This window comes from Bombyx mori, chromosome 6, assembly GCF_030269925.1.
Source record: "Bombyx mori chromosome 6, ASM3026992v2".
NCBI lineage: Eukaryota > Metazoa > Arthropoda > Insecta > Lepidoptera > Bombycidae > Bombyx > Bombyx mori.
Genome location: NC_085112.1, coordinates 9593991 through 9654938, shown reverse-complemented (window position 1 = coordinate 9654938; position 60948 = coordinate 9593991). Strand labels below are relative to the sequence as shown.

The 60948-nt window shown below is 36.6% G+C and overlaps 2 protein-coding genes across 2 annotated transcripts; one reads left to right on the top strand and one right to left on the bottom strand.

Annotated features, from left to right (window-relative positions):
- Window positions 1-24200: 24200 nt before the first annotated feature.
- On the top strand, window positions 24201-27278 carry LOC134199056 (uncharacterized). Its single transcript, XM_062669103.1, has 2 exons — window positions 24201-25494; window positions 26557-27278. The coding sequence occupies exons 1-2, from the start codon at window positions 25276-25278 to the stop codon at window positions 26740-26742; spliced, it is 405 nt and encodes a 134-aa protein (XP_062525087.1). The 5' UTR covers window positions 24201-25275; the 3' UTR covers window positions 26743-27278.
- Window positions 27279-43300: 16022 nt separating this feature from the next.
- On the bottom strand, window positions 43301-44572 carry LOC101737368 (uncharacterized). Its single transcript, XM_038011500.2, has 2 exons — window positions 44217-44572; window positions 43301-43570 (listed from the first exon to the last, which is right to left on the bottom strand). Exons 1-2 carry the CDS (start codon window positions 44406-44408, stop codon window positions 43421-43423), a joined length of 342 nt encoding a protein of 113 aa, XP_037867428.1. The 5' UTR covers window positions 44409-44572; the 3' UTR covers window positions 43301-43420.
- Between the last annotated feature and the right edge of the window lie 16376 nt (window positions 44573-60948).

Sequence of the window (60948 nt, the reverse complement as noted above, 5' to 3'; positions counted from 1 at the left end):
CATTTCGGATCCTCCTGATCCACTAACGGTGCTTTTAGGTAGGTACCTGAAGCACCGGTCACTAGTAAATTAACCCACAGACACAGCCTACCGAGTTTCTCGCCGGATTTTCTCAGTGTTTCCGATCCGGTGGTAGGTTCTGCGAAGCACGGCTCTTGCTAGGATTTGTGTTATCAACGTTGTCAGGTTTGAGCCCCGTGAGCTTACCTACTAGTTAAGGTTACGCTGAAATAGCCTCTCAAGGCTATCAGATTAGTTAGGAAAAAAAGTAAGCATAAAAACCTCTTTATCTTTGAAACTCAGTATCCTACAACCAGTTCATTTATAGCACTACATAAGAGTACCTGAAAAAAAACCACAAACTTAAACAAAGTTATCGGCAATATCTATGTAAAATTTAAATAAATTATTTAGTTTACCAGAACTACAGATGCCCAAGATGTCTTATCAGGTATTGATGTAAATAGCTCTACCAGTTTTCTTTTCAGTCAGGCAAAAAAAGAACAACATTTTATTTTTCCTGACTAATATTTGGTATCTATGGGGGCTATTTTAATTACGCGCGGACCAGAAATCTTTGCCTTGCATGTAGGTATCCTCTTCGTTTGAAGTTTGTTTTCGCGCCATTACTTGATGAATATTTCCTTTGCAAATGCAATCGGTCTGGGCAGTTGGCAAAGGAAACGGCTCATGTTGACAATGTTGTTCAGAACTAGCGTCCCGAGGCCGTGGGAGCCCACTACATACAAGTATAAGAGGTTATCTTTGTTTTTAACAGGGCCGTATTAACCGCGTTCAAAGTAAATAAAATTTAGCTTTTAACTTTTTAAATTATTATAGACCGATTCGTTGTAATGAAACTGTGTCACGGCCACAATATCTTGCTATGGATGACACGGGACTCCTTAACCAATCACTTAATTTACCAGTAGTCATGCACTCGTGAACCTACTCTAATGTATCCTAATTTCTATATTAAGTATTTATTTATTTAGCTCAGATGGGTCATCCATTAATCCAGTTCAATTCAGATATCCGGTAACATTGTAACATTGTGGTATTGTTCGTCAGTGTAAGTAACACAGTAGGTACTAATTCCTTTAATTGAAAAAAAAAATTGTAGATTATATATTTTTGCTTGAAGCCTCTTACTGTAATTTTTAAATAAAACGTATTGGATATAAACGCCCGTTAAATCAAATCTATGTATATTTGGCACCCCACTATTTAGTGTGATAATGTCCCTAAATGTTAGGTAGCCTAGGTAGTTAGGTATAGTTTTCCTACCTAGGGTACCTAGATACGATCGGATGTGATCACTATGCGACCGGCATACGGAAATTCGCAGCCTATACTATATTTTAAAGACGAAGTACAGAAAACGGACTAGCAATTGTAGGCATTTTTTAATAATTAATACTAATGCTAATTCCAATAGGATTCAACTGTGAATAATATATTATAAATCTAAAACTAAATGTAATATTTATAATGCTAAAACAAAACATATTTATTTCTAGATGATTAACAAGGAATTCACAATAAAAATTGGCAAACCAATAGGTATGTACCTACTAAAATAACAACGAATTTTTTATATACCTTTTTATATACCTTTACATTTTCAAATTGAAGACACTTTGCAAACATTCAAACACAATTATTTTTTTCATCTGACCGTTCGCTCCGTTTTTCCTACTAATCTCTGAAAAGTTCGGGTCTTACATTACTTTCCTGAACGAGAAGCATGGTTGGAGCACCAAGCAAGCGTAGTGCTTAATTAAATTAAATAAACGTAGAATCACGACCACAACGAAACAACCCTGCATTTCAAGAGTCAGCGGGATAGGATATCTGAAAATAAAAGTATATGTACGATTGTGTCACGACAATAATTAAAGACGCAGTCGCCGGCTGCTTCGTGTCGGGAACAGATCCGTATCCAGAGATTAGCTTAGGATTAAAAAAACGGTTTATTGTCAATAACTTTAATGTCGTGATGAAAAGCCGGATTTGAAGTAAAAGTACTTAAATTGCCTTAAGGATTATTTTAGATTTTACTTCTAGTTTTTAGCTTAAGGTTATTTGCGACTCGTCGAATGTGACAAAGAGTTCGACGTTCAACTTAACCCACAGAAACAACCTGCCGAGTTTTACCGTTTTACCGAATTTTCTCGGCGAGTCGCGATTCCGATCCGGTGGTAGATTCAGCAAAGCACTGCTGTTGCTAGGGAAGATGTTAGAAGATCCTCTCAGGCGGAGAACTGTGAGTTCGCCCGCCAGTCAAGATGAAGCTAGAATAGCCTAGCCTAGAATAGCTAGAATAGCCTCTCGAGACTACTGACACATAGGTAGGTAAAAACAGTTATTTATTTACAGTAGTTTATTTTACTAAAACTGAAACATGTATTAATTTTTTTGTCTGTCTGTTTTCCCAGTCTAAGCTCCCGGCTGAACCAAAACAACGTTCAGCAAGTATTTCCATGTTTTTAAAATAGCAAAGTAAGCTTGGCAATTGTTAATTTTTCAAAACAATAAAACTCAGACTGATATGGTTTCGGTGTATGTAAGAAAAAAAAAACGAACCTTACTAGTAAGCCGCTAATAAATAAGCCAATGATACAATTAATCCAAAATTTAATTTAATTTAGGTACGTCAACACAGCACATTTGAGTTTAGAAAGGGATCAAAATCAGCTCAAAAAGGTACAGTTTTTAATAATTCACTCGATCCAATTTAATTGTACGACATTAAACCAAAAATGGATTCGACAAAACACTTCATCACATTATACACGGTTTGTCTCTTAGCAACATGTGGACACATGTCCCGCATTCGGAACGACCTTTTTATTTTCGTATTACGATTATGTTTACGGCGAGTTCAAAGGGTTTTTAATTTGACACAGTTTATGGCTTTGTCTCTGATTTCCGACAATGGCTGGAAAAGATGTGCCGCGGACTATTAATAAAAAGACAAAAACCGTTTTCTATTATCCATGAACCCTTTCCATTTCGAAGCTACTGGATTTAATACTGTGATTGAATGTATGTGGAGGAAGTTAATTAATTTAATGCTTGGTTTTTTGCATATAAAACTTACCTACGTTCATAAAAGATTTATTCTGTATAAGTTGACCAAGCCATAATTGTACTTAAGGTTTATATTTGTCAATGTCTGCGCGCAATTTTTGGGTCTCGCTAATGCAAGAGTATCAATTTGTTTAATTCCTAACTTAATATTCTTAAGTCATTCAATAAAAAAAACTCGTATCGTACTTGAAATATCAGTTTTATTGATAGAAGCATTCGATTCAATTTTGAACGTTCTATTGTACAAATATTAATTTTTCGCCATTTGATATGACCCGTTCAACGTTGAACTGTTTTCACTTGCTTTAATTTGACTTTTACGATTCACATACAAAGCACATTAGCCAGTCGCTACCAGCCTAAGCACAGCTCCCACATTCCACTGTTTATATCCCAATAAATTTCCTTGATATAATGAACAATGGCTAAGTACAAGTTTACGATGTTTTATACACCCGACGACGGAAGTTATGAATACATCAATTCTCAGGTTTCAATATGTTAACATGAGAACGTAAACACTTGTCGTCTTGAGAACGAAGCTTCTAACACAGACAAAATAAGTTGGAAGGACTATGTTCACATCACTGAACGCAGAGAAGAAGATGAAAAAAAAAAATTTATAAACATCTCGGCTCAAAAACGAAGCCTTTTCATTTCAAACCATAACAAGGAAGCGTTGGTTTATACCTTAGATTTAATTTTAAATTAATAATCAAATTTGATACCACACACAAACGACCTGATCAAATCACATAAACTGACAACAGGGTAACGCGAGCGAGAAATTGAATTCCTTATTGACGGCCACAGCTCGTCATTTATCATCTAGAGTTGACATCTCATCATGTCACGAGTGTGTCACGGTGTCCAGCTTCCTTTATGGAACTATTCGACTGTGAAAGGTTTGACAGACAGAAGCCGAGAAACGGGTATGAATAGGTTAGTGACGTGATTGAGAATTAGAATTCTTTGGTTGTATTGTTTTTTTCTTCACATTGTAACTTTATATTCTTTAGTTTTAAAACAAATTAAAGGGCTGTAGATTAAATATATTATACATATATATTATTTCCGTGACAGTTTTCACTAAATTATTTTTTCATTTTTGACTAAACTATGTTTTTAGATAGACATATAAAAAAAGATATATTAGGTTAATATAATGAAATTAAATACCAAATCAATGATTCGACTAAGGCTAACAAAAATCATGTGGGTTTTGTTTCCAACTATTTAATTAATTAATTCTGGTACATACGAAGTTTGAAATCCGAAACGCCACGTTTTGGGGACAACCAACCTATAGAGAGATAATTCAACGTGGTTTTCATTAAAACAGAGATAAAATCTTAATGAAGCCAGCCGGCTTAGTAACACAATCGTAGCCACGTTATCACCCCATTAGGATACCTTATACCCTGTAATTACGTTGGTGGAACATAATAAAAACTATTAGCTCTTCACAGACACATTACAATATTGTTAATTATCGATCAATAAATATTTAGATTGAAAAAATTAAATAGAATAATCAAATTTCAGTCATTTGACGTGTCGTTTTATTAATACGCCCATAATCAATATTACGATCCATATTATGTATTACATTAACCCTTTTGTTTTTTATTGCAATTAAATAAACTTCAAAATTGTCAAACCTATGGCAATAAAATGAGACAATTGGTTAATAAACAGAGCTGAAAACGGTATTCAACTGTTTCTTTCTTTTCTTAAAAAAAAAGGAAACCGACTTTTTAAAAATGAAAACAATAAACACCTCAATAGCTGCTTAAGAAAACAAAATTGTTTAAAACACAGGAGAAAAAGCTATTTAGCCTTTTGTCTTTGCTTATTTATTTAGACTAGTGGTCCCTCTGTAGTCGAAATTCGACTTTAATTAATCGAAATTATAGGTTTCAACATTATGATGGTTCTATTGCATCGAGTTTTTTTTTTATTGCTTAGGTGGGTGGACGAGCTCACAGCCCACCTGGTGTTAAGTGGTTACTGGAGCCCATGGACATCTACAACGTAAATGCGCCACCCACCTTGAGATATAAGTTCTAAGATCTCAGTATAGTTACAACGGCTGCCCCACCCTTCAAACCGAAACGCATTACTGCTTCACGGCAGAAATAGGCAGGGCGGTGGTACCCACCCGCGCGGACTCACAAGAGGTTCTACTACCAGTAAAAATATATATACGTAGTACATAATATCTCGATGTTCTATTGTCAAAGACTATTATACTTCTATAATAACAGATTTCGCCAAGACTACACTAGGTATAAACAAATAATATTAAAGACAAACAATATTAATCTAATCTTAATTTGACTTTCAACAAAAACAAAAGTTTGACCATAAGAACAGAGTATATTATTATGTGTTGTGTCAAATACGTGGTAGTGTGTGTAATGTTTTATTTATTGATTTAATTCATTTTTATGCATAATTAAAAAAAAACATTAATATTCTGCTCTCCTTCTCTATATTCTCTATAAGTGTGAGAAATTTCATACTCCTCCGTCCTTGCAATTTTGATAAAAGGGGTACAAAGTTTCTGCTTCACGTATTAATATATAATGACGGTAATTGTTAACAAATGTTTTAAACAAACAACAATTAATTTTACCAATTTAGACTTTAATAACTATGACTAAGATGAGTGTCTTAATATTTTTCGTGTGGATTTACGAGTGGCCCACATGGTCCCTGGGGCTATATTAAGTGCCTTACTAATGCAAGTTTTACGAGTAATTTCATGGTTATTCATTCTCTCCCGACGGGGGGCGTTTGGGTGCACAAGCCACAACTATGCTAGGCCACGGGATCTATTACTGTTACATTTGCAGGGGATTTTGATCTCTTTAAAAATTGATCGTTTTAATTCAGTATTTCATTTTAATAAAGGACATCGAAGATTTTTAAATACGTTATTTTGTTTTTAAATGCTAAATAGGTATTTACTAAATATTTAAAGATAAATACATTAGTATGCGTAACGAAAACTAATTACAATCAACATAAGGTAGTACTGCATTGGAATTATGGAGGGTAGAGGTAAGGGGAACCGACTCGGTGTGTAAATAGTGTCCAAATTTTTTTAACTTAATTCAATAATTAAGATTATTATACTTAAAAGTGTAATCAACACATTAAAATTGAAAGTAAATAAATTGACCTGAATTGATTTTTCTCTGTATTGCTTGTGTTTTTGGTATATTTATCGTATTAAAATTATACAAGTATAGAATATTATTTCGTAAAAATTACCCTTTTAATCTCCATCTCATACCAAAATATAACCTTATGTTATGTTTTAAAAGCCCATATAAAGGGGACTATTGGGTTTCTGCAATATTTCGGTCATTATAACCTATCTAGTCTGGTTCAAGATCATCTATTTCAATTAATAAAGCTTGAATCATATCTATAATTTATCGTCAATACGTGACCAGCAGGTAACTACCACAGACACAATAATATTAATTATTCTATACGTTATCTGTGACTTAGTAAAGACTAGCGAGTATTAGCGGAGTTAACGTATCTGCACAGATACCTACTATCCGACTGTAGCAGACAGTCTGAGCGAGAATATTATGTCTGTGTTGGCTAAAAGCACACTTTAATTATCCATGTATTATATGTACTAGATTAGATTTATATGTACTAGACGTGCCTTGTCCTGAATTTCTAATTCATAAAAATCAAAATACGTATTTCCCCGTAGTAAATAGCTGCTTGTGTCGCTCTGTTTTTCATCAAGCATTTTTGATTTGCAGATCCTTTTTTTTATGCTACCTAAGCTGAGAGTCTTGAGAGGCTATTTCAGCGTAACCTTAAATAGTAGGTGAGCTCACGGGGCCCAAACCTGATGACGTTGCTAACACAAAACCCTAGTAAGAGCCGTGCTTCTCAGAATCTACCACCGGATCGGAAACGGGACCCACTGAGAAGATCCGGCGAGAAACTCAGTGGGCTGTGTCTGAGTGTTAATTTCCTGGTCGAGCCCTTCGTCGCACGCGACAGGTTCGACGATAACGATGACCGGTGCTTGAGGTACCTAAAAGCACCGTTAGTGGATCGGGAGGATCCGAAGTGACGTGTTTTGGGCGACGTCGACTGCTTTCCATTCTGTCCGCAGGATCGGGAATGTAGTTACCGGCGGCCATGATGAGAGGGTTCTCGTGTCGTGCGTCGTGCCGCTTTATCGAAGTGGTTGCAGATCCGTTGGTACGACAAAGTACTAATAATAGTTTATTATAATTCGATCAGCCATTTTTCCGTAATTCAGTAGGCAACAAATACTATTATAATGTTAATAACATTATTTAGCGTACCTATTCCACCGGCCGACATCATTTTCCTTGTTCAAGTTCTGATTATTTTTTTCCACTAATTTGGTAGTGCTGATCACGAAATTATACCTCATTTTATCGTATCACATCAGGTTTTTAAAAAAGTTAAGACATTGGCTATTTTAAATTTTTTGATTAAAATAAATTAAATTTTAGATTTTAGCGCTCTTTTCTCGAATCGTGCGACCTCTCGTGAGGAAATATATTAGTTGCAACAAGGACACACCCATTCGAAACAGGTTACATGCAAATAAACCTCTACAGTTACTTTTTCATAAACTTTTTACTGAAATTAGTGTGTTTATTTAAAAAAAATTCTTACGTACTTATATATATTTTTTTATTTTTTTTTACTTATATACAAAATTTCCATGCTTCTTGTGCGAGTGGGACAGTATAGCACGAGACAAGCACTACGTTCAAAAATAATGGAATCTTCGTAAAAATCTCAAAGTAGAAACAAAAAACGTTATACGAAAAAAATTAATTAGTCCTGAAAAAATTTTACTACCTCCGCTTCATATCAAACTCGGTATGATGAAACAGTTCGTTAAAGCATTGGATAAAAACAATGCTACTTTTGAATACCTGTGTAAAAAAATTCCAATATTATCTGATGCAAAAATTAAAGAAGGAGTGTTCGATGGACCGCAAATCAGATCTTTGATGGCTGATGAAAAATTTGATGCCACAATGAATAACACTGAATCAGATGCTTGGCTGGCGTTCAGAGATGTTGTCAACAATTTTCTAGGAAATAATAAACATCCCGACTATAAAAATAAGGTTGCAAACTTATTGGATAAGTATCAAAAATTGGGGTGTAATATGAACATAAAACTCCACTTTCTAGATTCACATGTGGACTTTTTTCCTGATAATCTTGGTGATTACAGTGAAGAGCAGGGAGAAAGGTTGAAACCTTTCAGGACATAAAAACTATGGAGACAAGGTACCAAGGTCGATGGAATGTGAATATGATAGCTGATTACTGCTGGTCACTGACACGTGATATTACTGAAGATACTCACAAAAAAAAGTCACAAAAAAACTACACCCAGACGTAATTTTGTCGCGAAACGTAAAATATGTCACTCTAAATAGTCCTGCAGCATTGTTTAGAATGTTTTCTTTGTAAATGTTCAAATATATGTTTTTGTAATATGATTATTGATTTTTTCGTTAAATTTTGAAAAAAATGCTTTTTCCTTCTTTTAGAAATATTGATGTGATAGGGCAAATATGTAGGTGTTTTTCTGTTTAAAATAGTATAAATTGGTGATATTTGTGACTCAAATACAAACAACTTTCAAAAAATTTTCATTTGTCGGCCGGTGTTCTTATTAAGATTTTTAGTTTTGATGAGCTTGCGTTTTTGATGAGCAAGCAACGCGAATACGCATATACTGAACTCGGCTGAAGACTGCGGTTAGGATGGTAGCAACGATCAAGTACGGGTAAAGCTGTCTTTCTTGTCTATAATTATGCAAAGATCTAAAGACGGTAGCTAATTTAATTAAAGTCTAGGTTCATCCATCATTAATATAGTTTATTAATTTTACGTCACTCGCATTTGGAGGGCTGTCTGTCTGTTGATGTATTATAAGCTTTATTTGCTATTGAGAGAATAATTATATTTTAAGTTTGGAATATTACATAATTAATAAGCATTTACTGTACAATCTATAAAGGTCTATAAGCACGCGTCACGCAAAAACTACAACAATGATTTTAATTGTTTTATTTTATTTTATTTACTACGAAGAGACCTTAGCCCTTATTTAAAATAAAAAATATTCGTAGTATTCCACCGAAAATAACATTAGCCCATATAAATAATTAAAATAAAGACTGCATTAATGCTAATAACTTTTTTTATTAAATAAAATTTCGGTTTTACCAACAATATTTATACATAAGTTGGAATAAGACACGAGCTTGTTATAAAAGCTGGATTTTCAGCTTTTCAAGGATTTGGTCGAAAATTCAAGAAAAGGAATCGAGATTAAAGAGCTTAGTTCCTTAAATTAAAACTGGTTTCAACAAAACGGGTTCTTTTTGCATCCACAAATCGCCTGAATACTTTTTTAAACAATACCAAAACACATAAATTCTTAGAACAGAATCATCGAGATACAAAACAATTTAATAAACCTATATTATTACCTACTTAATCTATACTATTATTATTCTTTATTCAAATTGATATTAAATAATAATTTATTACGTTCTCGTCTGTTGATGTCAATTACTTCAGATGCGTATGGCATATCATTACTCATTCCGTATTAAAGCATCGTCTCCCTTACAGTTAGTTCAATCATAAAAAGTTCAAGTTATTTTCTTTTTACATACAAGTTGCTTACAAAGTTTTTTTTCTGTTATAATTTATTACGTAAGCACAATGCTCAATTAAACAATTCATGAAGTATGTAAATCCAATGACAATATGTCCTTCTTCAAACGAGGCTTGTGGAGAGCACTTAACGGTAGGCAGCGGCTTGGCTCTGCCCCTGGCATTGCTGAAGTCCATGGGCGATGGTAACCACTCACCATCAGGTGAGCCGTATGCTCGTCTGCATATAGAGGCAATAAAAAATCGGATTTAATTCATAGCTAATCATTTTTTTAATTAATAGCATTGTAGGATCGTTAAAATTACTAGTTATATTTTAGCACACATGAATCAACGAAAATAAAATTTAGAGTTTGTCCGTTAAAAACAATCATAGGTGACAATCGTTTTCCTAACACCGCTGAGTCCTCGTAAATCTAACACTGAGTGGGTAGTTGAACTTGTTAGTTTTATTGGCTCCAAGTAGTTTATCGTATTAAGACTGCTACTCTATCTTACGTACAGTGGGGTGTACCGATAAACCGATCAATTTAAAAGTGCATGAAAGAGACTGCTTTATTTATTACCTTTTTATTCTGAACGAATCAATTTGTCGACAGGAATGAAATTGTAATGCCTATAGAATTAGTTTAAATTTTTTTCCTGCATAAGCAGATGAATTCAGAGCCCATTTTACTAGTCCTATTACCACAATATAATTGTCGTAACGTATCGTAACCGTCGTACTATTGTTGATCGAAGATCGTATCCTTTGAGATAAATGTCTTTAAAAAGGCTTGATTATTTATTTATTAAAAAAAGAAACAATAAAAATATGATATTATTAAATGCAGACTTTTTTTTCAGTATTTCTATGGTCAAAACTACGTTATAGTCTACTTGCAAATGGCAAAGACATCAAACGAATCTTTAAGTAGTATTTTCTTTTTTCGTTTTTTTTTATTGCCCTTGTAGGCAGACGAGCATACGGCCCACCTAATGGTGAGTGGTTACCGTCGCCCATGGACTTCAGCAATGCCAGGGGCAGAGTCAAGCCGCTGCCTACCGAAGAAAAAACCTTCTTTTACCATACCATTTTTTTAATTTCTATTTAGAGTGGTCAATTTTGTTTGTTCTTTCGAATGGACGATACGTATTTAATATTCAGTAAAACTGTACAATGTTGTTATTATATGTATGGTAATTGTATGGCATACCACCCCATACTATGCACGTAGTCGTCAACCTGACGTTTAACGGCCGTCTGGTGTAGTGGTAAGTGACATGATCACTACACAAGGGGGTCGCGGGTTCGAATCCCGCCAAGGGGAGATATTTGTATGATAAATATAAATATCTTTTCCAGGGTTATGGATGTATATTAAATATATGTATGTGTATAATAAAAATCTTACATTTATTTCCGTTATCTGGTACCTGTAACACAAGTTCTTTACGAACTTATCACGGGACCAGTTAACGTGGCGTGATTGTTAGTAAAAATATTTATAAAAAAAAAAAAAAATTAAAAACGTAAACGTAAAACGTAATGATTGCTTTACATCTGAAATAGTTGTAAAGCATAGCTCTTAGTAAAGTATCATCAAGCATTCATAGTACTGTTTGGATAGCTAAACGTTTTAGTCTAAGATTCCAAGTAAGATCGACCTTCATTTTGAAAACCTGGTGAAAATTATATTTTAACAAATACAATTTGTTTGTGAACGTGTAGCAATAGGGTTGCCGTAAAAAAAATTGCTATGATTAATTAAAAAAAATATGATAATATTTCTTAGTTGCCAAACGATTCATATATAGTCTAATTGAAAATAAACAACATTCACTCTATGCAGTTGATCGGTAGCTTACCTCTTTCTGTTCTCTATTACCTGGTACCACGCGTACAAACAGATAAATTGAAATAATCTGACGAAGCATGTTGCGGATAATAACATTTACTTTTAGGTTAGGAATATTATGTTCTTTTTTTTATAATAAATTTATGTATGTTCCTTCGAGTGTTAACAGTTCTGTTAAAAAGTCCATCAATTGAAACTAGTAATTGCGGTCATCTGTTTACCACTATACATACATATATGAAAATGAATTTATTTGGTGTTATGCATAATTCATCGAAATATTTAATAAAATATTGAGGTCGTCTATTGACACAAACCTTTAACGATCTTATGTAGTGTAAATAAATGCTAACGAGAAAGCTACATTCGATGCTATAAATAAGTTTTATATAAATTGAAGTAAGAAAAAAAATGTTTGTTTCGATTATTTTAAGGTAAAATTCAATTAAATGCGCTATTTATTCTTATTACTTGAAATCTTTGCTCTCGAATCGTTCAAAAATATAATATGTGTGAGTCTCAACACTAAGGTCAGCCCCACAAATGACGTGGGCGGGTTTTACAACAAGTTTTAGTGTGAACAGTAAAATAAATTGTGGCCAAATGTCTTGGGTGGGTCATCATTGTTGCTCGCTTGTTCGTACTTGCAGCTTAGCCAAAGTCTTTACTGCGCTTTAAGTATGTGTAGTTATGTGACTGTTATTTCGAACGTATGTAGAATGTGTGGTAATGTACTTGGCGTTTTAAGGCTAAGTACACATGAATTTATATCGTGATTTTAAAGAAATTTAAATGTACTACTTACTGATACATACTTTAAGCTGTTAGAAATGTTAGGTGTGTTTCTTCAGATATTTCCACGAGTTGACTGTTTGGACTCTAATCTGTATTTATTAATTTTATGTTATGTTATAATTGTAATATAATTGTAAAATTAATTAGAAATAAGACGTTAAATTAAAAATAAAGAGACGTAAGACAAAATTTGTGGCGTAACAATATTCTCGGACGGTTTAGTGTTTAAATTATACTTCGAACCATTTTCAGTAAAGAGCATTGTTACGGCACAGACTATGCGATATGTAACAACGCAACCTGTGAGATCGCGTGCTTATCAAAACCCGTTAAAAAAAATAAAAATTGTAACAAAAAAATTAAACTGATATCACGAATATAGGTAAAATAAGAACATGTTTCATTAATACTATGAATTATTAAGGATAATTCAAAAACTACTGGTCGGATCTTCATAAGAATTATCAAAATCGATTCAACTCGTTACACACACAAAAAAATACTGTCGAATTGAGAAAGTTCTCGTTTTTCGGAAGTCGGCTAAAAGAAATGGATTGTACCAGCCCGTTTTTGTTTTACACTAGCTGACCCGGCAGACTCCGTAGTGCTTCAATCGATAAATAAAAGACCTAAACTTTTTTTATAAAATAAACTTAAAACCAACAAAAGAAATCGGTCCGATGGGGGACATATCAAAGGAAAAACAAAATTGTTTTTTTTATTTAATTCCGAGCATTTTCATATTTATCAACCTTTTAAACCTTCTCTGGACTTCCACAAATAGTTCAAGATCAAAATTAGCCAAATCGGTTGAGCGGTTCTCGAGTTTTAGCGAGATTAACGAACAGTAATTCATTTTTATATAATATATAGATAGATAACATTGTCAGAAAAAGTAAACTAACAGATAAGACCTATGTGATATTAGCTTCAACATCACGTGCACTATTTAGATCGATTACAAACGATAAACTTTAAAAATTGAATTAGTCAGGTTCACTCCGGACCCCCATAACTGAGTACTTAATTTTGTTTGACAAATGACACAGTTATAATACAGTGGCTTAATCTAAAACGGTTGGTTTTCGCGATAATTTAATTTCGGCTTCCGAGAACCTAAGCACTCATTCATTTTGTCACATTTTATTTTGGGGGAACTTGTGCGGGACGAGGGCAGGAGATGTTTATCACAGTTAATCATTTGTTCTATGTGGGTTTGCTATGCGGTTTCTGTCATTTTGTATATTGAGAATAACTTATTATTTTCAACTTCGTAACTATTGCTTGTATCAATATAGTTGTGTACCATGCTTGAATCGACACATCGAATTTTTTTTCGATTTCGAAATGATGATCGAGATCCATTATTAGCCTTTACTTACGAAAAAAAAAGAAACAAAAAACTTATTCATTTGCATATAAAGTTTGAAGTTAACTCGTTAATCTGATATTTCAAAAGCTTAAGGACAGAAAATTAAATGCAAACTATTCCATACAGCACTAACGTAATCTTCAAACCCATCATTACCGCATTGGTCGCGGTAATAATTTTATCTTCGCCCATCACCTAATTAGTGTTGCCAGTTCTTTGAACAATACTTGTGGGCGGGAGATTATATTAATTACTGCGTCCTTCTCGCCCGCATCCCGGATAACCTTTATCTCATAAAGGTTTGATGACGTTTCAATTTCGTGTTCTGATAATTTAATTCATGAGAGGCATGAACAGTTTTAGTTTGCCAGGATTAATGTTTTTGATGACGGCTTTATATAAAACTTCGTGCATTGTTATGTCGTCAATGCGTATAATAAAACAGAAGAATCCTGTTGTATGTAAATTACTGATGTGTCTGTAATTTAAAAAAAAGCATTAAAAGAGCAATGTTAACATAAGCAATTAGTGATATTTAGATTGTTTTTATTACAATAATTTCTGTCCGCGTACTTCTCTGTAACTACTGAACGCATTTTCAATTAGTTTTCACTAGACAACAAATATTTGGAACATATTAAAGACGCTTTTTTATTAAAATCAGATATTACCAGAAAAATCGTTATTTAAAAAATTTTATTATTTAAAAAGTAAGTTATTTAAAAATATTGGTATATAATTGGTATCCACTTTGTCAGATTGTATTGGATTTAGTTTTGTATGATTAGATTAGATTGTATGTTAAATTGTATTTTAATAATAAAAGCTATTCCATCAAAATGTCAATATGTTTTATATGTTTTTTTTTTAAGATAAGAAATCTAATCTTTTATGACTCCCTTTTACTTACTCCATTAAAACGGCCCCCTGTTTTTAGCTAAATAATACAACAGGACTGTTAGTGGGGGAAAACAAAAGCTTACGAGTACCGGAACTAAACCACTGTAGGGTACCTCAGGGAATAGATGTGGTTCTATGGTATGTAACCGGATAAAATTACGTGTGATTACATGGTTTTATTTACCTACTTTTTATTTTAGCGTTTTATCTTTGATACTGTGTGAATTTTATTATTAAATGCTGTACATGTTACGTGCTTACCCAACAACGCTGTACCTTAAAACGAAGCTATTGTGATTCTAGAAGAGAAATACACTCATGTTTATAAAAAAAATATGTTTTAAATCAATGTAAAATGATCTGTATTGAAAACTTTAACGCCTTGACTGCCGTGCAGGTCACCGGTGCCCTACGTAGCGCACTGAAATAAATATATTGATTTCTGTTAGGCGTTAAAATTGCCTTCTTTTGTTTTTATTGCATGCTTTATGTCTTAGTTTTTTTTACGGAATTTTATGACCTGGTAACTAAGACCTTTAGGTCAAGTCTTATTTTAATTTTAATGATAACTTTTTTATATGAAAAATGATATTATGAAACGAAATGAAGTTGATCATTATGAAACACGGCATGAAATGAAATGAAAACGAAATTAAATTTACAAATGAGATGATATAGGATGAAGTATAATCTCAGTAAAATGGTGGTCATTTACTGAGATTTTTTCCGTGGACTTTTTGGAGGATCCCGAGAAGTTACGTTCAGCGGCTTTGTTTCATTTTCCCACATTTGTGCACTTTCATAGATACTAAACGGTTCACAAACCACCGTAATTACACATTTAAACCTGAAGAAACACTAAATAGACAAAATAAAATAAATCGCACAACTTCACTCCTCGCGTTCCCGCCAAAAAGTCCTTTATGTCTTAAATCTCTTAGAGATAGATTAATTTTGAACATCTTCGGATTCGTCTTTCCCGGAGCCTACGAGATATCCCGGTGCTATAGTAACAGAAATTGACCTACATGGCAGTCAACGTGTTAATAATAATGTAAGCATATCCCTATATATACTACCTCAAACTGCTCACAACACAGCAGATGTGGCGTCCCCGGGTGAGTCAGACGACTCAATTACATATAACGCACGCATTCGATAGTTTTTGTGCACCGTATCGATAGCCCATTCGGTTTACGAGGCCGTTGAACTATTTGTAATTAAATGCTTCGACGGTTGTACGAAGCCGTGATAAAAACTCCTTTTAAAATGTCCTCCTTCTCGGGGACGGATGTGATTTCTGTTCTTTTTTTTTCTTTTTTCTTTTGTTTTTCACTACAAATTTTTGTTTCGATTTTTGAAATTCAATTTTGAATTGTCGGAGAAGATATTCGTTTAAATTGGGTCGGATAATTTGTGTAATAATAGTGATTTATAATGAAATCCGATGATCCCAATTCTATTCATTACATCAAACAGACATGGTAGACGATAAAAAGTGTCTTTTAAAGTAATCTTCTAAATTAAGATTAATATATTCGGAGCGCAATCTCTTTTTGTAACATACGTTATTTAAAACAAAAATTCAAGACGTATTCATTCGAGAATTTAAGTTAATTTAATGATATATATACGCTGTAATATTTTCTAATTTAAAACGTCCTGTCTCGTCCCAGCCGTCCGCCTGTATTATTACCATAATTCCCTTTCTATCTCTACAATGCTTATCTAAAAGTTTCTTGTTTCGTCTTTTATTTGTGTCGCTAAAAGGGAATGCTTGTATAAAATAAATAATACGCCGCTTAAAGACTCGTGTACGACAATCGGTGCATTGATCCGATCTTTTTATAGTTCGATTAATGTGTTGCAAGTGTTCTTGAAACAGAGTTTTATTTTTAGTCATTTTTTTTTTTGTCACATATGTTTCGGATTAGCACTTCACGGAACGATGTTTCGATTAGTTTAAAAGTGTGACGTTTGCGCTTATGAAATTTGTCACTGTTGTCTGTGGTTTAAAGCTCAAAATCCTTCGTGAGGTTTTACTTTTAACGAATATTCGGTTTTGTACGTCTGCTACGTTGAAGTATCTAAGATCTCTTTACGACCTACCACAGAGCAGATTTCGATCGCGATTACGTATATTTTATTAATTTGCATTTATACTGGATGGTAGGGTAATTCTGGGCTCGCACGGGTGAGTATTACTACTATCATACCCATATCTGCCATATAGAGTGTGGGGTCATATAATACAACTAAGAATTCGACCTCATGTCCCAAGGCTTTTTTTTATTTCTTATTTTCTTATTGCCTATATGGGTGGTGAGAAAAGACCCGCCGGCCGACCACCAAACCGTTGGTCAGATCAGATAGCTGCGCTCACCGGACTCTCTGTTGCGACCGCCCTGAGAGAAGCCGGAAACCGAAGGAAATGGAAGCTGATGGTACAAAGAGCCACGAAGGCCTTTCAGGGACACGACCTTCTGCAATTAAGTATTCGACTAAGATGAAGAATATGGATGGACGAGCTTACATCCCACCTGGTGTTAAATTGTTACCGGAACCCATACATATCTATAACGTAAATGCCGCCACCTACCCTGAGATTTGAGTTCTAAGGTTTCAATATAGTTACAACAGCTGCCCCATCCTTCAAACCGAAACGCATTACTACTTCACGGCTGAAATAGGCAGGGTGGTGGTACTTACCCGCACGGATTCACAAGAGGTCCTACCTCCAGTAGCTTAAGCTTATTTTAATGTTGCGGGTTTGATTTTTATTACACGATGTTATTCCTTCACCGTGGAAGTCAATCGTGTATATTTTTTAAGGTGGTTTGAATTGTCGTTATGACAAACGTTAAGCGTCATGTAAGTCATGAATACAAAAAAAAAAAAACTACTTAGACCACATAATATAACTTACAAACGCTAAACGTAGAACAGCTTAGCTTATTTAAATCACACCGCTCTTATCGGACCTTTTCAAGTCATTGTTCCCGTATCGGTAGACTTACTTCATTACATTATTATTTAATATGCATTAGGTGATTACTTTTCAGTTTACAAACAGTGAATAATAACTGTGATGCAAATGAGCTGCTTACTGCTTAAGAATACTTTTTACTGGTGGTAGGACCTCTTGTGAGTCCGCGCGGGTAGGTGCCACCACCCTGCCTATTTCTCCCGTGATGCAGTAATGCGTTTCGGTTTGAAGGATGGGGCAGTCACTGTAACTATACTTGAGACCTTAGAACTTATATTTCAAGGTGGGTGGCACATTTACATTGTAGATGTCTATGGGCTCCAGTAACCACTTAACACCAGGTGGGCTGTGAGCTCGTCCACCCATCTAAGCAATAAAAATAAAAAAAGAATAGGCGTGCCGTGAGCCCCAGATCTCAATATACAAACGCAAGTTTTCTATCCCATGTTGTCGGAGTCATAAACATTGTCTCGAGACATTCAAACAAGTAACTGGAATAAGCTAACAAGTTCTGACCGTTCTTCGGTCAATATTTTAATTGTTTCACATTAACAAATATATGGAAGAGTAGCGAAAACTGGCCACGCGCCGCGGCGCCGCCGTGAAAATCACTAGTTGTACAAAAAAAAAATCATCTGTAATAACTACCATCGTAAGTTGATCGTATTATAGTAATCGTACAAGGGCCAGCAATAACTTGACAAAATTGATCGCAATGGAATAAACGGCGCAACAGATACAAACTAATTCTTTTTTTTTTTTTCCTACCTAAGCTGATAGCCTTAGGGGCTATTTCAGCGTAACCCTAACGTTTGTAGGTGAGCTCACGGGCTCAAACCTGATGACGTTGCTAACACGAACCCTAGCAAGAGCCGTGCTTCGCAGAATCTACCACCGGATCGGAAACGCGACCCACTGAGAAGATCCGGCGAGAAACTCAGTGGGCTGTGTCTGAGAGTTAATTTACTCGTCGAGCCCTTCGTCGCAAGCGACGGGTTCGACGAGAACGGTGACCGGTGCTTGAAGTACCTAAAAGCACCGTTAGTGGATCGGGAGGATCCAAGATGACGTGCAAACTAATAGGCGTCGATTATAAATTAGATTATATTTTTGGAACGAAGTTCCTTACGACAGGCTTGGAGGAGATAGGGATTTTGATGCACGACCGAACTGAAAAAAATGTGATAGTAAAAACCGTAAGAAAAAGTCCGTGGAATAAGGCCTTGTTTTCCGCACAACGATATTTCACCGCGCGATTTTTTTCTCGTAATTCTTCTTTTTTTTTTTTTTATATGGAACTTCGTTCCTATCCGGTGTCCCACGACAACACACATCTTTTAAAGGGGTTAAGAATACAAGCTACGTAAAGATATTGTCGCTACGGGCCGGTCACCGTCCTCGTCGAACCCGTCGCTTGCGACGAAGGATTCGACGAGCGAATTAACCCACAGAAACAGCCCACTGAGTTACTCGCCGGATCTTCTCAGTGGATCGCGTATTGAAGCCTTTGGGCATCAACAGCGTAAATTCCGCCAATCATCTTGAGACTTCAAGTGTAAGTCTCAATTAAATAGTAATGGTTGTCCCATTCTTCCAACTTGAACTCATTAATGCTTCGCAGCCGAAATAGACAATAAGTGCCTACCCGTGCGAGTTTAATAATCATTGCATAATTACGCAATTTTTTGCGGGGCCTTCATTGTAGAATTCATTCATAAACTTAATATTAATTTAAGTTCTTTTTTCGTTAAGAAAAATTGGTACCCGCCTGGGTAATTTGAACACTAGGCGTCTTATCCTTTAAGCCACGTCGACTCCCAAACTGTCTTTTCTATTTCAGATTTCCACAAGCGACTGTGAACTTATAGCATTCGTTGGACCGTATACTTTTCCCTATCTAATCGTTAGTAGTCTAACGGTCTATTCCAACTACGTGCGGACCGATAGGTAAGCTCACGGGCTCAAACATGAGAGAATTGCTGACACTAAGCTTAGCAAGAGCAGTGCTAGTGCTGAACCTACCAGCAGATCGGAATCGCGACTCATTGAGCAGATCCGGCGAAAAACTTAGCGGGTAGCGCATACTATAATTTTTGAAGGCAGTAAAATAAAATAAAAACTTTCATCTTAGATTGTTTGATTGGTTTTGATCTAAATTCATCGGATTAGTAAATATGATTTATACAATTTTTTTACTGGTTACACATATGTATGTTACATCTGTCCGACAATAAAACTCATCTACCTTATTCGGTGCTCTGACAATTATACAAAGGGAAAAGAATTAAAGAAACTTAGAATAAGCACAGGGCATGACTTCCACTGTTCAGTTTTTGATCGACTTTCATCACAGTGCATCATATAACTAGAGGCATAAAAAATTTAAAGAGACTTGACAAATGTTTAACAAGCTTATTAATACCTCAAATCACAGAACAATCGAAAACCGTATTAAACCGACACACGTGCGTGGCGCAACAATAACACTAATACATTAAACAAACTGACAGAAACCTTATCATAACGTTTACGTATACAAAACAAACATACAATATTATCCGAGTTTGCTTGTATAGAGAATGTTTGCGCAAAGCTCGTGTATATTTCTCGTTGTGACGAAGCACAGCTGGCCTCGACCTCGACAGCTGGTCTCGAGAACGCTTCGAGTACCTGCCGACACTTGAGCGTTACTATTAGTAATCGATTTTATGGCTGAAGCTTTATACCGAGAAAGGAAACGAAAAAAAAAACCTTAGTTGCGTTTTATTTTCCTTTTTGTATTATTATTTTGCTTATGGATCGTTGGAGATTTATGCAGAAGAATATAAATGCAGAGGCTCCGTTTACTACGGATTAAGGTTTCTCTTTCGAAGCCATGAATTTGAAGTGTTTTTATTTTAATACTACTGTCGAATCTAGAAATGTATATAACATTAACATGTTTATAATATATGTCTATCTAATCTAATCTATATATATAATATATAGAATAGAATACCAAACTATTTTAGAAATTTGCTATAAAATAGTGACCTTGCGAATTAAGAGTATTTGTAAATCTTCATAAAATTAGGTCTATCGTTTATATTACATATAAAGTCGATGTATATGTATGTGTGTTCCGTATAGACCTCGAATTGGTGAAATCGATTTTGGTGAAATTTTTAGGATATTTTAAGATTGGCTTAACAGGTGATGCTGTGAAGTTTAGTAGCGTTCGGATCAAAGTAAGATCAAAGATCGGGCAGCAAAGCGGGTCGGTTTTGACCATTATGAGAAATTATTTAACTTTGTTTAGTAGCTACTTATATGAGTGCTATAAAATAAGGAGTTACCTATTTATTCGCACATAATTTTACAATCTTAATTTTGAAAACAAAATCGACAATATACAAAAACGTAAATAATATTACGAATAAATGAATATGAGGATTTACCGCGCAAATGAATATCCAATTGAAATAAATTGCTCCGGGCGCTTTTCGTAATTTTATCCTGTGTAGGATAAATTGGAAAATAATCTGGATACACCGTTTTAAATTCACTCGATTTGTATCGAGTTTTTTTTTTAATTGTATTTTTAACGTGGATTACACAAACGAGCCGGTTCCGGGCGAATTTCAAAACAATCCCGGACGTACGGACGGACCGCAGGGGCGTTGCCATGACGACCGGCGAATTTTGACGTTTACGTACCGTACAAATTATGCTACCTGCTATAATATTCGTTGCAGTCTACAAAGGGTATAAAAGAACTTCACACAGGCAGGACCGTAGTCCATAAATTGTCCCGAAGCAATTTTGAAGCTTGAAATATTTTGGTCGACGGCATTGATAAAGTTTGTGATCCTTTGTAGTGAAATAGTATCAGCCTTACTGAATTGGAAGGTGGGTAGGGAAAATCTTTGAATAGCTGCTAGTAAAGTGATCTAATTTTGTAGGAAATATCGTTTTGAAATTAGTAAAAAAAAAACACGGTGTTTCAAACTTTAAATAATGTGAAATTGCCGATAATGGATCGGGAGGATTCGTAATGACGTGTTAGTGGCGACGTCGATTGTTTAGCATTCGGTCTACAGGATCGGGTATGTAGTTTCCAGCGGCCACGACAAGAGGGTTCTCATGTCGTGCCGCCTTCTCAAAGTGGCGCAATGATGCCGACTGTAGATACTTCTTTATGACAGATTGAAAAAAAAAATCGAAAACTTTCAGTCACGAAGGCAACCCGCCTGACGTCTCATATTTACCCTGGAGGATGGCTGTGAAAGCACTCATACCAATCGTCTCTTTAATCCTCCACGGAAAATCTACTGCATCACCTTTGATTATATACACGTGTATATAATCAAAGTGCATCACAATTCAGAACGTAAAATGCTTTAACGCAGAAATATGATCAATATAAAACATATAAGATGAATTAGTATTGAAATAAACCCGAACTATCTTGGTAGTCCATGCATCCTTTTATTTCAAACCAAAATTCATAAAGCTTGAAACGTACCTACCCACCAGGTTTTTATTGCCGCAAAATGTATTCAGTCCACGTGTGAGTTCGGGTTCAGAAGGGTTAAAATGATGAGTGTCTGTTTTGAATTTTATTTTCTCCCTCAAAATGTACGGGTCCCGGGGCTTTTGCGTTCATTTAGAAGACAGGCGAGTGTACATCAAACTAATGCGTTCATCAGATCTTTTGTTTTGCTAGCAGGGATTACAAATGCGCGTTTTAATGGATGTGGCATTTGTAATTATGAAGGAATTGTGCGAGAAATGTTTCGTCATTGTCCAGTTGAAATGCGCGGGAAGGATCGTTGTATTATTACTTTGTAGAGCCTATTGTGTTTATAGTATTTTATTTGTTGATTTAGTTGATTAGTTTCACTACAGAAATATTTAATCGACTGTCTGTCATTTTGTTATGTCCATAAAAGTTATGTATTCGTGAATAATTTTAAATAAACTACATGTAACGCTTAAAATGTATCATTTTCATTTTACTGTTTCTTATTTGTCGACACTTAAATATTATGATAACTACCTACATACATACATTCCAAAGAAACATACGGGCAAAGAATTATTTTTATTTTTTATTTTTACGATAGTTATGAAAATATTGAAAAAGTCGACGAATAAATAACACGGTAGTCGTTCAAGATACGATAACTGTAATATGTTTGAAATTTCGAAAATAATAAAACACTGTAGACCAAATATTAAAACTTAAAAATAGTATTAATAATATCTATGGTTCGCGAACATTAAAGATAATATTAAAATTTAATTTGTAATCGTTTTTTATTTATTATCGACTTGCTTAAATCAACCTTAAAAGACTATTCATCTTACATAATATCATGTTAATTATACAATATAATAACTAAAAAATCGCATTATACTTAATACAACCTTAAACTTTCACGTTTACAACTGTTATCAGCAATTATTCCTAGGTACTGTTATTTATTACTTTAATAAATGCTAAACGGGAACTCTTGGCCTAGTATCTTCTTTATGTTCCTTGAAATTCATATATAAATTATTATATGTAGTAGTTATTATGTGTATATATGTAGAATTTTCTTTGGTTTCTGTGAATCTCCCGCGTATTAAATTACAAAAGTAAGTTATTATATCTTGTAACAATTAATGTAGGCATAGAAATCAGAAGATTCTATATTGTTACATGTTACATATGTTAATGCTAACGGGATAGATTCGCGAGGGCTCTCACCTACTCTTCTGGTGATCGATTTGAGTGCTCTCTTCAACTAAACAGCCAAGCGTTGGCTTTGCGAACATAAGTGATTGTGAAAGGTTAATAATTTTGTGAAATATTCCGTTATTAGATTTTCTGGGAAGATTATGAAAAATCTATTTAGGGCTATATTATATTCTTTTGCATATATAACGCTTTCTTTTGCAAGTTTCAATGATCGTTTAAAAAAAATGTTATTATTTTAAATAAATAAACGTAGTTACTAGTATCAGCGAAATCATAATTTACATATTAATGTTACTGTTCACTCATACGATGCCAAAGAAATAGCTTAACAATATGTCGTGGATAACGACTTTTAGTTGTCGTGGATAACGACTTTTAGTAATATTAAGACGGTGGTTTTGATTATTATTTTAAATGATGAGATGTTGTTTTGATAAATATCACAAAATGAAGGGTAGACTACGTAACGCCACAGTATAAAATGGCGGTACGTGGACAGAGTCGTGGCATTCCGTGTCAGACAGTAATTCCGTCCGTCTCAGTCAGTGAGTCTCTGTCAGTCAGTCAGTCGGTCAGTCGGTCTATCGGTATGTGCAACGAAACTGTCGGTTTATCCTGTCATTGTGAAAGTTGTGTGTGTTGAGTTTCAATAATTGTTATTCAAAAAGTTTTATTAACTAAACTGAGTTCAATCGAATACGAGTGATGACGAAACTACGAGTGCTCAGCCATCCCTGACGTGTGTCGACATCAGAAGTGAGATCAGGACTCTACTCTCACTGGCGTGACGTGTTTGAACATGTTCGAAGTACAGCGAAAAAACATGATGCAGGTCAGAAATCAGAATACCAGTAACGGTATGTGAGATCACGGGTCGGAAATTCATCGGGAACAGACAGATTCCGATCCATGTGCTTGGTGCGCTACGGTTGATATGTACCTCGATGAACGTCTACTGGATGGTGCATAGCTCATTGTAGTTTTCAGTGAGGCCCTGAAAGGCGGTGCCTTATCATATTGTCGCGGATTTCACAAGTAAGTGTCACATGGAGGCATTTGCGACTTATTTCTCGCTCGTTATGCAAAATTCTTGCTGCGACGCTTATCAATTTAAGCAATGGTAAGCCACAAAAGCGTGAATGCAGCATACGCAAGTCGTGTAATAACGTCTGCTACCTCGATAGAAGATCTGAGCCACGAAGAAATCGTCACATCTTACGTTCTGGCTCATGTTGCCCAGTTTGACTGTCGACTTCATCACCTGGCATTTACTAGCGGAAATACAACACGTAACAAGCTATTGCAAGAAATTAAGGCAAGTGCAAATCTCAAGTGAAACTTCGATCGCAATAATGGATCTGTCATGACGAGTGGGTAGTTCCGACACGAATCGTTTTTAAGCCAATGACTACTGCTAGAGTTACATGGCACTAGTGCAGTAAACCAGGACATGAGACTGTGAATTGTCACTGAAATTTTAGAATCTACTCGATTCAATACCAATAACACTACACGTTCGATGACTTCGGGCTCCAGCAAGCAAGCAAACAAGAAAGCAAGCAAGTTTCCGTGGAGAAGAAAAATTGACACATCTGAAGTCGTCGTGACCTGTAAGATAAGACGTCCGGTGCGTTCGTGTCTGGCGATGCGGCGGTGTTCGGGTTCCGCTGGCAGATGCAGGTTTTTCCGGTGAAGTGCGTGCTTGTGCGTGCTTGACAAGTGTTCGCGGTTGGCTTCCTCAGTGTGGGAGTAACATCGTGTAGGAGAGGTGGAACCCGTAAAATTGTAGATTGCGTGGCGGCTGGTAAGATTTGTTGCGGTAAGAAGTTTGCATGGTGGTAAAATGTCTTGTGAGTCTGCACAGGTAGCCGGAGGTGAGACTTCCGCGGTCGCGGCCCACCCAGTCCGCGAGAACCGGGCAGATCGCCTCGACGGTACGGAGGCCGGCCGACGGGTCCGCCAAACGACGAGACCACGCCTCCAGCACGGACTGCCGAGATTGGAGCCCCCGCGCTCCGGCTGCACTTGCGCTAGGGCGCGCCGCCTCGTAGGAGACTGTGAGGTATCCTTGAATGACTCTGACTGCGATCGCGCGCTGCCGGCGTCGCAGCGCGGTGACGTTCTCGTGGGTAAGGACGTGGCACCAGACGGGTGCTCCGTATAGTGCCGTCGACCGCACGGGTACCATCACCCTGCCTATTTCTGCCGTGAAGCAGTGGTGTATTTCGGTTTGAAGGGTGGGACAGCGGTTATAACTATACTGAGACCTTAGAACTTCTATCTCAAGGTGTGTGGTGCGTTTACGCTGTGGATGTCTATGGGTTCCAGTAACCACTTAACACAAGGTGGGCTGTGAGCTCGTCCATACATTAAAACGAAGAGCGTAATCAAACGAAATTAGATACGAAGTTTAAAGGGCCGTTTAAAGTAGTTGAAGTATTGGATGGTGACCGTTACACATTGAAAGCTTTAAATTCAAAACGTACTTACAAATACCCACATGATAGGCTAAGAAAAATGCCAGCATGACACATACCAGTCGAGGTTGATGTAAATGATGATGATGAAGAGCAAGCTTAAATTGTGGTGAAAACTCGAGTAAGGATAGTCTATCGGCCGTATTCTGTTCGACCGTACCAGTAGCTATTACGTAGTCGTAGCCCGGTAGAAATCGGTGTCTCTTGAGGCAACTCAAGTAGTCCGTGGGTGCGCGGTGCGCGTTTGGCTCTGGCGGAGGTCGGGGTCTGTAAAGACCATCGTGTGTAGTCAGCGGGTGATGCACACGGGCGATCCACGCTGTGGATGCGCATCATGAGGGCAATTGTGATTGCTGGTCGGCTGGAGAGCCGTGGCGTTAGATATTTTTACTCGGAAGTTTTCTTTGATCTGAGTTCCTGTAAGCTATGCCTGATTTGTACAGAGTAAATTTGAAGTTTGATGAACGACTGTGGTACGTGCTCTGACTGCTGAATAGTGAACTTTGTATACCCTATTGTTTGATTTGGTTAAAATGGTATTAAAACAGTTTAAAGCTTTGATGACTTTAAATTTTCCGATAAGTCGTAAAGTGTAGTCAGAAGTGATCGAGCGGAACAAGTGTTCTCGTGGATGTTTTTGATTGTAGGTTAACCATCACACGAGGACGTGTACAATCAGGAAGGCCGTGTCGCATTCGACACGTGATTGCTGCAGCCAATACGAGATATGGGACGCAAACGCCGTCCGTCGGCGCTCGATGGGTCAACTATTCACCGGCCGAGCGGAGCAACGTGCCGGTAGCTGCGTAACATCGGGCAATTTTGGTAAATAAGAACAATCTGGTGAGTCGTATTATTTTTATTTGGATTCGGGTGCCGAATGCTCTCTTGTCAAGAAATCTATTAGTACTTAGTAGCTTCATAACTCATCAATTTTATACGATGGTTCTCATAAAAGGTTTCTGTTGTTTTGACTCAAAACTGTACGGAACAAATCCTATGCGATGGTTTATTGCTTACCTATTGTATGTCATGTACTACCTGATAGTTGTTTTAATCGGTTCAGTGAGATTGAGCATTCAGCGAAATAGAACACTTAAATCTAGTGTCCTTATTCGAAGCCCAGACTTGCGTTATTGATGACCAAGCTCGCGGTGAGCTCATGGAATTGTTCTTGACAAGAAGTGCTAGAAGCCGTACATCTATTTTAAATTGTTCTACCATAAGAATAACAAAAGTGAGCCCCTTCGAATTCTTAATAGTTCGCGTGCCATATCCCTAAAGGTTTTTACTTAAAATGATACTGAAAGTAAGAGATTAACTTTGACGAGACCAGAACATTGGAAAGTTAGTAAAATTTGATGTTGAATTTTGTGGCACCTATGATTACATAAGGTTGCCTCTAAGTAGTGCTACTGACGAGACTGATCAGTGAAGTGAGAGCATCTCCATCGATTGGTACAGCGGAGACCTGGGTCTCAATGGAGACTATTGTTGTGTTGGTCTAGTAATGACTTTGACTCTATATTGTGAAATGATGTGTATTGGTTTTATCATTTGTTTTAATGATAATGTGGGTGGCAATGTCACTAGCTGCGCCGGCAGCCAGGCCAGGAGCATTCTATACGATTTTGTTGAAACTAGTGATGTAGAAGATGTAGGATCAAATGACCACGATACAACTGACTGATTAAAGTAAGGATTTTGTTGTCCTATTTTGTGTGATTAGTAAAGAACAGTATTCGGTGTCATTTATGACTGGTAATTGAACACATCGCTCGATTTAGGTGATGTGTTCGTTTTATTGCCGGATGGAGGCATTGTGATGTGTTTTATGGTTGAAGTGGGTACTGGATGGAAGTTCCACTTGCGTGCCGGATGGAGGCATTAGTGTTTTGTGTTGAAGTTGGGTACCGGATGGAGGTCCCACTTATTTGCCGGATGGAGGCAATAAGTAGTCAAGAGCTACTTGATGGAGGTGACACTTGAATTGGTTTATCGTCACTCGATATAGGTGGCATGAGTTACTCTCACTAGATGGAAGTAATTGTAACGATAGTTTGTGGTTGAAACAGAATACTGATGAAATACGGCTCAGATGGAGTTGTTTTATAATAACTCGGGTTTCTAATGCTTATTGAGCATTAATGAAATTTTTCAGTTGTATAGTGTATCACTAATAATTGGGTAATTAAGTTATCTACTCACACAGGTTAACATGGTCTGTTAAAGATCTTGTTGAGAGCTAACGTTATGGTTTGTAATGAAAGGAATCCCAATCCTCAATCGTTAATGTATCAGGATTGGCCGAGACGAAACCTGTTTGATATTGCAAAAGGTTGTTTTTCTTGCAGGAGCGTCACACAGGGACGTGTGACATGTCAGAATGGCCGTGTCGTGGATAACGACTTTTAGTTGTCGTGGATAACGACTTTTAGTAATATTAAGACGGTGGTTTTGATTATTATTTTAAATGATGAGATGTTGTTTTGATAAATATCACAAAATGAAGGGTAGACTACGTAACGCCACAGTATAAAATGGCGGTACGTGGACAGAGTCGTGGCATTCCGTGTCAGACAGTAATTCCGTCCGTCTCAGTCAGTGAGTCTCTGTCAGTCAGTCAGTCGGTCAGTCGGTCTGTCGGTATGTGCAACGAAACTGTCGGTTTATCCTGTCATTGTGAAAGTTGTGTGTGTTGAGTTTCAATAATTGTTATTCAAAAAGTTTTATTAACTAAACTGAGTTCAATCGAATACGAGTGATGACGAAACTACGAGTGCTCGGCCATCCCTGACGTGTGCTGACAAATATATATATTTTTTTTTTTTTTTTTAGCCTTTGTGTGGACGAGCTCACAGCTCACCTGGTGTTAAGTGGTTACTGGAACCCATAGACATCTACAACGTAAATGCGCCACACACCTTGAGATATAGTTCTAAGGTCTCAGTATAGTCACAACGGCTGCCCCACCCTTCAAACCGAAACGCATTACTGCTTCACGGCAGAAATAGGCGGGGCGGTGGTACCTACCCGTCCGGACTCACAACAGGTCCTACCACCAGTAATTACGCAAATTATAATTTTGCGGGTTTGATTTTTTTGGTTTGAAATACACGTGTTCCATTATTTTAGAATCATAAAGGTCAAAATTATTCGCGCATAAACCAACAACCGTCGTTTATTTGATTATCAATAACATAACACTGATAACTAACCAAATAAGATAAACCGTAAGAAAGCACACACGCATTTAATTTTAGAGAAGTGAAATATGTTATTTCCAACGGTAGACAGCGACTGAGCACTGGCATTGCTGAAGTCCACGGGCGACGGTAACCATTCACCATCAGGTAGGCCGTATGCCCGTCTGCCTACAAGGGAAATAAAAAAAGGTTTCAATATGCCTTTTGATTCTGAGTCGAAACCGCTGCGACAAACGTTCGTGTTTTTATTTTACTATAACGTTTTTCTCCGTGCTCGAGATTCGAGTGCACTTTAAGTGTAGTTGGCTTTCGATCGTTTCACTCGAAGGCTGTTCGAAACAAGACGCGTCGTGGCCAAAGTGCAAGTTGAAAAATAATTGTATTTTACTGAAACAGATTTTGAGCACTATCGAAATATTGAATAATTTATATTATATGTTGTAACAGTATTTGTATTTGTAAAATCAATATGTAAATATAGCTGGTTGGGGTGATGAATGCATTTCCGAGAAGGTCTGAAGTGGCATGCCCTTGCATGTGACGATAAATTTAACAACTTTAAATTATTATTGTATTTTTTTGAAGTGGTTAGTCACACACAAAAAAAAACCGCACTTAACGATTTTGTTGTTGTCTGAAAACATAAAGTATTCTTTTTTACTTTTTTTATTGCTATGATGGGTGGACGAGCTCACAGCCCACCTGGTGTTAAGTGGTTACTGGAGCCCAAAGACATCCACAACGTAAATGCGCCACCCACCTTGAATATTATATGTTACCAATTTTTAAGTCTCAAAAAATCTAGCGATAAATAAAATATCAATAATCTGGATCTCGTATTGAGTTGACACTAGAGTGTTCGTTACGCATTGTTATAATGTCCTAGTCGGAAAAGATTTTTATATAATGTATCGTGGATTTGATACTCGCATTATGTGAGGACTGCGTTTCTCTGCTATTTATATGAGTGTTCAATATGAATAATAATATATTTACATCGAGTATTATTCGGTTCCCTGAATAGTACAACAAATCCTACCTTCGGTACAGATGAGCGTCTGTATTTTTTTGTATCTTAATTGTAATGAAGTATTTGAATATGATTTTTTTTTGGCCTTACAGGTAGACGACCACACGGCCCCTTTGATGGAGAGTGGTTACCGTCGCCCAAGGACATCAGCAGTGCCAGGGGAAGAGTCAAGCTGTTGTTTCCCGCTTAATACTTTCCACTAGCCTTGATGACGAAGGACATAATAATATCATAGCGCTCGGGAAACATCGCATAGGGGAGCTCATTCCAATGTCGGAGTTTTTCCAAAATCAATTCATAGTGGATGCTTACAAAATCAAGAGCCAAAATTTTAGGTTTGTAGGCTCCAGCGTCATCAGTCAGTCGTGACGAGTAAATACATATATGTATGGATGAATATGGATTCCAGCTCTGAGTGTACTTTTTTTTTTCTCATAACTTTCCGCCACCCAATAGAATATTATATAAAATTAGACAACAACCTAAAAAAGGATTAAAACTGCAAGTACCAACTAGCTTCACGATACTCTAGTCAAGATTACGATTCAAAACACAACATAAAAGTGTTTCACACAGCAAAATACGACAATTAACAGACCTGCACAATTGTTCGTGGTATACGCGACGCTACGTTCAAATAAAATACAAGGACAAAATCTATTTTAACCGCTGGTACAAGAAAACAACTCGACTGTAGTTACAAGTCGCGGTCGAGCGTTCTAGAATAAAACGAAAAAGTTTTAAATAGGCAAAAGTGAGTGGTGCACGGGAAGATAGTGAAAAAAAAATCGAGGGCAATTCAAACTTTTACACGGGACCACGGGAATCCGCATTTTATAAGTTGGCCTAAAGATATTGTTGTACGCGGAAACTTTTGAATTTTTTTCCCCGTGAATTTGAATTTAATAAAAGTTTTTAAGGAACGCCATATTTTAAATTTAACGGCAGCAGCTAGATCGAAAGACTAGATAGCATTTATATATTTGATTTGATGATCTCATGCTACTAGCCTTATAAAAAATATACAATTAACATTTCATTTCTTATCTTCGACTTAAATTGAAATAAAGGGTGTTTCAGAATGTTTTTCGTTTTTGAATTGACTACTCGATACTGCCATATGATCCGGACTTTTTTGGCTACAGAAATGCAAAACCAGTATAGCTACAACCGCAACATCTTTTTCCAGCAAGATGGAGCCATTTCTCATGTTACAAATGACTCATTAGCTGTTTTTCAAGATTTATTCCCTGGAAGAGTGACAAGTCGCCGACGAGACATCAACTGGCCACCAAGGAGCCCTGATTTGACGCCTGCTGATTTTATCCTATGGGGCTACCTAAAAAGTAAAGTTTACAACCCATTGCCACCCAACCTGAATGTTTTGAACCAAATAATTACGCAAGAAATTAAGTGCAGAAAAAAGTTTCAATATAAAATATGCAGCTGCAAAGAGTACTCGTATACGGAGAGAGCACAGAGGTGTTCTACCTTAATATAGTAACATTATCTTGAGCTTAAGACAAAACTCCAATAAGCGTGGCGTGCGAGTCCAGACAATGCCGCATTTTAATTTTGTACCGTGCTTCCTTAACAATGGATCGTAATAGGTCGGTAGATGAGACGGCAACCCCGCCGCTTTGTTTAGCGTTGGCAACACTAAACAATACCTGGACACAGCAAAGAGATGCTTACAGCAGGCAGCGTTGCATGAAAATTTTCCCATTAATAGTTAGTATCAAACTACGTTTTTTTTATTGTACAAATATTAGTGCGTTGTAGACTCTGTCAATATTTTGATGTAAAGGCATGCATACTATTATTAGTGTAAGTTTTAAGCATTTTGTACTTTAATCTATTATATGTCTTTATCTTTCGATCATCTCTTAATTACTTTTAATACGTGTTATTTTAATTTATTTTTAATTAATTTGTTTTAATCATATTTCTGTAACGCGTGTATTTTACGCGAAAATCATATACGATTTCGGAATCAACCTAGTGCTAATCCAACCTTTTGTAGTCTTCTCTAGATTGTGCGGCAGACAGCGATGAACTTGCATTATCACAAACCTAATGGGTTTTGTCTGTTCGTCTGTGTAGCAGGGGTCTAAAATGAAAAGTTGTATGCGCATAGTGCGCCGCGCCGTGACAAATGTTTTGAATATTTCCCACACGAAATTAGGGTGTTTGTTTTAATAGTGCATTGTAACGGGCAGTGTCTAGTTTCGTGTCGAACGAGAGAACACGCAACCTTTTTGAAATTTGATTTAAATAAATTTTATTTTACTTGTTTTCGAATGGAGACCACGAATGGGTACCAGCAGCGTGGGGCGTCCTCCAACCAGGTAGACCGAAGACTTAGTGCGCACGGCGGGAAGTCGTTGGATGCGGAAGGCGGAGGACCGCATTATGTGGAAGGCATTGGGGAAGGCCTTTTTTTGAATGATGATGTATTCAAGGATCAGTGTTTTATTGTAATTAATCTAAGTTTAATGCTTTAAATAATACAGCAAATCAATAAGAATAGTTGTCATAGCCTAAAGATGCCCGTATAACTCCTGACCAATGCGATCGACTTTCACGATGGATGATTAATTCTGTGTAATACAAATTAAGCTCGCATAATATGCATAATTACGCGCGTATTGTGAGTCCGCACGACCACCGTCTTGCCTATTTTTGCCACGAAATAACCATGACTTGTCTATTAAAGCGTGCGTCAGCTGTTTTACAAGACTGTTGAAATGCACGTCTCAAAGTGTGTGGCACTCACTTTGTGTTATCTATGGGCTACGCTACATATCATAAATAAGCCCGTGATTCAATGACTGTGTTTGCCGAGTAGACCTTGCACATACTACTAATCGCCAGTATATTATTTCAGATTCTTGTGTCAATGAATTCACAGGAAGCTTATTTTTGTCAACCCCACGTGGAGTCTACGGACCGTCGAGGCGGTTTACCCGGTCTTTGATGACTGGGTGAATCGTGGCGCAGGACGCCTCACCTTTCTTCTGGTACAGGCGCTGACCGGGCACGGATGCTTCGGGAAGTACCTGCACCGGATAGGAGCTGAGCCGACGACGTGGTGCCACTATTGTGGACACGACCTGGATACGGAGCATACGCTCACTGTCTACCCCGCTTGGGAGGTGCAGCGCCGTGTCCTGGTCGCAAAGATAGGACCGGACTTGGCGCTGCCTGGCGTCGTGGCGTCGATGCCTGGCGGTGACGAGTCTTGGAAGGCTATGCTCGATTTCTGCGAGTGCACCATCTCGCGGTAGGAGGTGGCGAAGCGAGTGAGGCAAAGCTCTCTTCACTACGCAGAAATTCGACGCCGCCGGACCGGGGTCCCACCCGTGACCCGCCCCCTAAGAGCTTCGGGCTCCACCCGCTCTGTGCAGGGAGGAACTTAGGCTTGGACGGGCGTCCTCCGCAAGCTCGCCCGTAATAGGAAACCAGGTGATAGTAGACCGCTCCGAGGGAACCGGTGGTCGTGTCTCCGGCGGTCGCCTGGGCGGCGGCTGGGGGACCGTGGGATGGATGTATGCTCTGCGTAAGCCCTGTCCCGCCGTCTCAATAGCCCTGACTGGGCTCCAACCCGGTCCGGAGTAAGGCGCCGGCTGTGAGCGGCAGGAGTTTTTAGTGAGGTTCAACTCCCACATACGAATCCGGTGATTTTTTCCTGTGGAAAAAAAAGGAAGCTTATTGGCTTATTGCCTCTTTTATTTCACTTAAGAGTCCAATATCTTTGTGTAATAAGGTACTTTGTTAGTCTAAAATCGCAATTTTATTGAATCGTCCTTTGTTGGTTCAGGAATTAGTATTCGTCCATCTCCTATGAATGTTTTTTTCACGATTGAAATTTTACGATTAAATTTTGTTTATTTATAATATGATCTGATCAATAAACATTTATAATCGCCCACAATAATTATAGTTTAACCTAAATAAGATTGAACGTGACCGGCTAGACTATTCGATGAAAGTTTGGAAGGCGCTCCGCGACCATCATGCGAACGCGTAGGCTTTTGAAACTTAAATTTATCACCATTTAGTCACTTTACGTTATCGGTCTCTAAACGTTTTGTATCGACTTTCACGCTTATCGGTTACGCAAACGTGTCGCGTTTCGTGTCCCTTTTGTCTTTATTTGGAGAAACACTTAGTGAGTCACTGGCCGCCCACGGATTCGGCTTTCTTTGGAGTTAAGCTAAATACGCAGACGCGATAACGCTGTGTGAATGTAAGTTGTTTTAAATCTTCTTTCATGTCGATGCAGGTTGTAATGAGAAAAACAATTAACTGCGCCTATAGATGTCGAACAAAACGTATAAACACGTTGAATTAATTATTTCGTGTTATTTCTATTGTATGACAAAATTGTTAGCAGCAAAAAGTATAATTTGCGTAATTACTGGTGGTAGGACGTCTTATTAGTCCGCATGGGTAGGTACCACGACCCTGCCTAATCCTGCCGTGAAGCAATAATGCGTTTAACTACGTAACACAAGGTGAGACGTGAGCTCGTCTACCCATCCAACCAATAAATAAAACTTCGTATGTGCCTTTGTAACAGAGAAACAACTAGTAGCTGTAACAGTTAGAACATGGTTTTTAGTTTTCATTATATGGTATTAAGACAAGCTTGAGCTAATATTAAATACATTTCTTCTGTGATCGGAAAATATGTAACGAGTGTACATGAAATTTCAATTCAAATCTATGTCTCAAAATGTTGTAACTCTTTCTTATTATAGCCGTAAATATAATGGAATAGAAAATATTTGACAAAGCTGTGAATAGATTTGACGCCATTTTCAAGATGCTGCTTATTATATAAAACTTCCTAACAACAAAATTCGGACACTCGTCCGGTGGAAGATTTTTCCTTAATAATTTCTTATAGCATTCAAGATATGATGTGACTTTGTTTGCTACTGAAAATATGTAGAATTCGACTGCTTATTTATAATAATTATGAAAAAAACAACAATTTGACTAATTTTCTTTTGTGCCTATTATTACTTCATCTCTTGGTGTGTCTAAATAAATAATATGTGCATATATAATATACTAATAACAGTTTTAAAAACAATTCCTGAAATAAATAATAGGACCCTGCATTCCAGTTCCCGTGGTGTCGCATGCACATGTCATTCGAATGGGTCTATTTCAAAACCACTCTACATTTTCGTGTACGCCTCGGGGAATAGACGGCTAGTCGCGTCGGCTGTTCCTGTTAGTATGGTATATCGATTATTGGGAATGTCGTGTGTGCTGGCTGGTGCTTTAGTTGAATTTAGGAAATAGACGTGTGCATATTACACATAAGCAACATATTGACGTTGGGCTTTCTGTCTCTTGGTGTCTATGGATCCCGCTTATATCTGGTGGACTGTAGGCTCGCCTGTTAATTTACGATAGTAGATAATAATCACTAACTTATTAGTAACTTGATTTTTATACACACATACAAGAACTTGAAGTGAGCTTGTGTAATATCTGGTAAGGTTTCATCTAAATCGAATATGTAATTGAAAATATCATAATTATGTAATTGATTTGCGAAATTCTAATAGGATTTTGGTGTTTTCTCTTTAAAAATGGATATCCGTTAGATTTGTTTCGACATGAAGATAAAATAGAAGTATTTGATTGTTACTTGATTGTTGTGTATGCGATTGTGTTGTGAATTGTTTAACAAGAATTTTGATCGACAATTTTACAATTAGACCCACGCTGTTAGTTTATTTATTAACTTTAGGATAAAAACATAATTTACCGGGTTGTGACAAAAAAAGTGTAAAAATAATTAAAACAAAAACATACTCGCATTCTCTTCAGCTTACAAGAGTCGTAGACATTCTGTGTCATGAAACATAAAAGTCTAAACATATTTTTAAAAGAATGATAGACGGTAGTCATCACAATACTCAATGTCACCGAATAGCACCTTAGTCATCCGTGACCAGAAAAACTTTAAAATCATCGGAATATCGGAAATAATATAATGACAGTAAAAATGCTAGATTAAACCGAATATATAGTTTTAAAAAGCATTATAATTAGCCAACAATTAATATTGTTATCCGCTTAGATTATTCCTTATTGAGATCCAGAGTCTTAATGTCCTTGCTTACTTACTTCCCTTATTACTTTTGCCGTCATCATTACCATTTTATTTTACTCAGATATATTCCTGAAATTCCAATACCCCCCCAACTTCCGTAACTACTTCGACATTATTTTTGTCAACAGTTTTTTTTTTCGTCTCATTTGTCCCAGTTTAAGGATAAAGTTCTCGAATGTTCTCGCCTCCATAAAGCTGTCGATGTGTCATCGGAGGCGTGGTTGTGCAAGTTTTATGGCGAGACTGACATCCCTGATTTGGTCGTTATTTAATTAGTCAGAGTCGAAATACGACTTCGACTTCCATCGTTTCAATTCAATTATTGAATCTATGCTTATTACTTATTACTTATCTATCTATATACATGTATAAAAATGAATTGCTGTTCGTTAGTCTCACTAAAACTCGAGAACGGCTCGACGGATTTGGCTAATTTTGGTCTTGAATTATTTGTGGAAGTCCGGAGAAGATTTAAAAGGTAGATAAATATGAAAAAGCTCGGAATAAAAAAAAATCCCCCGTCGAACGGATTCCTTTGTTTGTTTTAAGTTTATTTTATACAAAAGTTTAGGTCTTTTATTTATGGATTGAGGCACTACGAAGTCTGCCGGGTCAGCTAGTAATATTATAAAGCTGAGGAGTGTTTGCTTGAACGCGCTAATCTCAGGAACTACTGGTCCGATTTGAAAAATTATTTCAGTGTTAGATAACTCATTTATTGAGGAAGGCTATAGGCTATATAACATCACGGTAAGGCCAATACAAGTGGAGCAACAATAAATAATGTTTCAAAATAGGGGTTCAAATAGCTTCTTAACATTCTATAATTCAAAAATATTTTTACTTTCTACGTAAATGAAGTGGTGGTAAAATTTAGCGTTATGCCAAAGTAACTATTCCACGCGGACGGAGTCGCGGGCCAAAGCTAGTGTAATGAATGAATGAGTGAATGAATGAATGAATGTACGAATGAATGAATGAATGAATAAATGAATAAATGAATGAACGAATGAATGTATGAAAGAATGAATGAATGAATGAATGAAAATTCTTTATTGCACAAAATAGTGTACAAAGGCTTAAAGTTAAGCTTCCAGTTAACCCTCGTTGATGAAGTGAAAGATTCAAGATGTGCGTAGCTGTAATGAAGATAATACATGGCGATAATTTAATGAATTACAGTAGACATGAGTAAAATGAACACAATATATATATATATATATATATATATTATATATAAGTAATTTAAAACATGTCGTATAAAATGAAATATTTAATATAAAAAAAATGTAATATTTATTAGCTCCTAAGAAAATCAGGTCAGGAAATAGGATTGTTGTCCCTTGACCAAGCAAATATACCGTTCGCAATGAACGTATCGTGTAAAGTTGCGTGGGAGTACGACGTAGAAGTATGATTCATGGGTTTGAATTACCGCGAAACGCCTCTCAAACGTTATGGTTATTTAAACACCATTGTTTGAGAGAATTGTATGTAATTATTTAACTAAGCTTTTGCGTTTTGTCAACGAAAGATAAAGCATAATGTTTTTAATTCATGCAAACGTACAAGAGGTAAGTTTTTAAAACGAAAGTCAAATGCAATAAATACGCTATGACTGCTACTATTACAACAGTTGTTTTGGTAATTATTACTACTACTACTACTACACTACTACTACTACACTACTAATAATTATTTCGAAGACTGAAGACATGATTGAATGAAAGGGATATGATATAATTTGTTAATTTTGAGAAAATGGGACAACAAGCTTTTGTTACTTGTACTTTTTCTTCGTACATAGCTCCTTCATCACATGCAATTTCTAAAAATAGCCTTTAAGCCTGGAGTTTTAAGGTCTAATATGGTTGACAGGCACATATCTTCCCATAAGTAACATAAGTTCTCTAATGCTGACATCTTTTGCTTGTCACTTGTAGCATATAGAAAAGCTATTTTAAAATATTTATAAGGTGATTTAGCCCGATAAGTATTATAGTTTTATAGTGTAAGTTGATGTATAAAATAAGATGTGCGTACTGTGTTGCTTTTGTTGTTTTGTAATTTAAATTTCTAAATTTCTCTTCTTGTTCACTTTCTACTTATAAGTGATTTTGATTGTGGAAACATATTTGGTTATTGCTTTAGCTATATTTTTTTAAAATATTATATGTTTGTATTGTACTGTTTGTTTCCCAAATAAATAAATAACACCATTCAATGTAAAAACTCAAAAATCTTAAAAATGGTACCTACTTAACCTCTTCATCCACTCATGTCTTCAACTTAAAAATAAATCGGTTTGTGCTGCCACTACCTTTTCTAGCTATAATGTAATAAAATAATAATTATACTTCCTTAATCTTCTGTATGTAGTAGCATAATAATCTATTTATCTTCTAATCTCTGTCTTGAGCGCGTACAGGTTGTTTTGTGTGCGCATACGGCTAGGTACCACAATACTGTCGAGTTCTGCCGCAAACTTGACGCGTTCTTGACTAAAAACCAGGATAGCCATGTACTTTTTTATTGCCTTTGTACGCAGATGAGCATACAGCCCCCTGATGGTAAGTGGGTACCGTCGCACGTGCACTTCAGTAATGCCAGGGGTAGAGTCAGATTTAATACTCTCGATAAGCTATGTTTGAAAAAAGATATGTCATAAAATTCTAGTATATTTAAAAATTTTACCTAGATCTTGAGGTGGTCTGTCAAATTACGATGACTAAAACCATTAATATGCAATTTCTCGTTCTTTCTAACTGTTTCTATGCTGTGGTTCTAGTACAACCGCTATGGATACTATAAAAAATGATATCCAATCAAAATATCGAATGAAGTGACATTTCGACTTGGCTTGTCTGTGATCTCTTTCGAATCATGAGCCTATTCCTATGAGCAGCGGCGTAACTGATCACACCAAATAACTCGTCCATTATTGGTTACAAATTAAATTTAAACCAAGTACAAGACTCATATTTCGTGTGTTTTTAATAACGTTTACAGCTGTGTTTTTGTTAGCACTTGTAATCTACACCTTATCCTAATTTACCGCTCTTTAATACATAATGTCACGGCGCATCAAAATAAACCTCGTTATTACATTAAATCTTTCCGATAAACAAACATTAGTGTCACTATTTCATTTTATAATCTAATTTTTTAATGGATTTACAAAAAATGCCGCGACTGATTTATGAATGTTATCTGTGTACGCGGCCTGCTTTTTTTGTTTTTTTTTTTTCAAGATAAGGGAAGTAATAGAGGAAGCACGGGTGATTTATCGTTCGGGTCAGTTGATTTTTTTCAATAAACCACTGTTTATTGGACACGCGAACGTAAATTGTTATTTATTTAGTAAAAGCCGATTTTCTTTTTGATTATAATTTATTGTCGAATGCTTAGTTTTAGATATGTTTGTTTATAATTAACGATCTAAAGATAACTGAACTATTTCGTACGGGAAACAGATTTCACTATCTATAACAGCTCAGGGAACGACGCTATAGAAATAAAGCTGAACTTTAATTAAAAATGGTCGGAACGATATTACTAAATTGGCTATCATTAAATGAGCGGTCAAAATTATTTTAACAGATAATCATTATTGTAAATTTTCTTTTTCAAACTTTGCCATAATAATTTATTGAAGTTAGAGTACGAAACATAAATAAATCGCAAACTTGTTCACAAAGTAGGAACAAGTTTGACATATTGTTTACCCGCTTCAAATACTAATTAATGTCATGCTCTACCGCGTTCTGAAGAAATTCAGTATTTGGTTACGCGAAATTGAACAATCACTTAACCTTATTTCTAATACAAGACCCAAATACAATCGACCACTCAACTATTTCTGTTTCTCTAATTTTATTCTTGAGTACCTACTTGAGGTACGAATTATTGAGGAACTACGAAAGGCTAATATAGCCATTATTCCAATGCCTCAAGTTATACCGACTTTATGTTGCTTGACTGAAATTGTCCCTCCTACCTGTCCCGGCTGGGGCTCGGCCATTTGGTCGGGTGGTGGGAAAGATGTGCTCCGCACCAAACGCCTCCCTCCCCCTTTGCCTATTCATGAGTTCTGTCTCATGCGAGATTCGGACGTTAGTTGTTGAGCGACAGGAGGCTTTAGTACGCTCGACATGCCCCGCCTGCCATCCCCAGTGGAGGGCGGAAGTTCGGCGATTTCCTCCTGACCAAAAAAAAAGTACAATTGAGGCTTTTATGCCGCGGTCTCTAAGAACTCCAGTGCTTACTTGGTGCCTATGCTGTGAATTCGTTCAGTAAACTAAGTAAAAAATAATTGATATTCTTCATGTTCGCAAAGCATGTTTGTTTTCAAATGGAATTGCAACTGAATCTTCAACGCATCTTCGCCTTTTCTCCTCCTATAAACAACTTAATAATAAGACCAACTTTTTCTTACTTACCCTGATCCTTCAATTCTTTGCGTGCACAGAGCGAAGGTAATTGGATTTAGATTGGATCAAATTAGAAATTTTCCTCGTTGCCTTTTGTTTCCACGGGAAATTACTTTTTGATGGTGCGTATCAAAATCGAATTTGGACGGAAGTAGAAAGTACTTTGGATAAACTTGGTTTTCTCTTCGGTAAAGGGAATAAAACTTTCCCTTTACGTGCGTTGTTGTTTGTGGCTGATCAAATTACTACTGTTAACAGGGGTGTTATAGAACTATGTTCTTTAGTGGATGTAGATAACTATTTACTCAAGCCAGGACGCAATCAAGTTAAGAAAACAACACACAATGTTACATCAAATTGTGAAATTTCTGTGTATATTTAACGTAAATGTGTGTTATGTAAATGGAATATTTTTACGGAAGTCACTGTTGGAGTATTTCATAACTCCGCTAAATAAATAAAATATGAACTTGCAAGCATACCTCGGTTGGAAGCTTATCGCTCCACCGCAAACATTGTGTAGGAAAATTCAAACATGAATACAACATACACTTCGCTTGAGAAAATGAAAATACGTTCACGTATTTTGGGACAAAAATTGCAGATGTTCGGCGAAGCATGCAATACATTCTGATGAATTTTTAACATGCTTTCATTAACTGCACATATAAATCAATTTTGGTAAAGTCAATTTTAACCCATTTCTCTGTTCTTCACGTAGATTTGAAACGTTGTAAGCTTACTCCTCAAGAATTCATAATGGACTACATCACTGCTCCGCAAAAATAGGAAGGATCATGGTACAATAATTATCAATTCTAATAATCTCACCGAGTTTTGGTTCTTGAGATAGTTTACCTTTCAAAATATAACCTTGTTAAAAGCATGGCGATATGCCACCTAAACAGTAAATGTATAATCAAAATTATTGAAATTTTATGTTTTTGAGGTCATAATGAAAAACCGTTTATAAGTTGAGCAGAATTAATTACAATTGCATTAGTTAATTAAATAAAATTGAAGTTGAACATCAAATTCACTAGTGGACATAGAATTGAATTAAATGTGTATTACCATAAAATTGTTGGTGTCTTCTGATCTCTGAATATAAATGTTAAAGATAGCGGCACCCCACTGAATACACCACCATAAAAAATTATGTACTAGAAACGCTAGTGTCCAATTGCTTTAATACGGAAAGAGTCGAATGTGTTTTACCTAAATTAATCTGTAAAATTACAAATAACATGAACATAGTAGAAAGAGAGGTGCCTTGGTGAACTTCAGAGATCGGATGGATGTAATGTATCTTCAGTCGAGTAGCTGAGCTCACGGGGCCCAACCCGAGAGAACTTGCTAACAGTAGCCCTAGTAAGTGCAGTACTTTTCTGAATCTACCACTGGATCGAAATCGCTACCTGTGAAGATCCGACGAGAACCGCAGTGGGCTGTGTCTATGGGCTAGGTTTATACGTCAAACTCTTTATACGTATTCTCATGTATTTGATGAGTTTGACAAGACCGGTGACTGGTACTTGGAGGTCTAAAAACAGTAACAGTGAAGCGGAAGAATCCGATATGACATGTTTAAATGGTGATGGTGGCTTTGCATTGCCCCGTCGCCTGGATGTAAACAGTTTGTAAAAATTGTTTTCCAGTCATTCAGATTTTTAATTTTAATGAATTAATGAACATTCTACAAAATTCGGGATAAAAATTATATTATATCATGTTATTTGTATGGAAGTATTTAATTGACAAGGACTACCGAACTCCGATTTTTTAAAAAAAATATTCTATGCCTGGTTGGAAATGGAACTCTACCCCTGTTGGTAAAGTAATCAGGGTAACTAACTACTCTACCAACGAAGCAATCTCAAGTAAGTCAACTGTAAATCTGCCATCATTTAATGAAATAGAAAAAAAATATCGTTCCAATACTTCACCTTCTAGTATTTTTAGGTCCTTGCTGGTCATCTCTGCCCTAGCCACAGGCTTAAACTAATTAGCCCCCCCTGGTCTATGTCAATGTTGTCACAGCACGCGGCCCGGTTTAATACGTATGTCTCCATTAGCCCACCCTAAGTTTAAACACCCTGTATGCTGACAATTCGCCAAAATTGATTTGTGTTCGTTTGATGTTCGCTGTAAGGGCGCTATATGAGATCATGTTTGGATTTCATTACAGTTTCCATGCTGTTTTCATTACTGTAAATTTATATAGTGCTATTTTATGTTTTGCAGTGTCGAGTGTCATGCGTGAATTTTTTAGATTCAATTTTGTTTCGTGGAATATTTTCTTGAGAATATGATATATTTAAGTATTTATGGAGCACAATAGTATAATAGTGCCAATGAATGTAAATTATTTTTAGTCACAAAGCTAAAACTTTGACTATTTAAATTACATGGATCAGATTTTTTATGTTCAGTGAAGGTAACACAAATATTTGCGATATTGTAGAACTACTGTATGTCTGCCAATCATTATCACAATGACCTTTATTTAGGTAAAATACTAGGTAGGTATTTAAGTAAAATACTCAAGCAATCTTAGTTGAATTATGAAAAAAAAAAATCAAAAGACAAGAAAAAGATAATTCTTTATTTAAAACATTTTAAAACTAATAAATATTAATATAAAAACAATTATATTTCAGCGGTACATTGCCGGTCTATAATTATCAAGATGTATAAAATTAAAATTATTCAAGAATTTTGACCAAATATGAGTATTAGGTAATTCAGTCCCTCCCCTCTCTCGCTTTTTAAGTGAAGAGTCACATTGGTAGCACCGACACCGCCACTTGTCACGGTGACTTCTGCTTTCGTTCGCGATAAATCTCTGGCGATGATACCCTGGTAATGTAAATCAAAATTCGTATTAAAAATACGCAATGTAATTTAAAACTAAAAATAAAAAAAATCGACAAATATTTCAACAGAAATTTCCCAAAGTTGCCATTGCTGCTTCCATTTTTAAAATCAGATCTAGAATAACCCCTCGAGGTTACTAGAATAGGTAGGAAAAAAAACGGATTATCTCATGCGGGGGGTCACAGGTTCGCGAATGGTGTGCATTTCATTTTTTTTTAAAGTATGTCGCATCAGTGGCCCTCCGAAGTACTCACCCTTAATGCTTTAATAAAGAAACGTTGTTAAATTAGCATAAGCAAAAATATAAAATAAACATCACGGTAGCTATACCTACGTCCAATAACCAGATATTCAGATAATATTTAGTAATTACCAATTTATTTTATGTTTTTTTTTTCATTTGCCTCGTAAAATATTTCAGTTTTGAATTTAAAATGAGTAAATTTATGTGCTTGTATTATGGTAAACAAAGAAAACTAAACTACATATATTATAATGGACGTAATTTACCTTGTAGTGTCAAAATTAAGATACAATTTTGATTGTAAAAATTAACTTCAATATATACAAATTTTTAATTTTTAAAATAAATTTAAAGACTAAAAATACATTCGCTTTACCCACTTACCTTGATTACTCGCAGCTTAGGATCAACATAGACATAGTCTTTGTCCCTTTTTATTAACGGATATCCTTTGACAACAACTTTCCCTGTGGAGATCAACAAATTATTCACTTTTGTTCCGTCCACAAAGTCCTTAGCTTCGATATTTAACACGAAAACAACGGATAGAAGCACAAAAACGATTTTATAATTCATTTTTGAGAAGTTAGGTTATGTTGTTGATGTCATTTCTCGAGCGAACTGCGTAAGCGGCAAGGAAAATATTTTATCTACATCAAAATGACCTCGTCATCAACAAGTTCATTCTACTCGTAATAATGTTCGTTGAGGCACATAAATTCATTGTTTTTTTTCCTTCTGATATGAGTCGACTATTATCAAAGCCGGCAATCTGACTTTTGGACAATGATTGGTAAATCAGAAAAACGAATTATTGACTTTGTATTCCATTGGCAGTCACAAAACTCTTCGGAACGACATCTTAGATAAATAACAGGTTAACTATTAACCTTTATTTAATGCAGGTTTTGAACCGTATTCTTTGAAGGAGACGATTATATTCAAATCAATCTGAATTGACATATCAATAAAAGTTTTTTGTCCAAATGCACAGATTGCCACCTTTGATAATAGACGACTCATATATCCAAATCGTGTTACTGTTTATTATGCGTCCAAAAATTGACATACGTACTTTGACTAAGATAGTTTATAAATTAAGATATTTTGTTGTCAATAGCCCACACGAAACATCCACTAACATCATTATAGGTGTGACTCATTACATCACAGTAATTCAAATTGAAGTTGCTTCATTTTATTGTTATAGAAATGTGTACGAACGCAAAAGTCTTGTTTTTTATTCATAAAACCGACTGATGAGATGATAAAAAACAAAGTAATTCGTCGGAATGGTTTAAAAATGCACACGAAAACTGTTATAGCTCCCTTTTTATTTCTTTAAAACCGCTCATAACGCTCAGGACTCCTTTATACTATTAATATATACGTAAAGATATATTTGTTTTGAGTTACCCTTGCTTAACACAAAAATAGTAAGAGTAAAATTGAAATGAAGAAACAGATAACAAATCATGTACGTAACTACACAAAATAAGCATTAATGGAGTGTTCAAAGTGCAATAAAACTGAAGTTGTTAGTTGAAATTTCGCATTCAGCTTCTCGCACCTAAATACAAAATTAAATGTTAAACCGTAATACGTATTTCGTACAAATTGCAATACAGAACACATGAGATTAACTGCTTACAAATTTACATCCTCGTCGAGCATTTAAAATAATTGCAACGTGCTCGGTTGAGAAATAAATTTTTTTGTGAAATACAGCCCATTTAATGGGTAGTAGGGCTTTTTGTAAATTAGTGCGGGTAGGTAGCACCATTCTGCCTTTTTCTGCCGCAACGTAGTCGTGGCTTCTGATTTAAAGACTAGGACAGACATTATGTTATATAATTATGTAATGCCTTTTGGTAGCTGCTCAATACCAGGTGGTTCTCATTCAATCATGCGGCAAAAATGAAAAATACGAAGGTCTCAATCGCGCCTTTCAATCCTACAACAACACAATACAAATAATTTTTGAAGTCGTCGTGGCCTAATAAGTCGCCCGGTGCATTCGTATTAAGCGATGCGACTCTGCCGGTGTTCGGATCCCGCAGAGAAATACCAATTTTCCTAATGAAATACGTACTTAAAATTATCACGATTGACTTCCACAGCGAAGGAATAGCATCGTGTAATAAAAATCAAACCCGCAAAATTATAAATTGCGTAATCACTGATGGTAGGACGTCTTCTGAGTCCGCATGGGTAGGCACCATCACCCTTCCTATTTCTGCCGTGAAGCAGTAATATGTTTCATTTTGAAAGGTGGGGTTACAGCTATACTGTAAAAACTGAAATTTAGAACTCATTTCTCAACGCGAGTGGCGGCATTACCGTAGTAGAGGCCTACGGGCTACGCTGACCACTTAACACCCGGTGGATCGTGAGCTCATTCATCCATCACAGCGATAAAAAAATCTCTAGTTCGTAAACTTTGTTGAACACATCTGATAGGTACTACATCAATCCAAAATCAATCTGCAATTTTATAAGTAGGTCCTTAAATCTAATTTTAACTTAATTTGTCAATAATAATGTACACGCACAGTTACTTGTTTTACGAGGATATAAGCACCTGCGTTTTATTACTTTACATCAATGCATTTAGCAGCATCATTACCACTCTCTGTATGTTATGTTAATTGGATTTGTATTTAACGACTATTATCTTGTTATTAAACTTATAATAAACCATTAAGTTTTCAACGATTGTAAGTAAGAATAATATCAAATTTGTTTAGGTTTGCATTTTATAGTTTTTCCCGCTAATTCAAGATAATTACACTTTAATGAATTAGCAGTTAAATGTAGTGTACCTATGCGAGCAAAAGCAAGGCTAATGAATATTAAAATTACTCAAGAGGTTCCTGAAGATCTAGAAGTGATTTATCAGGAATTTTAATACCAATGTTGGATGGAAATGAATTAGATAAAATAATTATTAAAGAAATATAAATTTCAAGCAGTTTTAAAGAAATATGGATAATGCTAGATAGTGTTAAAATTGCTTTTGATTCACATGTCAAATGTCTTATTTCCTATATAAGTTTCATTGTTTACCGTGCATAAAATATATTTCGCTCTTGCAGTTATTTAACCTAAGTTATAATTAATAATTGGTTTACATTTTCAGTATCGTGTGCAGTACAAATTGCACATTTTTTTTATTTTGTTGCCTAGACGGGTGGACGAGCTCACAGCCCACCTGATGTTAAGTGGTTACTGGAGCCCATAGACATCCACAACGTAAATGCGCCACCCGCCTTGAGATATAAGTTCTAAGGTCTCAAGTATAGTTACAACGGCTGCCCCACCCTTCAAACCGAAACGCATTACTGCTTCACGGCAGAAATAGGCAGGGTGGTGGTACCCACCCACCCGCGCGGACTCACAAGAGGTCCTAACACCAGTAATTACGCAAATTATAATTTTGCGGGTTTCATTTTTATTACACGATATTATACTTAATTTATATGATACAATACAACTCACGGCCCTTTCTTTGGTGATAACGTTAAAATGCACACACTTCGTGCAATTATACGTGATTGCGTGTAAAAAGCGAACATCTTTAATACAGTGTAAAACATTTTCCGAAGCGCGTCGCTCAATTAAATCATCGCGCACTGCAATCTCGCAAACGAGATTCGCGCATTCACAAGAGCGTTGTTGGGATGTTATTTCAGACTCAGGCAGCCACGTCATTGCTTTGATCTTCCCTCGACTTTTTGCAGTGCACTCGTTTATATGCGACGACAAATAACTCAAACAGGCGGAGTTTTTTTTTTGTTTTTTTTTTTTGTTTTTAATGCGAAATCTTCATTAGTGAGATCACTCATGTTGGTTTTTGTTGTTGGAAATCTTGTTGTTCTTTAAATTTTATTCAAAGATTTTTCAGAAATATCGAAGTAAGAAAAGGATGCTCAGACATTTCAAAGAAACTCGTGGTCTATTAATAAATCAATTATCCGAAGTTTTGTTATTTTAAAGTCTGATGTTTCTTAAAAATGTTCTTCGTGTGTTTTAGTCTCAATATAATTCAAATAAAACTGAGTTTTTTCTTTTCATTTCACACAAACAAAATAAAAGAGGTTAATTTTGAAAATTTTGTGTCACAATTCTTTACGTAATCAAAAATATATTCCATAAAGTCGTGTTTCAAAGAAGTATTCGTGTGATTTCCCATTAATACTTCTATCGGCAATCAATCGAATGCTCGATGCAAAATTTAGCGAAAGCCTCGCGCCGTCCATTTGCCGTGATTGGACCGGCATAATAGACCGGTGCCAGACGGAACGTTTTCCAATAAATTGCCGGATATATTTTGGATATCTGTGTGTTGAGTGGATTGCGCAGATTTCCTGTACTTTTCAGCATGTTTCGATTGAGTGGTCACCCCGGAACTTCGTGATCAGCATTCGTTTCACTCGGCTCTGTGTTAGTGTTTATTTTTAATCAGTCAAATACTTCAAATAAATCAAGACTTTTCTACGTAGTTTTTAGTAAAAAAATAGTTTGGTTTAATAAAGCTATTGGTTTTTAGCCTTGTGACCACAGGTTTGCGGCCCATTTATTTTGAATAGTTAACATCAGCAATGTCAGGGTCCAACCCTGCCGCTGTTGTTTAGAGTATTTACAATTTATCGTGCGGATTCAATGTTCTTATGTTTCCTGAACTGTTCATAATGTCATGTGATCTTAATTTTTGATGCTCAGAAATCCGATTTCACTTGAAAAATGCTTATACCTAAACAAAATGTTCAAAAGTGTTTGTAAAGTTAAATGATTGTTTTAGTGTTGCGGATCTGTTTGGATCTAAGAGTATTTTTTTCATTCACCTACATATCGGAGCCGACGACGACGATAAGCATGTCGGAGAATTACTGTCTGAGAATTCAGTTCTATGAGCGCGATGGTATCTACCATCTAGATTGATTAATTGTTATACGACAAAGCGATTTACAAAAAGAGATTTTCAAGTAGGCGAAATAAGAATAAGGTGGTTTGGTTTTGCCAGTGACAGAAGCGAGTGTCGTCTGCTAATGTCTTCATGATTAGCGCCGAATCGATTCGATTTTTACCATCATGTAAACAACTACGAAAAAAAACCCGATTTAATTCACAAAAGTCGATGTAAAAAAAAAAAGTTGAACCATTTTTTTTATTGCTTAGATGGGTGGACGAGCTCGCAACCCACCTGGTGTTAAGTGGTTACTGGAGCCCATAGACATCTATAACGTAAATGCGCCACCCAACTTGAGATATAAGTTCTAAGGTCTCAAGTACAGTTACAACGGCTGCTTCACCCTTCAAACCGAAACGCATTACTGCTTCACGGCAGAAATAGGCAGGGTGGTGGTGCCTACCCGTGCGAACTCATAAGAGGTCCTACCACCAGTAAAATTTTGTAGGCTCTTGCATTACAATGTAATCTCTCATACGACAAACTCGTTTTTTTTTTGTATTTGAACGTACTCTCATTGTGTAGCTTTGGCATACTACAATAATCAAAACAGATTTAGTCAAGTAACTCATGAAATCAAAATCAAATATCACGGTTCATATAAAGCAGTCATAATTGAGTGAGCTGTAATATTCTTTCCGTTGATCCCGGCCGATCCCTCCGCTGTTCACGTACAGGCGAATTGATATTTCCTCTTTCCATCGAATACATAGTTAATTGCGCTTCCGGATGTCACTCATTGTTTGAGGGACGCACGACGAATTCTAATGTATTATTAGATATCGTTTTTGTTACTCCGTTAATGCACTGTCTAAATAGTCTTACGTAACGTAATCCATTAGTCTGACAGGATATTGTAGCATTTGGAACGGGTTAAACATTGTTTCCATGTAGACTTCGTTATTTTTTAGAATATTAATTGGGTAATTAAAGTTTACTGTTTAATTTTTCCGTTTCCAATACTTTTTGGTTTTTTTTTTTTGTATGTACCTTATAGACTCCGATACGGCTGCCCTGATTTCGATGAAGTTCTAAAGTAATCTTGACATTAACCCGTGTAGTCTAGTAGCAATCGGATCAAAGGCTAATCAAAGATCTGGCAGCAAAGCGGGCCGAGATTGACTAGTACATGAAATTAATTGTTTATTTGTTTTTAATTAGCACTCATTCAATTTGTCTACCTTAGACCAACTGCAGATCAAGACAGGACTCTCTACACTCTGCCTTCGCTACACACTCAAGTACTTAGGTCATATTACTCGGAAAACACACGATAGCCTAGAGAGACTATTCGTGACAGGGAAGATCAAGGGAAAGAGACCGCGCGGGTGCAGTCCGACTACTGTAGTACAGTGCAGTACTACTGGTGGTAAGTCCACTTGTGAGTCCGCGCGGGTAGGTACCACCACCCCGCCTATTTCTGCCGTGAAGCAGTAATGCGTTTCGGTTTGAAGGGTGGGGCAGCCGTTGTAACTATACTTGGGACCTTAGAACTTATATCTCAAGGTGGGTGGCGCATTTACGTTGTAGATGTCTATGGGCTTCAGTAACCACTTAACACCAGGTGGGTTGTTAGCTCGTCCACCCATCTAAGTAATAAAAAAAAGGTGGTTCGATCAAATCTGCACCGTACTAGAGATCCCATTCCATGAAGCCCTTCATACGGCCAGAGATTTTAGACACTTTAGAGATTTTAGAGACATTACAAGAAGTAAAATCCCGTCGAAATATGATGGTCACGACCCTCAGCAGGGAGGAAACGACGCGAGCAGGAGGATTCAATGTGCGTTCAACTAATCGCTTCTCCTTTTTAGTAATTAGTGTCCTGTACCTTGATGACTGAAACACGAAATCAAGGTACCGTTTATGCTCGGAGTCAATGGCTTTGTCAAGAATATTTGGTGTTCGGTATCTGGGCAGTCAGCACATATATATCTATTACAAGAAAATCCTATGTGCTCATAATGTATTTTCCTATCTGTATATATCTGTCAATCAGAATCTATGATTTTCGCTAGCTTCAATCGATTTATATGAATACTTCGCAGACATATCAAGGACCGATGACCCATGAATAAAGCAGTGTCTCTATACTCCATTTTCGTGTCACTGTTCATTATTATTAGTATTATCCTAATATATTTATTTAAAATGTTTTTAATTATACTTTTTTTTAATATATTAAAAATACAAATTTAAAAAAATCTATATGAAAATAGATTGCCGCTAATATGTGTCTACGGCAAAAGCCACCAGTGGTTAGGAGAGTGAGAAATCTTCTCACGATACTTACGCGCCTTATCAAGGATAGCTCCTTTCTGTACCAGGCCCCTAAAATATTAAATATTATTTCGTAGATAAACATGTATTTTATTTATTCAATTATCATTCTCTATCCTGATCTACATTTATAATCTAAAAATATAATCTATGAATAAAAGAAAAAAATCCGAAGCTATAAAAGAACGAAAAAGTAATTTTATTCTATGTGTTGTACTAAATATACGTTCACAATATAATGTTGATTCAAAACATTGACAGGTAATTAGGAAGTCCATCGTCGGGCCATCAATCAATATGGAGAGGTGTAATTTATGCGGAGGGTGCCGCAGTACAAAACACAGTCTGGCTTATTTATAAATAATGGAAGTAGAAATATTACTTATGAGTGCACATGTACCGGTTTTAATGACAGAATAGGTTATACGATCTTAGAGATGTTTGTTAAAGACAGTTTGTTTATTACATAGACCTCATAACGAATGCCGTCATCCACTTTGAGAAAAGAGGTCTGAGTCTCAATTAAATTTGAGAACGATTGTCTAACCTTTGAAATTGCAATGAATGCCTACTTTGCGATAATAGTCAGAATGGTCGTGTCGTCATGAAAGAAGTACCACCACTAATGATAAAGCAAATTTATAAATATTGCGTATCCATTTTTTATTGCACAATGTTATAAGTTTATCGTGGAAGATGTTCGTGAACACGACTTAAGATGATTGTTTGTCTTAGAGTTCAGTTTATTTAAAGTTTTTAAATGTTAATTTTTTTTCTTCTTTTAACAGGAAAATGTGGAAAAACTCATCTTTGAGTAGATTGTACGAAATCGAAGATTATTTTCTATATTTCGTGGGGGACAAAAAAGCACAGCCGGGCTTAAGATAATCGTATATCTCCTAACAATATAAGTAAAAAAAAATATCTAGAACATTACTGTTTACAACTCTAAACATATCAATTATCTGGTACAAACCGATTATAGAATTTTTATAAATACTCATTTACTACCATTGTAAACGACAATTAAGTGATTTTAATAATTCAACAATAAAGATTCGTATTTATTACGTCGCGTGGCGGCCATTAAGGTTCGAAAAAATAATTTCATTTTAGTTAAGCAACATGTTCGCGATACGATAGTAAATTACGCTTTAATTATATCGCTGTTTCGTTTTAACGGCCGACAAATAGTGGTGACGAAGAAAATCGATAAGCCGATGGGCGCGATCAAGAAGGCGAATTGGGGACTGCTGTTTAAAAAAAAAATAGGAGGCAAGAATTAAATAAATTATGTAATGTCGAACAATACACACAAATATACCTATATAATATGCAGTCGGTGAAATATTAGTAGTATTATTGAATTGATGGCCTTGACCAGTGGTCCAATAAGCCACAGGTACTTGCATAGAATCTAAAGATATCTAAGAATCTATAGATAAAGTAATATAGGTGCTCAGTTTTAGATCATGTCGCCATGTCACACTTTCCTCTACCATATATTAACAAGAATCGTCCAAAAACCATTGAGGTGTTTTTTTGCAAATACAGTCAAACCTGGATAAGTGAGAACTGGATAAGTGAGAAAACTCTATAAGTGAGAGTAATAGCCAGGACCCGTCATTTTAGCTCCTAAAACCTCTATTAGCGAGAAACAGAAACCTCTGTAAGAGAGAGTCGTTTTTGCCTCATGGACCTCCGTGAGTGAGACTGCTACTTATCTATACCTCTATAAGCGACAGTCGAGCTTTATTTATTTATATTATTTAGGAGGAACAAATGACAAAACAAATTACAAATTTAACATCTGCTATTTTATGACCCATTCTTAACTTTCGTGGAACTTCTTAACATTGTTTTTGTATTGTTTTCTCGTCAAAATTGAACCTATTCTATTTCGTGGAACTAAATAACGTTGTTATTTATTCGATTTCTTTTCGAATGGACACGTGTGCCTGTGTACCGTCCTGTTTGTCGGACTTACTCAGTTTATCGTTAATCAATTGCGAAGGAAAGTTCTGTTCTGCATCATGTCAAAACGGAAAATTAAAGTACTGTCATTAAGTGATAAACTTAAAATATTGAATGCGTATGAATCCGGAAAATCGCGAAATGAAATTCAGTGGGAGCATTAGCGAGAAACTCGGGTTAGTGAGAAACCTCTATAAGCGAGAATGAGATTGTGCTCCCTTGAACTCTCGCTTATCCAGGTTTGACTGTATTATCAAGAAATTACTCAAAAATAATGGGTAACTTGCGGACACAGTTACTAATTATGTTTCCCGGGAGATGTCCAACGTAGACAGACACAAGGTGTCCGGTGTGGCTCACTGAATTAAGCGTGGTTTGGTTCTATCCTGACGTTGAACGTGTTAAAACAATCAAAATTCAGTACAGTACGTGCTCTGTCAATGTGGCAGTTCTTGTTGATTAAAATGTTATTACTTTGAACTTATATAGACGCAAACGTGTATTGTTTGTTTACATGAGATATTAAACTGTGATGTGTTCAGATTATTATTCTTGTCAGAATAATGTGGCGTAAAGAGAAGACATGTTAATCCTTCACCGAAGTGTTAGGATCAGGAAACGTGATAGAAAAAAAATATCTATTTTAAGGTTTTTAATAGTTCGTGTGTTAGCACATCGGATCTTCGTTACAGAACAAAAATGTATTTAAAAATACTATTATAAATATATGAAATAATTTTCAGTCATAAAACAGCACACAAAATCATTTCAATTTTTTTTTTTAATATTGCCTTTTCCGTACCTAACCGTTGGTAGCCTAAAGGGCCTATTCTAGCTACTCTCGAAATGGTAGATGATCTCACGGGCTCAATCTAATTTTGCTGATACTGGCTCTAGCAAAAACAGAATCTACAACCGGATCTGAATCGCGACCCACTGTGGCCACTGTGACGATCCAGCGAGAAACTCAGTGGGCTGTGTCTATGGGTTAGCCTGTACCTCAAATTATTTGTCGTTCTCGACGATTTCGATGATGAAGTGAGGAATTACATAACGCGCGATCTTTCCTCCGAGTAAAAACAATAATACCATAATTCTTTTATGAATTAAACATCAACAGATTACAGTATCCGTAACAAAGCGATTTACATTATATCGCATTACAATAATACCATCTTAATCCGGAATCGTTCCACTTCATATTTCCATCAAAAGTCGAGTGGTGTAAGCATTGCCATAGGCTTTGTTAAAATTATATTATAATAGAACGACACGCAAACTATCGGAATAATACTTTAAACACGACATTTGGGTTATTGTCACAATGGAGGCTATAAACGAAAATATCCAAAGCTAACAAAAGTTTATCTTAAAACATCCTTAAATACTAGTATAAGTAAAGAAGCTATCATCACTTTTAAGTGCAAATAAAATTAGAATTTTTTCATGGACATTTTAATTTCTAAATAATTTTAGTATGTTTGTTCTATACTCGTTTTTAACCACTCATTCGATTGAATTGAAACTTTGTACAGTTATTGTGGGTACCTCAGAGCAGATTTTTGTATAGTTCATTAAATTACTGTTTACGTCATTACTATCTTATGACATCCTAACCTCAATATGAATTCAATAAGTTAGTGAAATTGTTATGTTCTTTCGGTGCGCCGCTTGATAGTAGTATAAAAAAAGAGGAGGTTAAATTGTATTTTTAATGTGTAGCAATACAATTACAACTTTAACATCTTCACCTTGTTACTTTTCCTCTGTGTAACGCTACACAAAAAGCAAACAAACTTGTCAGACTTTTAAGATGAAAACTTAATTGTAAAATTTAATTGGAGAGTATTAAGCGGTAGGCAGCGGCTTGGCTCTGCCCCTGGCATTGCTGAAGTCCATGGGCGACGGTAACCACTCACCATCAGGTGGGCCGTATGCCCGTCTGCCTACAAAGGCAATAAAAAAAAAGGCTTTTTTATCAAGAAAAAAATTATCTGTAGAATTGTTAAACTAGTCTAGTTTTACTACACAATCAGCCTATAGACATCTAGTGCTGTATACAAGCATTCCCCTATGGTTGTTACGACTGTTTCCAATGAACTCTGGAGATCTTCAACAGGTTGTCGGTTCTCCTATGGGCCTCTCCTATATGCCCACGCTGCGATTTCAAGTACGCGATGACTGCTCAAGGAACTTTTTTGGCCCCAGCGGCCATTTGTACCACGAGAAATGTGCCCCACCCTCTGCCACTTTAAGCCTCGTAGTCCGTCGGGCTATGTCTAAGTACTATAGACTATATTATGCTCATGGTAATGCATCTACAGTGCTGTACTGTAGAACAACAATAATGATTATAGGCCCCATTCCCTACCAATCCATTAACGGTGCTTTTAGGTACCTCAAGCACCGATGACCGTCCTCGCAGAACCCGCGCTTGCGACGAAGGGCTTGACGAGTAAATTAACTCATAGGCACAGCCCACTGAGTTCCTCGCCGAATCTTTTCAGTGGGTCGCGTATCCGACCCAGTGGTAGATTCTGCGAAGCACTGCTCTTGCTAGAGCCAGTGTTATGAACACTTCCAGTTTGAGCCCCGAGAGCTCATCTACACGATAGGGTGAAGCTGAAATAGCCTCTCAAATCAGCATAGGTAGGGACAAAAGGCCCGATTCTTAGTACCTTTATTTAAAACAGTGTTACACAAAAAGAATTAAGCACAAAATGACGTGCAAACTCATTGAATTTTTAGTTTCCTAACAAATACAAGGCTCATTGTTTCTTTTCCTTTGAAAGGTCCTAAACCACAATGATGCATCGTTAAGCATAATATTTTGTATCTAGTTTTGTTTTTACATGAATAAGTTTTTTTTTAAAGTTTCATGGCCCTGTGTACTATTCTTTTAATTGCCCTTGTAGGCAGATGTGTATACGTCCTACCTGATGGTGAGCGGTTATCGTCGCCCATGGACGTCAGCAATGTCAGGGGCAGAGTCGAGCCGATGCCTACCGCAAAATGCTTCTTATAGTTCTTATGTTCATATGCTTCTAGCAGTTAAGGTCCCTCTTACACTGAACACATGTGTTAGTAAATAATTTGTCTATTGCTCGAGGTCTGACTGTGCCTTTTCCGTTTGCGTGATTATCGACCGTACCGACACGCAATCTAGGAAAATTATATTTTTACTTGCTGAAAAGTATATACGTACCCGTTGGCAGTAAAATATTTAATAGCCAAACTACACGATGTTCTTGTTTTATTGTCATAAATGCGACTGAAATATTTTTTAATAATTACGTATTAATGAACTCAACGAGCGGTATAAGTTGCAATAATACATATATTTCTACGAAGGAAAAAAAATTTTTTATGAATATATATTATGCATAATATATATTATCAGTATATTTATACAATATTATGAAGTCATCTAGTGAACTTCTTATTGTTTCTATATGAATAGTGCATGTTATATTTCTGAATAGATAGATATATTGTTCCGAAACTGTAGAACATTTTTTATTATTTGATTATTAAAATATACCAAACATTCTATTTGCTATTTGTTTAAAGAAAAAAATACTTAAGCCATTTACAATAAAACCAGTTTTGGAGAAAAATATAACTTTTTTTTCAAAAAACTTCGTATTTCCCGTAACACAAGGTATTCTTTCCTGACAAATTCGAATTGTACTTTCATATTATCCGTCAAAATGCCTGTATTCTCTTCATCATTCAACGCAGGATACGTCCAGTCCACGCCTAGTGACCTCACCGCAGGGCGGGCCCTCGCGAATTAGCAACTCATTGTTTTGTTTACATTACACGTCAGCAATTTGACGAAGGACCGCGTTGCACTGATTTATAAAGAGCTTTAAATGTTTCACGATTTGCTTTTGCAAATCCGGCTCATTGCATTGCGCACTTTTTTATATTTAAGATGAAGAGTAATATAGTCATTGGTGTATTGTTCTTAAAGTTTTTTTTTTTTTTTATTCCTACCTAAGCTGATAGCCTTGAGAGGCTATGTCAGCGTAACCCTAACTTTAGTAGGTGAGCTCACGGGGCTCAACCTGACGATGTTGCTAACACGAACCCTAGCAAGAGCCGTGCTTCGCAGAATCTACCACCGGATCGGAAACGCGACCCACTGAGAAGATCCGGCGAGAAACTCAGTGGGCTGTGTCTGAGAGTTAATTTACTCGTCGAGCCCTTCGTCGCAAGCGACGGGTTCGACGAGAACGGTGACCGGTGCTTGAAGTACCTAAAAGCACCGTTAGTGGATCGGGAGGATCCGAGATGACGTGTTTTGGGCGACGTCGACTGCTTTCCATTCTGTCCGCAGGATCGGGAATGGTTCTTAAAGGAGAAGCTATATAGCTTTTATACCCGATCCGAATGGTAAACAGTCGACGTCGCCTTAAGCACGTCATTACAGATCCTCCCGATGTTTTAACGGTGCTTTTAAGTACCACAAGCACCGGTCATCGTCCCCGTTGAACCCGTCGCTTGCGACGACGGGCTTGAAGAGTGAATTAACCCATAGAAACAGCCCCCTGAGTTTCTGGGTCGCGTTTCTGATCCGGTGGTAGATTCTGCAAAGCACTGCTCTTGCTAGGGCCAGTGTTAGCATCACTCCGGTTTGAGCCCCGTGAGCTCACCTACATGTCAAGGAGAAGCTGAAATAGCCTCTCAAACCTATCAGCATAGATAGGGAAAAATATAGCTTGAAAGGGTTGCTCGGAATCAAACAGTAGGAGGCACTGGATTGGCTGCAGTCTGCTATTGTTGATGTCCATAAACGACCACTCACCGTCAGCCAAGACATTTGTGGCCTTAAGGATAAGACGTCCGGTGCATTCGTGTTGAGCGTTGTACCGGTGTTCGAATCCCAGGCGGGTACCAATTTTTCTAATGAAATACGTACTCAATAAATGTTCACGATTGACTTCCACGATGAAGGAATAGCATCGTGTAATAAAAATCAAAACCGCAAAATTATAATTTGCGTAATTACTGGTGGTAGGACCTTTTGTGCGTCCGCATGGGTACGTACCACCACCCTGCCTATTTCTGCGGTGAAACAGTAATGCGTTTTGGTTTGAAGGGTGGAATTGCCGTTGTAACCATACTTGAGACCTCAGAACTTGTATCTCAAGGTGGGTGACGGATTTATGTTGTAGATGTCTATAGGCTCCAGTAGCCACTTAACACCAGGTGGGTTGTGAGCTTGTCCACCCATCCAAGCAATAAAAAAAATAAAAAAAATCAGGAGAATAATTATTTAAAGAAGTTTTCGAACATTTTACACGAAACATACATATTTCCCAAATTCATGTTAGTTTTGTGGCAATCACAAGTCGTAATACATTAGTACAGCAAATATATTATGCCTAAAAATCTTGATCGCGACCACATGCGACGTACTTCCAATGTGCTCGATCATGGGTGGCATGGACTGTCATGAGAACAAACGAGTCCATTCTAAGGCAGCTAGACATCCGAAAAAGGCTCTCTTCCATCTGCCGGGAACGCGTTATGAGCTTCTTCGGACACATCATGCGGTCTTCTAGACATGAATTAGAGAAGCTCATAATTTAGGGTCGCATAGAGGGCAAGCGCACCGTGGGCAGAACACCGGCCAGATGGTCAGATCTAGCAAGAGAAGCACTTGGTGGTAGTCTGTACCATCCGGTCCATGCCACCCATGAGATATAACATAAATGGTTTTAGAACATAAAAACATCAGCGAATACGAAACCTCACATTATTTTGCTATCCATATTATCGATAACATTAGAACGGGTCAATGTGTTTTTTGCTATCATCCCTTAAGAAGTAATATCGGGATTCTCCCTGAAAAGTGCCAATATGATATACCGACCCTTATCTCAGTCTTCAAGTGTCGGTGTGGGGGTAGATAAGAGGTTCTATATGTATTATGGCAAGGGTGCGTGAAATTCTGCAGATATATAGACCCAGTGGTAACGGACAGGGGATCATTGGATAATAAAGTTTGATGTATTGTTTGATAGTTTTGCATCCCTGCCGGTATTTTAATGAATAGCCAAAGGTAATCTCGATAATATCGGTACAATATTACTTATAGGTAGGTACTATAGGCAACTTGTTTTCCAATCTACATTGCTAATGTTCTTGAGCCATGATAATCTATATCTATATATTATTATATAAAAATGAATTGCTGTTCGTTAGTCTCGCTAAAACTCGAGAACGGCTGGACCGTTTGGCTAATTTTGGTCTTGAATTACTTGTGGAAGTCCAGAGAAGGTTTAAAAGGTAGATAAATATGAAAATGCTCGGAATTAAATTAAAATAACAATTTTGTTTTTCTTTTCACGTATCCCCCGTCGGACGGATTCCTTTTGTTTGTTTTAAGTTTATTTAAATACAAAAGTTTAGGTCTTTTATTTATCGATTGAGGCACTACGAAGTCTGCCGGGTCAGCTAGTCATTTATAAACGGGTAAGCTCTTCTCATCTGCCTGTTATAGCAGTAGAGAAAAACGAAAATATCCATTACAGTCAGTTTCATATATTTTTTCAGCGAAGATTTACTAGCCAACAATGTATAGACTCAAGTCAGCCGTTACGATTCCCCTGGTGAGATGCGGATGTTGGATGGCCTGAGGCTGTAAGCTGTATGTCGCAGTTCACATCGATAGAATAGAAGGGAAACAAAATGAATGGGAACATTCATGCAACTATACGAAAAAAAGTTCGGAAGTAAGGAGGAGTGTCTTAAGTAAGAAAATAATGAAAATAGTTCTGTATCTTTTGATTGTTATTATCACATAAGATATGATAGGTTAATAACAATAATAAAGTATTGAATTTGACAGAAATGTATTATTTTTAATAGTAGCATTTCGTTACACAAACACATAGGTATTTTCATTGCATTAGTGCTTCACTTATATCATTATTCATTTACGATTTTGTTGTATACATTATACTTTAATGTTCACGAGTGTTTCGTGGGTTACTTTGGAATAAAACGTCGAATAATCGTTCGAGAGGTTTAATGATTATGATTAACTTTAAAACAAACACTTTAAATCAATCTTACTATAAGCGCACGCGCACACACAAGTCGCAACAACAATAATACTTATAATACAAAAAATGGAGAACGTTTTAGCGCGTCGGCGTCAGTCCATAATGCGCAAGCGCAGTGGCGGCTTGCGATGGCGGCGCGGTCGCGGACCAATCACGGCCGGTTGAGGCGCGTTCCGAGGAACGCGCTGATGGGAATTAAGGGTGCGTTCGGAAATGTCCCGTCGCGTTATAGGCTCCCCCTCCAAGTTGGTAGCACGTCCCGGGTCCAACTTGGTATCTGACGGTTTAATACGCGGCCTACCCCTACCTTTCTTTGGAACAATGGGTGTGGTATCAGACGTTTGAGTAAAGGGGGTCAGGTCCGAACTGTGGTATTTTCCTATGACAGTGTCGTCGTCAGTCAAATTAGCGAGTATAAAGGTAGTGGGAGTTATAACACGTTTAACGCGATATGGGCCATCTCGTTTTGGCATGAATTTGCTGGTAGTTCCTTTCGAGGCATTGCTCAGTGCGTGGGTTTTGACCAAGACCAAATCATTTTCTTTATAAGGAGGCATAGGACGGCGTGCAGTATCACCTATCTCCTTACGCTGATCTTGCTTCTTCTCAACACGATCACGAATATCCTGTAGGGTACGTATGAAGGAGCGCAAATATGGAGTGGCCGAAGGAACAAAGTTCTCTTTATCTAAGATTGCACGTAAATCATGGTGCATCTCATAAGGTGTGCGAAGCTCGCGTGCGAACGTTAAAAAGGCTGGAGTCTTCCCAGTGGTGGAACAGACGGCGCTGTTCATAGCGAACCGAACATGGGCAA

What these genes read in the sequence shown, in the direction of transcription:
- LOC134199056 (XM_062669103.1), top strand. Translation starts at nt 25,276, where the DNA reads ATGTCTTGTGAGTCTGCACAGGTAGCCGGAGGTGAGACTTCCGCGGTC. An exon ending in GCCTCGTAGGAGACTGTGAG is followed by an intron (nt 25,495 to 26,556) that starts GTATCCTTGAAT and finishes TTTTGATTGTAG; the next exon opens with GTTAACCATCACACGAGGAC.
- LOC101737368 (XM_038011500.2), bottom strand. Translation starts at nt 44,408, where the DNA reads ATGAATTATAAAATCGTTTTTGTGCTTCTATCCGTTGTTTTCGTGTTA. An exon ending in CTAAGCTGCGAGTAATCAAG is followed by an intron (nt 43,571 to 44,216) that starts GTAAGTGGGTAA and finishes TTACATTACCAG; the next exon opens with GGTATCATCGCCAGAGATTT.